Raw genomic sequence first — 72,089 nt, forward strand, 5'->3', positions numbered from 1 at the left:
TGAATCTATTCGCTTGTCGTTCATTTTCAGTCACTCTCGAACGTAATTCGGACATGCCAATACGACTATTTTCATTATCCGTCTCTCGCTTGTCATCGGTATGGTTTTCACGTAAAGTAGCTCGCTGCGCATTTGACTGACTTCGACGAGCTATGTCAGCTCGTTCTCTCCTTGGCATTGTAATGAACCCTGTAAAACGACACGAAATTGTTTACACAGTCACTGAAATTTATCGATCTTACCTTGAGATCTTACCTTGAGATATTACAAACTAATTTCTCTAGTCGCGCTAAAACACATTTGAATGAATTAGTGATTATGTCTAAGCATGCAAAGTCAATTAACCTTAATAATCAAAAAACCTTAATAAACTTATTAACCAAATAAATAAAACCTTAACAACCAAATTAAACCTTACTAACCAAAAAATCTTAAAAAAAACAATAAAACCTTACTAACCAAAAAGCCTTGATATAATGATTGATCAAAATGAATGTTCGCAAAATGTAATTAAATTGGCTTTAACCAAATTATTCTCAAAATCCGCTACTTTTTTTTACAAAAAACATTTTTTTAAATGTAATAAATTCCACACAACTGCATGAAATGAATTACAGTTATGCATGGAGCAGCGAACTTACCTTGAAAACATCACAATATTGAAATCCTTAAACAAATTCCTCGAATCTCGTTAAAACACATTTGAATGCATTTGTGGTTATGTCTACGCCTGCAAAGTTAATTTGCCTTAATAGAATGGCTGATCAAAATGTATGTTTTCAAATTTTAATTAAATTCGTTTTAACCAAATATATATTTGTTAAAATCCACTACCATTTTTACGAAGAAAAAAGAAAGATTTTAAATGTAATGGATTTCACACAACCGCACGGAATGAATAACAGATATTTTTACACTATTTCCACAAATATTTACCAATGAAATATTCACAATTTATATCAATCTTATCAAGTGTACGGGTCTCGCCAAGGAGAAGGGCAAGAAGTTGACAAATCTATGGCGGCCAAGGAGAAATGACACAAACACGCCAAAATTCAACCAGCGGCTAGTTTGTTTTCTATTAAAGTGTTTATTATATATATTTTAAACAGTTACTTATTGCTGGATAAAATGTACCCTATGTCCTTTTCTGTACCCTTGACAACGTGTATGCAAAATTTCATGATGATTGGTTATGTAGTTAAGGCGCGAAAGCGTAACAAAAAAAATTGGGTTTTTCCTAATTTCCCCCCCCCCCCCCTCCACGGCCATAAACCACCCCTGTATTAAGGCGAACAAAGCAAAACAAAAATTATTAAAATCGGTCCACCCGTTTTCGAGTTTTAGCCAGACTAACGCACGGCGATTCATTTTTATTTATAAGAAAGAAGATGTGGGATGCTCACTAACAGTTGCATGAGAAGGATGACTTTGATAGACATTAAGGAGAAAGATTTTCGTCTTGCATACCTTATATGTCGCGAGGCGACATTGTTGGCAATATGGGGACTATTTGCAAAAAGTTCTTTTCCATGAGATAAATTAACTCTAAAAGCTGAATGGAGTCAAAGGCTGTAAGAGACATGTAGTCTCGTAGCCTCGTAGACTTGTAGCCTCGTAGTCTTTTAACCATGTTGTCATGTAGCCTCGTAGACTTGGAGCCTTGTACCCCCATAGTCATTTGAAACCTTTTAGTCTTTTAGTCCAGTATACTCGTAGCCAGTTAATGCCTTGTATTATTGTAGTCCGGTATTCTCGTAGTCTCATAGCTCCGTATTCTTTAGTCTCGTATCTTTGTATTCGCGTAGTCTCATTGATTCGTAATCCCGTAACGTCGTAGACAGACCGGTATCTTCGTAGAATTGTAATATCGTAGACTTGTAGCCTCGACCCCTGTTGAAGCCGTGTAGTCTCGTTGTCCTGTATATCGTATCTTCGTAGAGTCTGAGTCTCGTAACCAATTAGCAGCTAGAAATAAGACTTCTGGAGCCAAAGACAGCTAGAGCAAAATATTGCTGGAGCAAATACTGTGTGATCCTAATACTTTTGGATACAATGCCTGTAGGGTCAAAATACTTCTTTTGGAGCAAAATACATTTGGGAAATAAGACTTTTGAATACAAAGACTTTTGAAGCCAAAGACTGTAGAAACGAATTACTTATATAGCCAATACTGTTGGAGCCAATGCCATTTGTACCCGAAAGTCTGTTGGAGCCATAAACTGTTAGAGGCTTTATATCCTATCGTAAATTGGAGTTCGCATACTACTGAGTTGAATGTTTGTTAAGATGTACATCATTTTCTTTAAATATACATAGTCAAGCCTGTATTCTCCTATCCTACTGATGGGATCGTGTCACACCAAGTTAAATGTGCTTCCTTTTAAGTCAAATTCAGTCTTGTGTGTGTACGTTCATTTTGTGTACTGTGTGTCAAATATTGTCCATGTCATGACCTGTGTGTGTTTATGGTTTTTTCGTTGTGTGTCCTGTGTGTACTGTGAGTCCATTGCATGTGTGCACTGTGTGTTCATTGTGTGTATGCTGTGTGATCATTGAGTATCCTGTGTGCATACTGTGTGTCCAATTTGTGTCATGTGTGTTTACTGTGTGTCAAGTGGGTGTCCCTGTAGGTACTGTGTGCTCATAGTGTTTTTATTGTGTGTGTAGTGTGTGTGTCTGATTTATGTCCTAGGTGTATGTACTGTATGTCAATTGAGTGTCCAGTGTAAGTACTGTTTGCTTATTGTGTGTTTATTGTTAGCGTAGTGAGTGTTATTGCATGTCCAGTGTGTGTTCTATGTATCCATTGCATGTACTGTGTGTACAGTTTGTGTACTCCGTGTACTGGGTTTACTGTGTGTGTAGTGAGTGTGTACTGTGTGTCCAATGTGTCTATTGTGTGTTCAGAGTGTGCACTGTGTGCCTTGTGTGTGTTCTGTGTGTGAACTCTGTGTACAGTGTGTGTACCGTGTGTACAGTGTGTACGTTTGTGTGCTTTGTGTGTCTATTTGCATTTATTGTATGAATTGTGTGTACTTTGTTGGTACTGTGCGTGTGTACTGTGTTTCTAGTGTGTGTACTGCGTGTTTCGATAAATGTGTGAAGTCAAATCTGTAGTTTCTCTATATATTTACTGTAAAAAAACATCTTAGTCTTGATAAAACATTTTTCAGGAAGTTTTGGACCTTTAGTAAACGTAAAACAGGTTTCTTTGGTCTAATTACTTGTAAAAGAATTTATTGATTCTTTAGATATGACAGGTCGAAGACTTTATCTTAACTACTTTAAATATATTATATTAGCTTTTTGTGATAAGGTATTGTTGTTTCAAAAATAGATGACTTCAATATCTGACATTATTCATAAACATGTGTCGTGTTCCGAAGACAATTGGCCTATATGTATTGCATCAACTTGTTGGAATGTACTTAATGCATCGAAAAAATAGACTTCCGTGTTCGGAAGGGCGACAACATATTTAATCCATCGTACTGGTATCGTTTCTAGAGTGGTTTTTCCGAGAGTGAATGATTATTAACTCTATGATAGGTAATGGGAAAGAGAAGTAAAAGATTATTTTAAGCTGTAGTTACACTTTATACTAGCTGAGAATGAAACCAAGGACTGGAGATTATCGAATCTGTCAGTATATTATTGGGTAATTTTTTTTATGAATTTTAGAATTTTTCTTGATTTTATAGCTAAATAAATACTCATTTCCAAGATGGCATCCAAATTTAGAGATGGGGGGTGCCACAGTTATTAAAAATAATTACTTAACTATATAGGGTAAAAATAAAACTAACATAGGGGCAGTGCACTCTAACAAATGAAAACAAGATGGTGATCTCCAGCAGACGAAAAAAACATAGTGGATATAGAATCGTACTAGCTGGCTTTATATATATATATAAATAGGCCTATATATAAAGACATTATTGGTGGGTGGGCAGTATACTGGAGGCTTTTTTATCGAATGACCTCGCTGGGTTTGAGCAGGTTACTCAGGTACGTAAGTGTGTTTTTAAAGTAATATTTTCTTTAAATTTGGTTCACTTTGTTATAAATTTCAAATTTATTCTTAATGTTTCTGTTAATAATTGATTTTAAAGATGGCGGTCGTGACGAAAATGGCAATGTTCTTGAATCGGTATGGCGTTCATAAGTAAATGTGTAACGATAACGTCATAAACATTCAATATGGTGGGTGTAACGATATGGTGACCGTAACGAAATGTGAATCTTTTATGTCTTAACTGATGATCTTAAATTTTTTTATATAGTTTTTTATTTTTATTTATTTTATTATTATTTCTTAGTTGCTAGCATAAAAATTATGTTTTTTAATATGGTGGCCGTAACGAAAATTGTAATGGTTACGTCATAATATGTTGGCTGGTGTGACGTGAGCAAAATTTATTATTAATATTTTTTTTAATTGTTGTTATGATTTTAAAAAATATATATATTATAATTTATATTTTTTGAGGCAATATATTATTAAATTTATTTATTTGTGTTTTTTTTTTATATTAAATTTCAAATTGCAACGACCAATGATCAAACTATGGACAGAATTTCGATCGAATTATATTATTTGTTACTAGTTGAATATTTTTGTCGGTACTTTCATATAATTTCTGAACTTTTGGATTAATAATCACTGCTTATCGAAATGATAGCCAAGATGGCCTATATCATTGCACTATATCATCTAAAAACTAAAAAATCTAGTTCAAGATGGTTGTAGCGCTCTATAGTAGAGTATATGTGCAAAATGTGACACTAATTTACCTAGAATAAAGCATTGAAAACAAAGATGGCGACTGGTGCGCTTTAGTCATTTGACGTGTACAAACTGAGTTGTCTAAGCCCAGAAATCTTACTTACTGGGTTAATGTGATGGGGGAACAAGAAAACAGGTTAAGTTTGGGGGTAGAGAGGAGAATTGTGTCAATTGGGGTTATGTAAAATTTTTCCTCGGTGAAATGTTTGGGGGTAGTCTGCGTGTAGACACCATAGCATCTACCCGCCAGATTTGAATTGAGATCTCTTTTATGTAGGTGCTTTTTTTTCTTCTAGTTTAATTTATATTTTAATGAAACATACATTAGTTATTTATCCATGGCAACATATTTTTAATTCGAAAATATTGAAACATTCTAAAATATAAGTTGTCAGAATTGAAAATATTAGAATGTTTTAAAATTCAAAATGGTGGTGTGAATCACAGTCATCCAATATGGCGGCTAAGGGATCACAATTTTAAAAGGCGAACCTGGGAACCTAACACATTCCCTGGAACATGTTTTTAGATGGCCTACAACCAATTATATAAAAAAATAATTTAAAAAAATTGATGCATTAATTAGTTATCATCCACAGAAATCATATTATTATAATATTTTTCTGGCAAAATCATTTTGGCTGCACTTAAGACTGGCACATTGCAAATAAATTAATTAGAATTTTTTGTGAGATATTGCTATTTTTTAACAATTACTTTTTCTTTCAAACAATATTATTTATGACCGAAAATTTTGCTTAATATTATAAAATATTGAAATAATTTTGTTTGCAAAACAATGGGTTAATGAAACTATGAGGCAACAACCAAATTTATCCAAAAGTAAAAAAAAAAAGATAAAGCTCACAAACGATGACTATAATTGTCATTAACAGAATTACACGCGACAGTAGATATGGAAGTAGACAACTTTCTATCTCGTGTGCGTGTTCCTTGCAGCGCCGACCAATCTGACAACCCCACAGCACCCCGCCTCCCGCGGCCAGCTCCTTCAGACAACCTGCAATGCGATCTGACAGCGTCTCCGCGCAGCTGTTTCCTTTGAGCCTTTAGAGTAACGCTTTGTTATATGTCTCGATGGGTCTGGCACAAAGCAGTGAAAGCATCTCAGGGTATCTTCCTGACGTGCATGGAATGTACAGCAAGTCAAGTAGTGAGACTCACACAAGATATTACTTAAATGTAATGTTTTACTTTCTCGCTTTCTCGGAAGTGGGCCATCAAAATTGATTTCAAACACTTTTTTATTATTGTTGTATCGAGTATAAATATATTTATCTTAAACGAATGTCAAAAAATAATACGACTTAATTCTATATGTTGGTGATTGACCTGGTGCACTGATATTGAGGTTCCCTGTGGTTGTTGTTTGTACTTGAATAACTAACTTAAATGTAATGAATTATATCCATGTGATCTCCTTACTTAATCTCAATTTCAAATGGTTTGAGTAATTCCTACTGACTGGAAGATTTTGTCACAAAATGCTGCACTTTTATTCTTTTGCTAGAGGACTGCTTTGAGGATTAGCCTTCTGCCACTCATAATTTAAATTAGGGTTTTTCTTGATTTTTAACATAATTGTAAGTTATCCATTTGGAGAATCCTGCTGAAGTGCTTAGTTTTGTGGTAAAACATACTCAAAGTATTGTATTATTTGCAATAGGAAGCATCCTGTTGTTAATTATTTTTAAAATTCCTTTTTTGTTGTGGTTGGAGAGTTGTCCTGCGTATTGGTTCTAGTTGAGAGTAAAATGTTTAATCTAAATATAAACAATAATGTTTAATAGTAGTAATTTATACGATGTTTTTCATTATTTTATGAATTTATTTTGCATTAGATAAGAGTTATGGAACCACAGGAAATATCGTCCTTATTTTGACTGCCGTCAAATCTAGAAGTGAGATTTTATAATTGAGCGATTGACTAATAGAAATGTAATCAAGTTTAAATAATGTTGGAGCAGTAAACACGTAAAGCTTAGGTTATGTGAATTATGCACACACTTTGTTATTTCATCAGACATGCTCGTATTGTGTCTAATTATTTCCCCTTTTTATTGGTGGCACTGGTTGTCTTATTGTTACTTACCTGGTGTTACTAATGAAAACTTATTTCTAAATAATGTTACATTTATAAATTTCCCTTTGAGTCCAGTGCCTGAGCTCTCATTTCTAATCAAGGACTGGCACCGCACTCGGTCGAACGACCGGTGGTGCGAAGTTACCACCCGTGGGATTACGCCTGAATGCCTCTAAGGCAGTATCCCCTCTGAGAGAGAAACGATAATTAAGAATTCCTGAGCCGGAAGGCTTTTGATGACTATTCTAGGCGGTCCGTATGTGTTACGGCCGTCGACTATGCCCTTGTGATCCACCAGAGGATTCATTCGGCACAGCGCCCGTTTGTTTCCGGTGGTAAACTATGGGTGTGATTTCCAGTGTAGGAACTCGAATCGTCTGCAGACGACTTACTTCACACCCATAGTTTACCACCGGAAACAAACGGGCGCTGTGCCGAATGAATCCTCTGGTGGATCACAGGGGCATAGTCGACGGCCGTAACACATACGGACCGCCTAGAATAGTCGTCAAAAGCCTTCCGGCTCAGGAATTCTTAATTATCGTTTCTCTCTCAGAGGGGATACTGCCTTAGAGGCATTCAGGCGTAATCCCACGGGTGGTAACTTCGCACCACCGGTCGTTCGACCGAGTGCGGTGCCAGTCCTTGATTAGAAATGAGAGCTCAGGCACTGGACTCAAAGGGAAATTTATAAATGTAACATTATTTAGAAATAAGTTTTCATTAGTAACACCAGGTAAGTAACAATAAGACAACCAGTGCCACCAATAAAAAGGGGAAATAATTAGACACAATACGAGCATGTCTGATGAAATAACAAAGTGTGTGCATAATTCACATAACCTAAGCTTTACGTGTTTACTACTCCAACATTATTTAAACTTGATTACATTTCCATTAGTCAATCGCTCAATTATAAAATCTCACTTCTAGGTGTCTAACACTATTTAAAGGTGGTGCTAAGTTGTGGTATATGCCTCCCAGTTATTTTAAAACTTTTTCCCATTAGGTTTTAGTACTAACATAATATTGAATTCCTTACCACTATTTCTTTAATTATCTAACATACTTTGGGATAGCTTCCATATTTTACTCTTGACATTTATCTTTTTTTGTGTTTTGTGGATTTATTAATATTTTTAAGTGATAATGTTTGTCTTATCTTATTTGATTTTCATCTAGTAGATCTATATTGTAAATCAATGATTAATTTATTATAAGAGATATTTATTTACTAAGTGTGCTAAACAATTGGACTTCTCCTTGGTGAGCCAGTTTGATATGAGATGAAAAAGTATAAGATTAAAATTCAGTTTCAGCTAGTCAGTGTTAAAACTTTTATTTAAAGTGTTTGTTTTGTAAATTACTTTGTATTTTTCCAGTATGGTCACTGTAAAGTCGTTTTGTTTGTTATCGTTTAGTGTTTGAATCTTTCTGATCGGGCATTTAACTACACTGACGTAATTTTGACTAGTATAAATTATTTAGTATTCATTGTATTTAAAAGTGTACGGTTCTGTTTATAATTTTTTGGAATCTTAAACTAGTTTTATAAATTATGATTGGTGTTGGGGTAAGAGCTCCCCTGACGACATTCAGTGAGGAAGGCTGGTTATGAGAGGGACTGATCTGGATGCTGGATCTAGTGTAAGTTGCAGATCGCACTCCAAGGATCCTCGTTTCAGTTTCTCTCTGGTCTTACATGTCTCCGTGTATCGCCAATCCTTGTTGCATATTTTCCAAGTGAGACTATACTTTAGTTTATCTGTTATTTTACCTATAGTTTATGTTTTATGTGTGATGAAAGCGTGTGTGGCCTCCGAGACAAATATACTTATCCTCTCAACAAAATGTCTGGTTATCTAAAAACAAAATTGTTAATGTAATTACTTTTTGTAAACCTAACTAAACCTCTCTTGACTTTGTAATTTTCATCTGTACTTTTGCTTAATAATTCCATCATTAATTTTCAGTTATCTGAAACCAATAGATTGGCCCGTTTGTACAGGTAAGCTCAAGCCTTGCAGACCCCTTTATAAACTCATTTATTCTACTGAATTTGTGATTTTTGTGACACTCGTAGTTCTTAATGCTATTTTATTTGACACGTGGGGCACACGCTCTCGCCACTCATAATGATGTCACGGCGAATAAATTTTATAAAGTTCTTTATACTTAGATGTTGAGTTATTTTGTCCTCTTGTGCGGTAATTTCACGCTTTTCCTAACACCCGGGTTCTGTATTTGGTTTTGTGCTGCTCTTGTAAAAACGTGCTCTTATAAAAACGTGTCTGCTCGTGGACCATCCGGCCCTCAGCAGCTCTTGCGCCGCCTCTGTTCGGAAGGTTTGAAGTGCATTGGACGGCGTATTTCGTTGAGCCGAGGCTGGGGTTCTATGCATGCGCGTGAGTGGCAGTGCATCTATGGTGTCACAACCTGGTGTCAGGAATGCGAGGCTTAGCAGAGCGTAGGTGTAGGGATAATGTGGTCCCATCGACAGATTCGTGTTATCATCATTATATTTTGTATTTTCTTGAATTTTCGAGTTTTGTGGTTGTAATATATTTTCTATATAATAAATTAGCCATCCAGGAAAGGACCGGCACTTTTTGTCTTCGAACTTCTATGGCGGGCGGGTTTGTGCTGCTACAGTGCTGCTAAGATAAGCTGTCGGCTAGAGCCAGATGAAGCAAAGAATTGTCTGCTACAAAGAATTTGAAACTTAAGATGGACAACTGTCCGATATCTGGGGTAAGTGTGTGCCAGTTTTCTTAGGTAGGTGTTTTTTTATTTCTTATTTTAATAAGTTATTCAATAAATCTAAAATATCTTTGTTCTGATAGAATTATTTCGGTTTTTTGACTAGTTATATCGTGGGGATCAGTGTTTTTAGTTGGTACGCCGTGTTATGCAGCAGTTTTTAGGGATTAGTGTTACTTTCTTTTTGTCCTGGAAAAATTTGTAAGAATTAATTTGATTTAATGTTTTTTGTACCTAATGTATAAACGAAATCATGTAAGGATGATATTTCACCTAATTGTTAATTTATTTATTATAGATTTATACCATATGTATTTAAGCATAAATACATTTTTTAACAGTTATAAAAGGATGTTATTGTTCATCGTAACAAAAAGGGTACTAATTATAGTGGAAAATTGTTTTTTTCTTATATTCGTATAAAGTGTTTTTTTTTTTATTTTCTGCTAAAAATCATACGCCTCCCACCCTCACTGTATAGGAAGAAGACTACATTCTTTCTTTCCTCAGAAATTGCTCCACCGATATAAATTGGAAATATTCAAATGTAAAGTTGCTTTTTTTCCCAGAGACAAAGCATCGTGCCCTTGCTAGCTGCCTTGAAAGTCACCACCGGTATGTATAAGATATTTATCAATGTCCCGTCACTAGTTGTGAAGAGCTATAAAAACGTACCGTTACAATAAAATATATAGTTTTTCTTGGTACATTATAATAGTGTGATAGGTTTATAATGAAACACACGGTTATTATTATTAGCTTATAACCTGCAACTTCACCAAAAATACCTCTTGAAATTTCTGATATATTAACAAAAGTATGTGAATAATAACAAAAATGTTACCAACGAAATATACTCAATTAAATTTCATGCGTTAATAATTATATATTTCTTATAAATACTTTTAAGGCTTACGTTTATTAATTGAGTGTATGAATGTGTTTAATTTTCTGTATAATTTAGGAACCCGATTTTGTAAATAACTATTTATTCTGTTCAAGAATATGTTCTTCTTTGATGAAATAAGATTTAACTCATTTTTATTCGAGAGATATCAAAGTTAGAACATTATAAACACGCATATTTTTAACTTTTGAAGTGACGTCTAATAAATCGATGAACGCCGGCTGCACGCACGAAAAAGTGTCCCGTTGCGCACATTGTCCCGTTTTGCTGTGTCCCGTTACGCTCATTTTATATTGCTCTTTGCTAACCTGAACCTCCTAGCATTGCAACCGAGTCCGTGGCGTAATTATGTTTTCATGCATTTCAATGTAACATTTTCATTACTCTTTGCTAACCCGTTCCTCCTTGCAAAGCTGCAGAGTCCGTGGCGCAAATATATTATTTTTGACTGCATCTTGGTGTTGGGTAAGCTATTTTCCTTCACATCATCCTTGAAACACTCCCATTTGTTTCTAACTTTTCCTATCATCGTCCTATCCTTAACAAAATATCACAGATTGGAAGAAGTTAAATAGCAAACATGTATAAAAGTTATAGTTAAAAAATTCTCTTCGTTAAAGTAATAAACATATTTGAATTAATGAGTGCAAATAAAAGTAAATTTATCAATTAAATTGTAGAATTCATTTCACTCCTTCTTTGTATCCATACAAAATAGTGATCATTCAATAAAAATGATTCAATTTCATTCATAAAAGTATGCAATCATTTCATCAATGTTTTGTTATGACGTTGTCACGTTAAACTATCGTCCGTTAACCGACTTTAAAGATAACCAATTTTTTTCTCAATTATGCAATAATTTTACTCAAACTATTATTTATTTTATTTATGCTATAATTATCAAAACATTTAACCTTAATACAAACACCGAAAATTTAAAATATTTTAAACAATCTAATTTTATTTGAAAAGAGTTTTTAATAAATGTTATCTTATCAATTATTTAAATAGTAGCTAGCTTTTGTCCCATTTACTCTTCCGCATAGCGAAAGGAGACAAATCCCGCACACGACCAGGCTTCACGTCTGATTTGCACAACTTAATAAATGTAAATCTTCCTTTAAATTCTTAAACTCATGTAATTTTTCTGACGTATTTAAACCCGTTAATAAGGGTGCAGACAAAATTTTTAAAAAGACACAATTCAAAAATAGTTAAGAAATTTTCCTATTAAATATTAAAGAGGAAGGATTTTAAGTAGTATTTTTAACCAATAAAATAACTTTTTTCATTAAGCTCAATTATTCCAAAACTCATAAACAGTCCGTGAATCATGTATGAGTCTACCTATAATTATAATTTAAAAAAAAATTCATTATTTATACTTTAATATATTTATTACTTAGAAATTTATATATAGTTATTTCTCGTGACTTCCTCCATATGAATTTTCATGCTCCAATATAATGTAAAAAAAAATACGATTATCCAAAAAAATATGTTTTCGCTGTTAGGATTAGAATTATATGTAATACAACTGTAATCTCGCGTACATTATATGGCAATACATCTCACTACAAACCGCATTAAAACTATTTTTTTTTAAATACAGAAATGAATATAACAAATGTTCGTTTATGTACTTTGCCCGGGCAATAACACTATAAAGTTCTTTGTATACACTTAAGAGCAAGTCTAACGGGACCTAATGTCACTAGCATCGTACATTAACGCGGAAGTTCTAAGGTAAACGTATTTCCCATACCATAAATTATGTGACTTTACGATAGGCATTTAAAAATTTTAATGGTGAGCCTGTGCAAATGGTCGTCGCCGTATATACAAGTAAATCGGGACTAAATTTCACCACCAGTTTCTCCGTCTCGTTCATGTAAACCAACAACAGAATCCTGCTAGACGTAAATAATAAATGTTCGAGGCCACTTACTTCTAAATATTCATTCCACCTCTTACCTGAGCACCAAAACGTACTCTTCTTACGTGCTCCGGCGTAAGAACGTATCACACGCATACCCGCGCAATAGTTTCGCTATGTAGACGTAGATATGTTCTGTCACTGGTAACGCTACGGCTCCTTTTCACACATAATTCTAAGCGTCACGGCACAACGACGACGTAAAATCCATTCCAGTAAATCCACTAAAACTGCGCCGATGTCATTGCTTTCCGAGCCACGCTGCGACTTGACATTTGATTACCACATGCAGCACACAGTACAGAGTTCTCAGTTTCATTGAGAGGACAATGATATATTTCATGATGCCTCGCACTGAACATGTGCAGAAACGTCTTGCCACATACGGTACTTTTTGGTCCTGATGAATCCGCATCCAGTCCATCACAATTATTTATGTGTCCTTTTAATCTTCCGTAGCGTATAAACTTTTCACAACATATCTTGAACTGATATTTAATGCGTTAAAATTATTATTACAATTGCGTATTACATAATCACGAATTTTCCAGTTCTTAAACCTGTCACAGTACGTACAGTCAGGTGAGTGAACACTGTCAGTGGTTGCTCAATTAATCGATGTCACTGTCACTGTTGACAGCCATTGTCCTGCTGCTGAAGACAACGCAGGTATTAAAACCACCTGCTCCGATGGAACAGTAGTTGCAGCTGTTGACGCCGTTGCCAACAGGATCTGCGTCGTTACCGTCGTCGTCGCCATCGGGATCTCTGGAGGTTTCAGCAACGTTGCCATCAAGGCCTGCACTGGTGAAGATACAATTTCCATCGAGGTTGTCGTTAAATATGGTAAAGACTTTATCGAGTTCTTAAGAATAGATGATTACGAGACCTAAGCACCAAACTAGTCAAACAAGTCGATCCGTGCTGCGCCAGGGCTAGAGGTGTACTGAATGTTGCATAGTCTAGTCAACACTTATATACTCTAAGCGACTGATGTCGCTTAAACAAACAAATATTTTTTTTAAATTTGTTAATATTTTTTTAAATAAAGCAGGGGTGCCACCAACGCAGTAACAACATACCAGAAATGTACGTGAAGTGTGTTCTTGTGTGTGCTATCCTGTGCATAGGCTCATACCGTATTCCGTTTATTTTTTGGGATGCGCGTGTTGTGCGATTTGCGCTTGCGCCGCGCCCGATTGTGGAGCTGATCGTCGGAGCCACAGAAGAATCTGCTTCGTGACACCTGGGGGTGTGCACACGTCGCAGAGTGGGACGCTCAACACCTTCGTTGGCCAGAACAGCTAATGCAGAGAGACTGCTCGACCGCAAGAGCGACGAGCACACCTGGACTCTGGCTGCAACACCTCACCAGCCAAAGTAAGATCTGCCCAGTATTTAAACATCAATGGATTCGGAACATTCTCCTGTATTTAAGTTTTGCATTGAATATGGGACTTTCATGTTTGCTAGTGCCAAAAGCATAAACTGACTTTGTTTCATATGGCACTTTTTCTTGGAAAACAATCTTAGATATATTTCACCAGGTTTTTACATCCCTGCAACTACATAATTTTAATTTTGGAACTTGTGTTAAACCGTGACGTCCGTTACTTTTGCACGCACCTCCAATACGAAACAATTTTATGGCAAGCAGTGCCTGGTGTATGCGTCTAAGATTATCAAGTCTCGCAGCCAAAGTACTAGCGTCTAGCTACGATTCTACAATCATTTGATTGCCTGGAGTATTTCCCGTTTAATGACAACGCATATGTAGTGTCCCCCAAGCGATGCCAAAACCTATTAAGTGTTTGTTTTCTGCGATGTCATGTGCGAGAAGCATCGCAAAATACAAGAGTACTTTTCCATGGGCAAGCACGCCAAAATAGACTGCATTTACCTGTATTAGACCTACACTCATATTCCAAAACCTTTTCTAAGAGACAACGCAAATATCAAAGTACTCTTTCGCATGGACAAACTTAATTTACGTCATGCTTATGACGATCACGTAAATACTGGCATGAATTTTCTAGGAATTCAATTATATGTGCTTCTTGTGTTGGAAAAATGAGCACGGATTCCTAGTTAAAGTCAAGGACTGGCCTCTTTACAAGGGCAGTTAGATACAAGGTTTCCATCAGTTTATTGTAAAACATAAGTTATAGTTTTTCGAAAATTTGTCATACTACCGAACTCCATATTTTTTTTTTTTTTAAATCTCACGATGACCATATTTGGAACTACATTTCACTACTGGAACAATAATAAGAAAGAGTGAAAAACGAATAACTAAAGTACTTGATAACCATCGATCAGCGCGTGGAAACCTCGCATTCTCGAATTCGCGACATGATCGAAGTAACCAACGCACAAAGACTCGACGATTTGAGGACTTTCCAAAGTAGTCTGAATGCATCACTTACACACTTGACAACCAAATCAGATCATTCCTTACACAAGAACGATCTTTCTGCGAAGGAATAGAAAAGTATAAACGGAAGACTTGCAAAATATTTTCAGCCATCACAATTTCGGACTTGGCCTGTGACCTTCATCGAGTTATCCAGACTGTTCGTGAAATTATTTACTTGCGATAAGAGCAAGACTTGCACGTGATATGGAAAATGAAGAATATATTTAAAACAATCACTAATCGTCTCGACAAACTTAAAAATAAGGAAGAACCCACTATCACTGTGAAGACAGTAGTTAATGACGAAATATCACTGTAAAGAAGAGGTAATAAAACCAGATCGAGAAGAATAGGTCTTAACGAGTACAGAGTCATCGCACAAAAAAAATTACGGAAAAGAGGATACAAAGTCAATGCAATGGTCCGGCCATACCTGAATTCTTTCACGAGTTGGAACAATGAAACGACCTATGGAGTATACAGAAAATAAAATAAATGGTTCCTTGGTGCTAAAGAATATATAGAATCTATACCAGAAAATATCGTGCTCTTACAAGAGTTCAAAATTTACAGAACTCCTAGTCTGTACGAATAGCTGTTTCACAGGAAGCCTGAAGAATATTCTCACGAATATTTACAAGAGTACAAAAACCTGCTAGAGATATATAATCCATATTTTTGTGATAAAAATACGGAAAGTGGCATATATAAAGATGTATATCATGAAAAAATCGACATTCTCGCTAAACCACTTTAGTGAACTATCAGTACATGGTGAAGATTTCAAAAAGCTAGAAAATGGTTGGAACTTTGACTATGTGTATTGGGATGACCCCAATGAAATAGTTGACCGTCTTAGGCTTCTACATAATTCGCTTAGTGCAGGAAACTATTTGTAATTCAACGAAATAGTCTCCTTACTAGAAGAACTTAAGGAAGCCGGTTACAATCAATGAGTCGAACCGGAATCACTCACGAACTTCATGTTTCTGCGAGACGAAAATACCTTCGTCGTAAAGTCATACTTCACGGGATTGATGATATATTCTAGGCGCACCTTGTTCAGATGATACAATATTCCCGATTGAATTAAGTTTTCAAGTACACGTTGACGGTCATCGACGTGTAAAAGAAGTATGAAAATGGCGGACCGGGGACAGAGTTCAGGGTGTGGTGCCTGTGGTGTCGATAGCCATCTGGGATTGTGAAGTCGCGGCGGCTATCTTGGACTCAAATATTCCTCGAAATTCCTCAAAAATTACTCAAAATGATTAAAAAATACCCGTTTAGAGGGAAAAATTCAAGTTTTCTTTAACAAAAATTAAAAATTAGGATTTAACCACAAAAGTCTTTTGCCTTAGAAACAACACATCTTGCTAAAAGCGGCTTAAAAGTCCTACAACAAGCCGCTCGAAGCCACTGACGTCATCTAGGAGTATCATGTATCCGTTGCAATTTCCGTTACGTCGACATCTTAAAAATCCGTAATTTTAATGCTAGTAATTCCGAAAAAATTCGAAAAAAGTGCATACTTAAAATTATTCAATTCTTAATTATTTTTGGGCCTCGGTTCGATTCCCGGCGAGAGTAAACCAGTAATTTATTCATATATTTAAAAAATTCAAAATAAAAAGTAATAAAAATGTTTTACACCACACAAATAATTTTTAATTGTCACCACTGTATCAATTATCGTTAACGATGCCATCTTAAAAATATTTATTTATTATCCGATTTTAATGAAAAAAGTTAAAAATTCATCAAAAAAACCTATTAGAATACTTATTGATTAGATCGATTCCCGTCCTTGGTTCGAAACTGGTAAGACCAAAAAAAAAAAAATTAGGCCGATTCTTCTTCCATGGAAGCCACCTGCCGACACCCACAAATACCAATGTAATATATATCATCAGCTTCTATGATGTCATGTCCGCCATACTGTTTTCGTCTTCTGGAGGCTACCATCTTGAATTTGGATCCTAGAGTATGCTGACGCCATGTTAGTATAATTTTCTGTTCACCATACCTTTGACCTCGACTGTTGAAATTGAAATTTGACCTTGACCTTGAAATTTGACCTTGATTTTTAATTTTGACCTTGACCTTGAAATTTGAACTTGACCTTGAAATTTGACCTTGACCTTGACGACCATCATGGATCCTACAATTTATGTTCAGTACATGCAACCAGGACTATCAACTGCTAGAGGACATTGCCGCAATCTTGTTTTCGTCTGCTGGAGGACACCATATTGTGTGTGTACTCATCTTATAGAGTGCATTACCATCATGCTAGTTTTATTCTTACCCGATAGAGTGCACTTATCGTTTATTATTACTGAGGTGCCCGCCATTCAGAAATTTTGGACACCATCTTGTAATCATGTAATTTTTTAGCAAGAGATTCAGTAAAATTTCCAAAATTCACTGAAAATATCACTCACTAATTTACATATTGAATCGATAGATTCCTGTCCTCGGTTCGATTCTTCACCAGTGACAGGTGAAACTAAATGTTAAATATATTTCATATTCTGTTTTCCATTACCTTTCATGGAATTTATTAATCATTCACTCTACGAAAAACAACACAAGGCAATATACCAGATCAACTAAATAAATACAGTGCCACTATGCCTTACATGAAAGTATAGTTAATGATCCTTAAAATAACCTTAAAAAATGTTCATGTACATAACCATCCATACACATACACCAAGAGTCTTCGGACCGTGAGACCGGGTCATGAACAATGTCAGACATATAGACTATGAACACACAGTAACCACAGTACACACAGGAAACGTAATTAACTCACAGTACACACAGTAAACGTAATGAAAACACACAGTAGCGGAAACACAGGCTTAGTTGGAAATCAGAATACAATAAATAAACTTTAAATTTTTTTTAATATAAATTATTTATTTTATTTCTCAACATAATACAAATGCAGGTAAACAAGTCATTATTGTATATAGCCAGCCTCCTTCAGTTCTTTGAGTATGAAGGATATTTCTTTGATGCACGAATAGTTTCCTGCACAAAGTGAGCCATGTAGTAGTCTTAGCCAGTCAACCAATATGTTTGGATCTTTCCATGATGTGTATCAATCTCTTCTGCCACCATCTTCCTTGCACGTTTATAATAAATATTATTATCTCTGGTATCTTCCGTTTTAACACCAACCACAAGGTCACTTTAATCATCGAGCCAGTGATAATCACAAGCTTGATCAGATTAATTTAATATAACACGACGTTTCCATCCTTTTGGTCTCAGGACACCATCACAGTCTTCGATCTTGCCTGTTTTAGGTGCTTCAGCACAGTCTTCGATCACGTCGACAGCTTCAGAGTCTCTGCAGCAATCACCATAGAAGGCATCGTCTTTTCCCATATTAGCGTAAGAATTCGATATCTTTAATGTCGAAGTGTCTTCATCGTCTTCTTGCTTCCTTTTTAGGAGTCCATCATGTTTACAAAGAATGGAGGATATACTGAATATGGGCTTGAATATATTCTCACTCTTTACGGTATTGATACTTCCATTAGTTTCAGGCTTCCCGAAGCCATCAGCATCCTTTAATTTATGTTCTTCGTCACGATCGGGTGAGCTAATACCATCACGCTCAGGACAAGGAAAATTATTTACATCAACCAGCACACTTTTCCTTTGTGTAGTATCTTTATCGATGTCCTCTATGCCGTAAGTGGGCTTGGCTTTACATGTTCTACCATGTCTTTTTAAGCTGCCAATTCGTGTTAACAACCTGCTACACCGATTATAGCTTAATATTTTGCGTAGTGGGTTTTTAACACAATCATTCTTCTCATGACGTATAGCATTCCTTCTCATAACAAAATCCTTGCTACAGTATCTACAGCGGCTTCCTTCCGTTTCAGCTGCAGATAATAAACAATGATCCATGGTAGCTTCTGTGACTAATCTTAGATGCAAACTGACAGTTTTCCAGTTTGGAACCATTACTTAAATAGAGTTTTTTAATATTTCGTCAGCGAGATTTAAGTTATCTTATGCAGAGCAACTTTTTGTTAATAGTTCTGCTTGTCAACAACAGATGACGCCCGATTTTGCTTGCAGGTAAATATTATTTTTTATATGTGGTATGCGGGATGCTCACTGACGATAGCAATAAAAAGGAAGGCTTCGCTAGACCACAAGGAGAAGGAAGTTCGTCCTTCATGATAGTGTTTCTCATCCGTCTTATCACATATTTTTGGACTGAGTAATGTTTTTTTTTTTTAAATCTACCTTATAAAAATATTGTTAGTGCTGATTTATTATTAACAGAAATTCACTAATTAAATGTAACTGAATAAAATGGTATGACTCATTAAGTAAGAAATCCTTCATGCAGGAATTGATTTCTCATCTGTAACCAGAAACACTTGGAGAAAACCATCAAATTTCTAGCCAGGAATAATTGGAATATCTTGGAGAAATCCATCAAAATATTGACAAGAATAAACAGGAGCAGACGGAGAAAACAACCATAAAATTAACAAGATTAATCGGAAGCACACGGAGAAAAACGCCACATGTTTTCTGTGATGTCATAAAATTACAGAAAAAAAAATATAAAAAAATAAATAAAAAATTTAAAATAAAACAAAAGTAATACAAAAACAAATTCTGCTAGCTTGTGAACTTCCCATTGTTGTGCAAGGTTAGAGTTCTAGTACAAGCCAGAATTTTTGTTGGTATATTGAGTTGTTTTTCGTAGAGTGAATGATTAATAAATTCCACGAAAGGTAATGGAAAATAGAACATGAAATATATTTAACATTTAGATTCACCTGTCACTTTTGAAGAATCGAACCAAGGACAGGAATATATCGATTAAATATGTAATTTAATGAGTGATTTTTTCTGTGACTTTTGGAATTTGTACCGAATCTCTAGCTAAATAATTACATGATTTCAAGATGGTGTCCAAATTTCTGAATGGCGAGCACCTCAGTTAAAATAAATGTTTAGTGCACTCTAACGGGTTAGAATAAAATTAACATGATAGAAATGCACTCTATAAGACCAGTACACACACAAGATAGTGTCCTCCAGCAGACGAAAACAAGATGTTGAGAATGTCTTCTAGCGTGTGATAGTCCTGGTTGCATGTACTGAATACAAATTGTCGGATCCATGATGGTCGTCAAGGTGAAGGTAATATTTCAAGGTCAAGGTCAAAATTAAAGGTCAAGGTCAAATTTTAAGGTCAAGGTCAAAGTTCAATGTCAACATTCGAGGTAAAAAGTATGATGAACAGAAAATTATACTAACATGGCGTCAGCATACTCTAGGAACCAAAATCAAGATGGTAGCCTCCAGCAGACGAAAACAATATGGCGGATATGACATCATACAAGCTGATGATATATATATTACATTGGTATTTGTGGGTCAGTCGGCAGGTGGCTTCCATGGAAGAAGGATCGGCCTCGATTTTTTTTTTGCTCTTACCGGTTTCGAACCAAGGACGGGAATCGATCTAATCAATAAGTATTCAAATAAGTTTTTTTGATGAATTTTAAACTTTTTTCATTAAAATCGGATAAAAAATAAAGATTTTCAAGATGGCGTCTTTGATGATAATTGATACAGTGGTGACAATGAAAATGATGGGTGTGGTGTAAGGTGTTTTAATTCCTTTTTATTTAGAATTTATTGTTTAAATATATGAAGAAATTACCGGTTTACTCTCGCCGGGAATTGAACCGAGGACCGAAAATAATTAAATAACTAATCATTTGAAGTATGAAAATTTTGAAATATTTTTTTTGGAATTTTTTTGGTATTACTAAGCATTAAAATTACGGATTTTCAATATGTCAGCCGTTTTATTTCTTTAATGTCTCTTTTGTAGTATTTTTTTATATAAACTACATTTTATGGCAACTATCAAGTATCGAACAAAGGATAGAAATCAGTATTTTTATTGCAAATTTTTGAATCAAATTTTTTTTTTCCCAAATTTATGTCTAAATAATTAAACATTTCCAAGATGGCATCCAAATCTTTTAATGATGACGGGGCATCACCTTAATAATAAATTAGTAATACGCTCAAGCAGGTAATAAATAAACTAACATGGCAGTAGCTCACTCAAGCAGACGAAACCAAGATGGCGGATTTATCATACTAGCAGGCGAAATATTTACCTTGGCATTAGTGGTGGGAGGTCAGTCTGCCGGTAGCTTCCGTGGAGGAAGGGTCGGTTGCCATTATTTTAATTTTGCCCTCAACTGGTTTGAACCGAGGACTCCGATCTCCATGGCGTCAGTGTGTTTTTTTTTTATAAAAATTTCTAAGATAATTTTTATGTAAATTTTTTATAAAATTTTATTTATAATATTGTTTGTGGATTTAAAATTTGTTTCCCTATTTTCTACCAAAAAAAAAATACTAATTTCTAATATGGCGGCCGTAATGTAATTTGCAATGATGTTGTCATAATTCAAAATGACGGAAAACAAAATGGTGGATACAAGATGGCGTATCCAAGATGGCCACCAAGGTCAAAGGTCAACGTCAAATATAAGGCCATTCAATATGGCCGCTGTGATGTCAGAGCAATTGGTCATTGACACGCACCAGACACCTCAGCCTGAAGCCTGCGCTCGTACATATATTTAAATACTATTAATCAGTTACATAAATGTTTTGTCAGAGGGAATTCAGACGAAAAGATTCATTGCTAAGAGAATTACTTTGTGTTTAAAACAATTGGAAAACACTAACATGCAAGAAGATTTTCCTTTCCCTTGAGGTCTAGCGAAGCCCACCTTTTGCGATCGTCAGATAGCAATCCACTTCTCACTTATAAAAAAATATTTTTTTTTGAACTCAATATCTGGCGAAATTTATTGGTAAAATATGGAAATACTTGCCACAAGTTTTATTGCATGACATTAATTATCTCTCGCTGCTGAATTGAGATATTGTAGCCAGTCAGATCTTTGTAGACTTGTAGCATTGTTCCCTAGTAGACTTGCAGCCTTATAGCCTCGTAGTCTTGCAGATTGTTTACCATGTGGCCTCGTAGATATATAGCCTTGTAGCTTCGTAGCCATGTTGTATTATAACCTCCTATCTATGAAGCCTTGTAGTCTTGTAGCCAAATGTCATTGGAGCAGTTGGTGTTAACGACATTTACAGCCAATGACAAATGAAAAAATTGGAAACTACAGTAAATTGACGATTAAAACATACTGATAGGATCAAGTCTTATTGAGTTGAATGTATGTGGAAATGTTTACTTTTTTCTTTAAAAGCGCCTAGTCATGTCTGTAGTATCATATTAACATAATGAGATAGTATCTTATCAATCATATTGTATTCTACTGATGGTATCGTATCCCACAGTATCCTAATGATGGGATCGTATCCTACCGATGGGATCGTAATCTACTGATGAGGTCGTATCCCTCGGTTGAGATCTTATCCCTCTAATGAAATCAAATCCTCCTGATGGGGTCATAACCCTCTGATGATTTCGTATCGTCACTGTGCCTCCATTTTGGTAATGTGCTTCCAAATGTGCTTACATTTTTTTTTTGATTGTGAGTCGTCAAGTCTGGCTTGGGAGCGGTGATTCTTGTGTCTCGAGTAAACATCTGGATTGTCTTCTGATGTTTAGCAAGCTTGCAAATCTCTCCCCGCCTGCGGTGTTAAAGTCTTGCTGCACACGCCGGCAGCCGAGGCCCTCACCCAGATTCCAGTTTCTTGCTCTAGGTTCATGAATATTTTTATAATCTTCGTGGATAAAGGGCTAGAGTTTATATTTTAAGGACTAAAGAACATTACTTCTCTTAACTTCATATGTATTTGTATACAATTACCTGCATGATAAAAGAAAGATTTTCACAGTTATTGCAACGCTTTTAGTTGGTATCCAAGACACGACCCTCCCTCAGTAAGTAACTATTTCTTTACATGTGCTTACTACTTTATACTCTGAACTGCTGTTTATATGATATTAATATTTTTTAGTTATTGTATTTCGGACCTTAGACTGTTTAATATACTTAATTAGTCAATTTAATTAATTCTGTAATGTCTGGTATCAAACCGTTTACTAAAATTAATCGAATAAATCAAAATTTTCATTAAGGATTTTCCGAATTTATAGGTTAATAATTTTAAAATTTCCCATATAGTTGTCAATATGTGGCATCACTTTACTTGATACTACTATTAGAAGAGGAATTTAAGCCTCTTATATGGCTAATTTAACTAAATAAGTGTTTTTTTTTTTGCAAAAATTATATTTTTAGTAACGAGCAACGACCAATAGAGGACTGGAATCAAACGGAAATATAAGATCATTTATTTGATAATTTTTCATGACATTTAGAGTTTTTTTTGGAAATTATGGCTTATTAACTTATCACATTTTCAAGATAGCGGCCAGGAGAATGTCAGACTCCACGAAAATAATTACTACTTTACTATAGTGGGTAAAATATAAACTAATAACTGTAATCTAGTGAATTAAAATTAAACTAAAATGGCGGCAGCAATCTCTAGTAGACGACGTGTATAATTAGTGCTCAATGTATTGATTACTGAAAACAAGATGATTGCAGTGCTCTCTAGCAGACGAATACAATTAGTTGTGTACAAGATGACTGCCATGATTTCAAACAGTCTGATGTAATATTTGCCTTGATGTTAGTGGTTTGGGGGTTCAGTATGCTGGTCGCTTCTGTGAAGATAGTATCAATTCTTTTTTTTTTGTTCTCACTGGGTTTGAATCGTGTACTTCATAAAGTAAATTAATTTTAATGTTAATGATTTTTTTAAAATAATTTTTTAAAATTTATATAATTTTCTTATAAACATTCTGTACTCTCATTATTGTGGCAGTTGAAGTCACAATTTAAAATTTCCATATTACTCTTTCTAATTAAATTAATTTATATAATTTTTGAATTATAAAATTTTTCCTTGTTTCTAAGTTTAATAGCAGCGGATTTACAAGAAGGTGACTATAACGATGATTCCAATGAAGACATCACAATTCAAAATTGTGACAATGGCATCTTACTTGTTTAAGTATAGTTTAATTTTGAAGGTCCTCTCAAGAGGCTTATTGGTATTTGAAGAATTTAAGCCTATTTGGAGTCATTTCATGCCTCTGATAATTTTTGGGAAATAAAACGGAAAATTTTTCCCCAACTTTTTTCTCAGAATAGGAGAATTTCCATAACTTATTTTTTTTTTTTTTTTTGGATTTTTTGGACCAACCTTTTTTTTTTTTTGTAGATACTGGAACTTTTGGCGAATTGAGGAAAACTGTTAAACTTTTTTCTAGGTTTGGAAAATTTTGATGGTTAAGTCAAATGTTAAGTTCATCCAAGATGACCGCTATGATTTCACAATTCAAGATGGTGGTTATTACCATCTCCTCACCAAAAATCCAGCAGCAGAACACACTAATATGTACTACTAACGTGTTCAAAATGGATAGATTCAATAATAGAATACAGTTTTTTATCTAATTTTTATCTATTTAATAAATTTCAACACCAAAATGTCTGTACACAAATTATCCACTCTTTCAATTAGTCCATATTTTACACTCCCCCCTGGAGCTTGACTGGACAGTGGTTCTCTCTAATACTAGTCGATTACCTCGCATCTCTGTCCTAACAAATGGTCTCTCCCTATTCACTTGTATGTCACATACAGCACAGTCCCGATTCACCAGTCTTCGCACACGAGGCCTGTCTATCGTCGTCCTCGTTCTCTCACCAGAGGGTCACTCGCCCTCCTCACTTCACTCTCCCTTGGTGGCTGGCGTCGCCGTATTTATACCCTCCAGCCCTCTTCTGGAATTGTCTCGCACCCCTTGGAAATGTCGAGTTGTCACCCAAAGCTACCCGAACAACAGCGTCCTCGCTACGCAATTCCAGGTGGCGGGCTCTGGGAGCCAGCAGGGTCACATAGCTCCAGAGGAACGGAGAGTTCGATGACAAAGCGCTCTGATAGGGGCAAACCGATGGAGGAGGTAGCGAAGCGCTGTTGCTGTTACAATAATGGATGTGTTACGCTAATGGAGCGCACCATACCTTAAGGCTAACAGGCCACTTGACTGGCTAGCAGGTCCACTGGCCTGCATCGCGGCCTTGCCTCTAGTTTAGTCGTGACAATATATTTATAGTTTTAATTACAGTTAAAATTTTGTTATAAAAATTTTAAAGCAATATTTTCGCGTGCCATTTTATGCACGTCTTTCTTCACAACCATGAAACTGTTTCATAACCTTTTTTATCTGAACTGATAAGACAGACAGTTTTAGAGGTTATAAAAATACTTTAGTTACACATGATCGTTGATTAAGATATAACACATGTTTTAAAGAATTGAATTGCGCTAGCAATAATGCAAGGTCAAGCATATCTCTCACTTCAAAGAAAACAATAACTTCTTTTATTGCTTCAATAGTATCTTATTTTATGTAGTTTGATAACAACAAAAATAAGTACGCAGAATAATTCTATAACAGAATTAGTTGGGAAGATTTCAAGGTTTACTTGAGAAACGTTTTGGTAAGTTCGCTTTACAAGCAAACAGTTATAAAATATAAAGTATTAAACTTTATTTACGTATATTGAATAATAAATACCAGATGTTCAATAAGATTAGGACCGAAAATACCAGTTATTATTTCAATTTTACTCTGGTTAATAAATCGGTTATTTTATTTTATAATAAATTTAATTATTTTTTATAAAAAGTAAAGTTATATATAAACTTCCATTTCTTGAGTTTTACTGGTATTATTTAATGGTGGCTACCCGCAAATAAATAAGAATGCTTATTTGAAGCGCAGTTAGTCATGTAGATTGATTTTTTTAAATATATTTTACGTTGCAGTTTAATTCCTGCAGAAAATTTCAAATGTAACATAGAGTTTATTTTACAAAATACGGTCTAAGGGGGAAAAATATTCAAAATTACAAAAGAAATAAAGTAAACCTGTACACACCGATCCGAAATATTAAATAATGTAGGGGCCTACTTGTTTGTCAAACTTTTTTTATTAATATTTTGTATTACGATAAAATTCCCATCATATTTATTAATTAAAATCACTGTGAAAATTAACTGTTTAATAAATTGGGATTTTCAAATGATAATACGGATAAGTCGTTACTTGTTCGTGTATGTGTAAAATATTAAAGTACTTTTAATTAATATTTGACTTATTATGAATTTCAATTAAAACTGAAAATATATTTAATTCTGTTTTTAATGTAGTTTACCTATACAACATACAATAATTTATGTACAGCAAATAATAAATTTATAAATTTCAAAATAAATTGTAAGGTCTACATGGCTAAACAAAATCATTGAATTATTTATATAGAAAACTTATATGAACAAGAAACAAATTATTTTAATAAATGAGGGTTTTTGTAGCAATAAGCTAAATATTATTTATTTATTTTGTCTATTTTAAATACCCATTATATTATATGACACATTATATTACAATATATTTTATAGTTTAATTTAGTATATAATATTATTTTCTGTAGCAGACTATTTTACAACACACTTCTTCTAACAAAATATTACGGCATAAAAATAAAACATATATATAAATTTTAATGTAATATCATTTTTAAAGTATGTTTACGATGAACGATTTACACCCTCACTATTTAACCAAGACTAAAATTTAATAATATTCACATACAAACACGTTCTTTATTTTACGTATGTCACATGTCAGTTAAAAAAAAAAACTATTTTTGAGTAATTTGTTTTATATGAACGAAGCACTGGCGTAACGTAGGGGGCGCATCATTGTTCCCAGAATTAAAGGTTTTAAAGAAAGAACATAAAACACTAACCACAAAAGGGCAGAGCACAAAGCATTCCCAGATATTGCTAAAAGCGATTGTGACACTAGGACCAATTCGCCGCGTGAACCTAGGCTATGCATGTCAGGCACATGACTGTCAAGCCCTCATAGATGTGGCTCACTGGGGCCATTTAGAGACACGGTAAGATTACTGAATAGTGACCATCCGGTAAATGACTTTCAGCATCTCCTGTTTATAATACAAAATGTAGGTCTATGTATTAAGTAAAAGTTATTTTTTTTTTAAATTTTATGTTTTTAGTATAAGATACCCTACTTTGATGCCGGTGCGAGTTGTTGGTGTCGATGGTAACCACCTTGGATTGTGAAGCAACGGCAGCCATCTTGGCTGACCTTGACTTTGACCTTCAAAATTTGCCAAAAATTTCAAAACGTTTGCCCAAATTCGCCAAAAGTCCCAGTTTATTGGAAAACATTTCGAGAAAACCTCAAAAATTCTGCAAAAATAAAATTTACTAATTTCGAGAAAAAACAAAATCCCTTTTTCAGGAAAAATGTTCCATTTGGTCACAAAAAAATTCTGATGGCTTCAGATTTTCCCAAAGCAGCTTTAATTTACCATCGACAAGCTGCCATTAGACACCGAGGTCATGATCTCGACCATTAGGATTTCATAGCCGTCATTTTGAATTGTGGTATCACCTTAGCAATTGTAGTAATGGCTGCCATTGCGAAAATCCGTAATTTTATCAGAATATTATGGGAACCATTTTTAAATTGATTAAAATATTTAAATAATTTGTTTCAATTCAAACTACGCCAATTTGAAACTATGACATTACGTCCATCATCTTGAAAATCCGAAACTATTAAGCAAAAAATAGAAAAATATAAAAATTTAAAAAAATTTGTAAAATTAATTAAAATTTTACTTAAAAAACCTTTCATTGAGCTCGGAGTATTTGGTTAGAAACCGGTGGGATCTAAAAATGGCGACGGATCCTTCCTCCATGGAAGGCACAGGCAGACTAACATCTCACCACCATTATCAAGGAATATATTACGGCCATTCCGACCTCACATACACCATTTTGTATTCTGAATTCTCGTACACCATTTCAGATATAACACCACAGCAATTTTTTTTTTTAGATTCTGACGTAATGTCCGCCATATTGTTGTCCTCTGTTGAAGGCCGCCATTCTGAATTATGTCACGACCGCCATTTTAGTTTCTTTCTGTTCTGATGGAGAATGAACTTTTGGATACCGTCATCTATGTTTCTGCTGTTTTTTTCTAGAGAGCACCAGCTATGGCCTATTGCACGTAATGTTGTTGTTCATTACCTACCAGAGCTGTTATTTTCCTTATAAAAATTTTTAATTTAATATTTTATACAAAATACTTTGGAAGCACTGGGATTCAAACCATGACAGCTCCGACCTCTGGGTTGGAAATCATACGCCCCTAACTGCAGACCCATCGAGGCCTTTACAAGACTGAGGATTCAATAAGGTATATAAAAAACACATATTCGGACATGATTTTTTTTTTAATTTGAACGAATAATAGCATCGCCTGTACGAGACCAAAATACCATATTTTATTTTGCAATATTTTCTACCAGGAGTGATAGTGTCACATAGTACACACATCGCCTAATAGAGTGCGCTGCCATCATCTTGTTTTCATTACTCGCTACTAGGAGTGCTAGTACACAAAATATGTGCCAGAGTACACTGCTGTTACTGTAGACACTGGTTATTTTTTTACTCGTAGTAGTATTTACTATCGTGGCGTCCATAATCTTGATGGCCACCTGGAACACCATTTAGAAAATGTGTATTTATTTAGCAAAAAAGTTCGAAATATTTTCCTAACATAATTAAATTGATGCTAATTGGAAAAAAAAATATATTTAGTTTTAATTGATTAAATGTTCTTCGCTCGATTTTTGTTTGATTCAAAAATGTTAATACTGAGTAAATATTTGTTCAATAATACACAGTGAAAAATACTGAGAGTAACATAAATTATATATCTAACAACATCCATAATCTGCCGATGCCATCTTATATCGGGACATGTGTCATTTTGCCTAATTTTAGGCAAAACGCCGTTAGGCATAACGCCGTTAGGCCAAACACCGTTAGGCCAAACGCCGTCAGGAAAAACTCCGTTAGGCATATCGCAGTTAGGCAAATCGCTGTTAGGCAAAACGCCGATAGGAAAATCTCCGTTAGGCAAAACGCTGTTGGCTAAATAAGAGTTAGGCATAATGCCGTTAGGCGAAACGCCGTTAGGTGAGGTAAGGTTAGTTTAGGTTAGGCAAAACGCCGTTTGGCAAATCGCCATTTAGCAAAAAGGCCATTAGGCAAAACGCCGTTAGGCAATTCGCCGTTAGGTAATTCGCCATTAGGCAAATCGCCGTTAGGCAATTCACCGTTAGGCAATTCGCCGTTAGGCAATTCGCCGTTAGGCAATTCGCCGTAAGGCAAAATGCCGTTAGGCAAAACGAGATTTTTCATCATAGTAACATTTTAGGCAAAACGCCGTTAGGCAAATCACCGTTAGGAAAAACGCCGGTATTCAAATCGCCGTCAGGCATAACTCCGTTAGGGAAAACGCCGTTAGGCAAATCGCCTTTAGGCAAATCGCCTATAGGCAAATAGCCGTCAGGCAATTCGACGTTAGGCAAAACGCCTTTAGGCGAAATGACTTATGGCAAATCGCCGTAACAAATTCATGTTTAGGCAAACCGCCTTTAGGCAAATCGCCTGTTACTCATCTTATCGTCATTTTAATATCTATAACTATTTAGCTAGAAATTCGTGGAAGATTCGAAAAATTATGAAAATAATCACTCAACGTTTTTACTATTTATTTCATCGATTAACTCCTCGGATCAATCATTCTATGATCCAATAATTTATAATAATGTTAAAAAAAAACACTATTAAAAATAAAACATACTCAAAATCCTTAAGTGAAGCTTCAATTCCTCAACTACCATCTTTCAGTAAGCCGAAGAAGAATAATCGTCGGGAATCTTGGAAATTTGTAATAATAAACATATAAATTCGGAAACAATTCTTCAAATCATAAAATAAATCACCTATAAATGGAATAATTTATTCAATTTATTTCATTACTTGGTTCGTTCCTTTTTGCTAATGAAGTAATTATTGCTCTTATTTATGTATTTAAATAATTATTTCATTAGAAAGAAGAACTCATACTACCTGAATAAATGTGTTTCTTGATATCACTACGCCTACAATGAAAGATATTATCGCTGCAGTTTAAAAAAAAAATAGAGTTCAACCTAGAAACATATTGCAAAGTGTCTACAAAACACAAACGCCGGTCGTGTTCATTGTCAATAATAAAGAACAAGCATCTCTGAACAAGGAGTCGAGGCCAAATATAATGTCAGGTATAAAGACGAATGGTATCCAAAGAGTGTGTTCTTATTGGAAAATATCTTTTATTGCTTTCAAACAAATATGATAAATTTCAAGCAGACATGACAAAGCCACCGAATGGTCTGACCTATAGTAAAATAAAATCTATAACAAGAAAATGGGACATATTACTAAACATCATTTTATACTAAATAAAGGACTAAATCCCAAAAGAATATTTTATACATACTACAAGAGCAAGATATGCTGAAATATAGAATCTTCAGTTTTGACTACATTCATGGCTACGCATATTTAACGAAAGGGACACACATTTTGTACAAACACACAACTCATTAGGAATATGATTTCATCACAGGAATACGATCTTATCACAGAAATACGATCTCGTATACGTTATATGAGCTAAAATTCTGTCGCAGGATACGATCGAATACATTCGCGTAAGATACGATCATCGGGATACGACTGGTTGGATACTAAGAGAACTCGACTTAGTTGGAAATTATATTTCGATAAGTAAAACTATTATTTATGAATTAAAAAAATAATCTCTATTTTTAAATTTTTATTCACCTACATTTCAAATATATACTCTACATTTCTTAGTCCACGAAGTATGGAGGCTATTTCTTTGATGTGCCAGTAGTGTCCTCTACAAACCGATGCAACCAACAGCCTCAGACTATCAATCTATATGTTATGATCTTCCTATGACTGGTTATCAATCACTTATTTTGCCGCTACCATTTTCCATGCATGTTTATTATTTTTAAGAGCACTAAAATCTTCCGTTTTAACTCTAGCCTCAAACTCACCATTCTCATCACCCAGTTACTGTCATAATGTTGATCGGAATAATTTAGTTAAACGAATTGTTTCCATTGGTATTACCTCATTGCATCATCACAATCTTCGATCTTGGGAGCTTCACAATAAATTATTCTATATTGTTCTCATTTTCTGAAAACTGTCGTTGCCTTAATTGTTTTTATTAATATTATTTAATTCTGCAATCAAGTAACTGAAAATCCATCAGAGAATTTGGTAGGAAGATCAAATCCTCCTTGACTCATCTAAGGAATCTTTTCATCACTTTCTTCCTGTAGTACGATATCTTGTTTCTGTTTCTTCGCTACTTGAGTCTAAATAGATTTCTATGCAGACGATGCACATGTCTAAATGTGATGAACTTTATTTCAGTAGACGAAAAAAGTAACTTTCACCTATTTTGATGGTTATTTTATTAATTATCGCTGCGTCCCAACTGAAAGCCGCAATTTTTGCAACATGATATTTTCCACAAATGACTCTTGGCTCTATTTCCTTTCTCATGACGTCTAGAATAATTGTTTGTTTTATTGAAGGAAATGCCACAGTGCCGACACATATATGTTGACGATAACAATATTGCTTTTGGAACCATGCTGACTGATCTTTATATGTTATCAAAATCGTCTGCTATAGTTCAAAAAGAAAATGATGAAAACATTGTAGAACACTCTGTCTTTCGAAAAAATTTCGCCAATATTATAGTTTTTATGTGCATGCATTTATATATATTCCAAAGAGAGCTAATTCATATCATTCAAGAATTTTATTGCAAGTAGTTCCTATTCCTGCCAACAGATGTCACCATGTGTTGTGTTGAGGTTAATATTTATTTTTAATGTGGGATGCGGGTTGTTCTCTCAAGGTCGTTAGGCTTCAAGGAATAGGAAATTCGTAATATATTATAGTGTTTCTCAGCTGTCTCAATGTATAGTAATCGACTCAGTTATATATTGCTGGGATTTGATTCCGGATGCTACCCTAAGTATTTTTCGGAGTGACTGAGTATCACCTATACTGGGTTGTCATCGAAATTCGATTTCGTAAGCGAGTTCATCTATGAGAAGGTACTCTGCGGTAAACGTTATTTCCTTTGTACGAATAAAGACTCCTACAAGATACCTTTCTGACGAAATAAATTCTTTGTCGCTGTGCCTACCATAGAAGTATAATTTTTCGATACTTTGAATACCCTCCAAACAGGCCATGTACAATGTTCGGCGTACAGGCCAAGTGTCTTCGGATCACGAAGACAGGCCATGTACAATTGCAGCCGTTTAGTTTTGTGCTAGAACTCTAACCTTGTTGAACAAATGAGATGTTTACAAACTGACAGAAGTTCTTGGGAATTTTTTTATCATAATTTTTGTGGTAAAATGATATTTATTTCTCAAAATGTACTTAGGTTTTCTCCGTGTGCTCCCGGTTATTCCTAGCGATAATTTGGCTGTTATTCTCCGAGTTGTTCTGGTTACTTCTGAGAAAACAATCTCTGATTTTTCTTGCTTATAATAATACATGCAATTTTGTTTATAGTTTCCTTTATTAGGGAATTTCTTTACCAAATAATTACTTAAATAATTATTTTTATCTTGATGAATTGAGACAAAAAATGATTTATTTCACAGACAATTACTCTGTCTTAAAATAACTGACGAAAACACTATCATGCCAGAAGATTTCCCTTCCCCTTGAGGTATAGTGAAGCCTTTCTTCTCTTGTGATCGTGTGTCGCATCCCTAAACTCATTAAACAGAGTGAATACCTGTACAAAACAGCGAAAAAAATCATTACTTTATCGATTACTATGCCTTGAAACAGCTGTGATACACTATCATGCAAGATGATTTCCCTTGTCCTTCATGTATAGCGAAGTCATTCTTCTATTGTGACCGTGAGAGAGTATCTCACATCCCACATAAAAAATAAATTATATTTACCTTCTCGAAACATGTGGTGACATCTGTTGTTGAAAAACAGAACTACTCCGCTAAAAGTTTACCAAATTTAAAATAACTCTCACTTATGAAATATTTGAATGCATACATAGAAGTGCGATAATTTTGGCGAAATTTTTTCTAAAGTAATAGTGTTTTAACGTAATTTGATTATTTTCTATTTGAAATATAAAATACGAATTTGATGTCATGTCAAGACATTTCAGCATGGTTCCAAAAGCAGCTGTGACATCGTCAGCATATATGTGTCGGTACTGTGGCATTTAGTTTAGGTACTAAAACCAACAGTTATAGACGTCATGAGAAAGCAATTGTGCTAGAGTCCTTTGCGGAAAATGCTACGTTGCGACAATTCGTGCTTTAAGTTTGTACGAAGTTATAAATTAAAAACACATACCAAAACCGGGAAGGTACACTTTTTTCGTCTAGTGAGAAAAAGTCTGTTTTTGTACTGAATTTATGTGGAGTTGGCCAAAATAATCAAACCTGGACATGTTCAGCGCCTGAATTTAAATAAAATTATATTCTGGAATAGTAGAAACGGCACCAAGATATATTACTACAAGAAAAATGCTATGACAAGTTTCCTAGGATGAGTCGAGAAGGATTTGATCTTCCTACAGAATTCTCTAATGGATTTTGTTATTATAGCTGAAGAATACAATAATATTACTGGAAACCGTGGCAGTAACAACGGCTTTGCAGAAATTGAGAACAATATGGAGGACTTGTGAAGCTACCATTACTAAAGATTGAGATGATGCATTAAGCCCAAAACGATGGAATAACATGTTAAATTAAAATATAATTATCAAGCTTATGATCGTCACTGGGACGATGATTATGTTGACTTTGAGGTGGTGTTAAAGCAGAAGACTTCAATAATATTAAAAATAACAATAAATATGCAAGGACGATAATAGCAGCAGAAGATATTGATTACACGGTATGAGAATATCTTTATATATATATATTTCTTGTGTGCGTGTGTATGTCACTGAACTCCTCCTAGACGGCTGGACCGATTTTGATGAAATTTTGTGTGTGAGTTCACGGGGATTCGAGGATGGTTTAGATTCACAATTGGATATTTTATCTCGATTCTGAGTTAAGAAAAACTAAAAAAAAAAATACGCTTAAAAGCAAAAATTGCAGCGCATTATTAGAAGCCATTAAGTTTTGTTATTGTAAGGAACTAAGTAGAGTAAGAAAAAAATAAATATCCTGACAGCTTATAGCGTCGCCATATTTGTTTCATTTTTCAATAACCTTTTTGTATATTACAATTTAAATTGCAGAAATAAAATCATGTTTCATAGCCACACAAATAGTGAGGATGGTTAAGATTCACAATTGGATATGTTATCTCGATTCTGAGTTAGTAAAAACTAAAAAAAACACGCTTTAAAAGCAAAAATTGCAACGCATTATTAGAAGCCATTAAGTTTTGCTATTGTAAGGAACTAAGTAGAGAGTAAGAAAAAAATAAAGATCCTGACAGTTTATAGTGTCGCCATATTTGTTTCAATTTTCAATACCCTTTTCGTATATTACAATTTAAATTGCAGAAAAAAATCATGTTTCATAGCCACACAAATAGTGAGTGTGTGTCATTTCTCTATGTCCACGAGGTCTCGCCGCGTCAATTTTCTCCTTGGAGCGAACCCGTCCGCTTAATTAAATAAACAGCTTTTATCGTTGAATGATTTCATGATTTATTTAATGAAAATATGCTCTCATAAAAAAATTAGTTAGACATTCAATAGGTGTCTTTCTCTCACTCTCTCTCTCTCTGAAATGTATGTAGCTTGCTCGCGGGTCAGTAATGCAGACAATCTTTACATTCTAGCTCAAGACGGAAAAAACAGTAAATGTGGTTTACAAAGACATTTTATGAAGTGTCTTCCCGTCATTACATTTGAAAGTAGAAACATATTTACTCAAAATTTAGGTAGTAACATATTTTTATTGCAAAGACTGAAATAGAGGTGAAAAAAATTATCATTTGTGAACATAAGAAAACTACTACAACTGTATCAACTGTTATGTTATAATGATTAAATTTCTAAATGGTGCAAGATAATACAAAATTCCATGCGGAAAAAGTCGTGGGCAACAGATACGTATAGTTATAGGTGTGGGGCTATGCATGCTGATTTTTCATATACTGCATGGATGCGAACATGTAAGAATAATCTATCTATCTTACTATAATAAAACAGTACTTTTTCTGTCTGTCTGTACGCGATTTTGATGAAATTTTGTGTGTGAGTTCACGGGGATTCGAGGATGGTTTAGATTCACAATTGGATATTTTATCTCGATTCTGAGTTAAGAAAAACTAAAAATACACGCTTTAAAAGCAAAAAAAAACTAAGCATTGTTGATAATTAGCCTCCATGGCAACAGGCTTTTGCATTGTTGTTGCCTTCTGCGTAACCATGGGAAAGGTTTTTGGTAACGGCAGTGGCGTGCCCAAGAGGAGGGGTATGTATAATGAGAAGATACAAAATGTCCAGCGTAGAAATACTTACCGCCATATCCATATCTCACAAAAAGTACATTTGGGCAGGACAATGTCTGTCGGGTCCGCTAGAAAGATATATAGAGAGATAGAGATATAAATAGAAAGATAGAGAGAGTTATAGAGATATACATAGAGAGATAGAGAATTAGAGAGATAAAGAGAGATGCTTAGTATAAGTTTAAAAAATTACAAAAAAAAAATTGATTGAGGCATTGCAACGCATGCCGGGCATTATCTAGTCCTAATATATAAGTCTACAGGTTAAGACATATATTTGCCATGCTTAGTGGAGGAAACAAGTCTCACCTCAACGAAGTAGCCACCATACCCCGTGAACTACGAAATGCAAGCTACATAAAGTAATGACCTATCTTACCTGAATGTATATTAAAATGAAAAATTAATCAGTTGTTTGGAATTTAAAAACGTATTCTTTTAATTTTATGTTATCTGATTTCCACAAAGACTGAGTTGTCAATGTATCGTATCATATAATGCCAGTCGTAATCTGTCGAACATATCCTACCAGTAATATCCTTTCGTATACCGCAACAGATGGTATCCCTCTGATAGGATCCATCCCTATGTTGTATCCCTGTGATGATATTGTATCCCACTGATGAGATCGTATTGCCCTGATGATATCGTATTTCTCTGATGAGACTGTATCATAGTATACCTATGATGAGATCTATACCTCTGTTGTAAACCTATCTCTCTGATGATATCCTATCATACTGATAAGGTCTTATCCCTTTGATGAGATCATGCTCCTCTAATGATATTGTATCCCTTGAATGATTTCATATCCTACCAGTTAAATTATCGTCAAAATATGCGTCTTTTTGTTTAAAAGTACATAGTCAATTCATCGTCCGGACACAATATTTAATGAATTACAGCCTCTTGTTCTTGTATTATATAAGAACCATATAATGGGCCTGATAGTCCAAAAAATCTGGTCTGCTTGAAATAGATCATTACTTGATTGAAAGGAATGAAAGTATCGAAAGAATAGGTCATCGGTTTCGTATAATCATGGCCTATACGCCTGAAACTGTACCTACATGTCTTGGCTTCGTGGTCCGAGGACACTTGGCCTATACTCCTAATACTGTACATTCCTAGTGGAAGTTTTTTGAACTTACGAAAAATTATACTTTCATGGTAGGCACATCGACGAAGTAATAGTTTCGTTGGACAGGTATATTTTTTGGATTCGTTTTTCGTAGAAAGAGAGAGATTAATAAACTCCATGAAAGATAATGGAAACAGAATTTAAAATTTAATTTAAGCCTCTGTTATTGTTAACTGACCAATAATCGAACCAAGGAGTAAAATCTAGCGAGTAAATATTTTTTTGTTAACCATTTTTTTTAGTGATTTTTAGAATTTTTTCCCAATTTCTAAGATGGCGGCCTAGAATACTTTCAGGATAATGGACATAATGACAGTTGACTGTATGGTGATACTGCACTGTTGCGGGTAAAATTAAAACTTATACATTGCGCCCTCTAGCAGACGAAAACAATATGTCGGATTAAATATGGCGGCCTCCAGCAGACTAAAACAATATCACGGTCATGATTTAATACTTTCTGACATATCTGCCTTGGCATTTGTGGGAGGTTTTTCTGCCGTTGGCTTCTTTGGGGGAATATTACGTCGGCATTGTTTCAACGGTTTATAACCGAGGATTCAATGACTCGAGTTAGTTTTTATATTAAAATTTAATTAATTATTATTCTTTAAAAAATTTTACCGATGCTCTAGCATAATAATTACAGATTTTCAGGATGTTGGCCCTATTCAGAAGTGCAACGTTCTAGAATCTAAGATGACACGTAGTATTTGTAATAAAATGTTATTAATACTATTTTGTTATTAATTTTAAATTATATCCGAATTTCTAAGATAAAAGTTAATAACTTCCAATATGGTGGCCGTAAATAAAATTAGAACGCTCAGGAGTGAGTCATTCGATTCCAATAGAAAATTTTTTTTGGTGTATTGACGCTGTCATGTTGAGTGACCACATTTGTAAAAAATATGTGTCAGATCCTTACAAACGTCATAGAACTTTACACACATACACGCACAGCTACTTAGGTTGTTTTAGTTCTAATAATTATTATGATGCAGGTGTGTTTCTGTATATAAATTCCCATATATGTATGTGTGTGTGTTGGTGTGTGTGTGTAGTAACTTGGTGATTGAATGTTTTTATAGTAAGAATATTTATATTTACTGCTATAATATTGGTATATTATTTTGCTAGATAACATTGTACCAAAAGAAATAATAAAATTATTGTACATTTTGTGAAATAGTTACAAGTATTCCAATAATTCTCTAGTGCAAAAATATAAAATTGACATACACTTATATAATATACAACATTCTCAATAAATCAAAACACAAGACAACATTTGTTTAGCCAGCACTTTACCAGATTCAATTTATGAAATATTATTAGGATGTCTGCCCTAGCTTAGCAAACTAAATGATTTTATATCTAAAAAATATACAACAGTTTGTTCTGTAGAATTTTTAAGGGTCACAAAATTATGTTTAACGTCTAAATTTCTCAATACTACCTTTTTTTTTTAATTTCCACGGATTTGCTTTTATCAGTAGAGATAAGATATACTATCTTTACATCTGGGTATTTAGAAACAAACATCCACTTATAAGGTTTGTATTTTATAGCTTACCACAGTTGAGAAATCGTAATATAATGTCACTGGTTAGATAAAATCAAAATAATTCGCAAAATCATTATTTGATAAAACACTTTCGATTTGATATTTGGGTTGAGAAATAAAAGTTTCAACAAACACCCAGACAATTATAATTACTCATCAGCTGTGAATTATCTACATCTTACATTTTGCTCCCAGAAAATGCAAAAAAAAAAAAAAAAGGCGAGCCTTTAATCTGAACATCATTCACAAAATAGGTCTCAAAAAGTAGCATATTTCCGAAATATGTCTTATAACTATTGTATACAAAAACAAGGATCAACAAAATAATGTGAACCTTTGAAATTGGCACTGCCAATATCTTGTTTCAACCTGGTGTGCTCAGATGTAACATTAAATAATATAATAACAATATTTTAGAAACTACAAACTGGAAATAAAATATTAGTTATAACGTTGTTGAAAAATTTTTTTGACTGCCGATGAATGCAAATAGTAATATTGAATTGATGAGGAAAAGTGCTCTGTCATAAATCTACAAGTCAGTTTGTACAAAGCAATTATCATTGAGGTAACAGTCTTGCATGCTGAAATACTGCCTCTTATGTCTATAGCGTTCAGTATAAACCTAAATAACACTTAAAATAAAGTTTTTAGCATAGCCTGAAAGATTTGTGATTGTACAATGGAAAAAAATAGCGGAAAACAAAATAGCTAAAAACAAAATAGCGGAAAACAAAATGGCGGGAAACAAAAAAGCCATATAAAAGACAGCGGATCAATTATGACCGCCAGGATTAAGGTCTTCTAAGTTGGCCGCCATGACGTCATATTCCAAGATGGTGGAAATCGGCTCCAGATCCTCTCTCCAGCTCTAGTTTTAGTGCCGGCTAAGCTGTAGGTACTACTAATATTGTTACTTTTTATTATTCCTAGACTATTAGGTGGCACAAACATTTTACATAAAATATTATATACAAAATGATCATGAATTGGAAACAATTGTTCCTTTATTTTGAGGTTTAATTTTGTTGAGAAGGATTTTCTTGTAAAATAGATTTTTTATTGATTTATAAAATTTACTTGCGTTTGTTTTACCTGTTTTTAGGTTCTCTGGTATTAACGAACGACCAAAGATTTGGATGGCACCGAGAAATTTTGCTCATGCTATCGCTTTTATAGTTTTTTTATAGCTAGACTGATTTTCATTTGCCTCTTTTTTTGTATCTTAAAGTCCTTCAAACTTTCATTTATATCCAAGATTTTTACAAAAATTTTAATCGAGATAATTTTTTTAAAATTTAGATTTGAGTATCTAATGATTATTTTCATGTTTAAAATGGTTTACTTTGTGCCGAGATTGAACTGAGTGGTACTGTTTAGCATGCTTCACTGATAATCAGTCAAACACCCATTATTAGAATGGATACAAATAAAAGTGAATCTCAGACAAAGTTCGAGGTCGAACATAGACTATTGAGCACTAACACTTGGACGGATCATAACCATTTAAAATTAGTGAAATTATTTCACTTTCACAAACAACAATTTTTAAAACTTGTGCTGCTTATTAAATATTTACATTGAAATGTGGCAATGGCTCCTCAAGTCGCTGCAATCGAATGTACCACTCCATGCGAATATTTGCAACAGTCGAGAAGAGATGAAAAATTCAAAATGTCGAAATGATACTGATCGATGGAGAAATTATCCTCAACTTACTGATTGGTTTGTTAACTTGAAAGTGTCTGCGTGAAAGGAAAATTTTTTCCAATAACAATAACTGGTGATCAAGAATTTTACACATCTGATAAAAATACAAAAAAAAAAAAAGACTGAAAAATATAATCTATTTCTTTTAAACCATTAGAATTTTATTTTGGAACACCTTGTTATATAGCTCAATTAGGTGAGCAATTTTTCTATAATTTTTTAATGCCTGAAGTTAAGGTATTTACTAACTAAAAAAAGACAAACAAAGGACATGGCTTGATTTATTGCGGTCTGGGGGAAATGAGGGGTTTGTTGTTATGACTGTCAGTTACAGTGACATCTGTGAATTGAAGGTGAGCTGAAGGCTGATGTTTAGGTAGGCAAGGGAGTAATGGTATTTGATAAAATAGGAGTTGAAACTGCTCTTTCAGTGTTAATGCATGATGTCCGGTTTGTTGTGGACTGACTACACATTCGAAGTAGGGGAAAGAGGAATGAATAAACTGAGGGATGGGTGAGGAGGAGGGGTGAAGAAATAAAATGGGGGAAAATGCAAGAGTTTGTTACAGTTATGACACTATGGCTCAAAGCTGGGATGACAATCGTTGAATAAGTCAAACTATAACAAAAGGATGAACCTACAGTGCTTTCACAACATTAAGTTTGTGTTCGGTTGGTTAAAACTGGCAAGACAAATGTTTGTTAGAAACCTCTGGAGCGGGTGTTTTTACAACCGAAAACGAGACAGTAGTAGTAACACCTGGCATACTGCCCTGTGGGTTTCGGTTTGGGTTTCGAATACTGGGAAGGCTGTTATCCATTCCGTAAAATTTTGTCGTTAATTTAAAAGCATAGCTGGGTCTTGTAGAAATTTATAATATATTTTATGAACATCTCATTCAGTTCTGTTTTTAATGAGTACGAAAATTTATCACCGTTAAGTTTCCATGATTAAAGCAAATGATAAATCGTTCAATATTCGTGGGATTAGTTTATCCTTCCACCTGTAAAAAAAACATATAAATCAAGGGATTTTAAATCAAGCAGTTTAAATTCACCTAGAACATTATATTTTAATTCTGGACTGAAGAATGAGAATTATATTGCATTGCCATATGAAGACGCTTCCATTGTGTTTGGACATTTCCTGAAGCATCTAAACTATGAATATGAAGTTAATAAATCAGCTCATCCTTGAGTAAATACTCTGGTGTAAGCGTGTTGTCATTACTAATACATACAGTTATATTCATCGTTTTTTAAACAAACTCATGTTCAAGTAAATATATAAAAAACTCTTAAAATTAAAAATAATTCCTCTAGAACTAGTGCTGAAAATAAAAAACTTAATCCCTTTTACGTAATACTTTATAATGGTATTCATAACAATGCATTCTCTTTTGTAAATATTGTTCACAATGACTCCTTATTCCAACAATCCTAAAATATTTTAGTTAAAGCTGCTCCCACAGTTACAAATTTAAAATTTGCACCTATCCTAAAGGTATGTAAAAATACAATATCTAACATGTGTCAAATATCATTCCAAAAATTTGTTTTATCTTATGTGTTACTAAATACTTAAGTTAGGGGCAAATGGAGATTAATTAAAACTAAAAAAAATTAAACCTGAATTTTAAATTTTTCCCAAATATCTTAAAATTTATTAACTTTCCTGAAATTATGGCTAAGATTTTGAATGCCATTGGAAAATTCAAAATTTACTTCTCCACATAGCCATTTAAATATTTATATATATTCATGTAGGAAACATACACATGAGGTGATGTGAAATGTAAAGCCGACCAGTAAAACTACTTACAAGGATGAAGAAAGTATTTTGTCAAGACTAAAATCCCTCTACGTATTATTTAAACAACTGCGTATTATACTTGTGCTGTAGACAGGACACTTCAAAATGTGTAAATGTATTTAGATGCGGTGAATCGCTGGAAAAGAGTAGCTCAGCAGAGTTTAAACTGCGTTGGTGATATTTTTGTGGGCACTTGGCATGATGCCAAGAAAACAATAATAAGTGCAAATGAAGTACACTGACACATCAAGAAACAAATCTACCAATGCCTAGCGAGGGAGTAAAAGTGAATAAATGTAACTATCAGGCCAAAAGGCAAGACTCTTAATAATAAAAGTGAAGTACACAATTACATAAATTACCAACAAAAATTAAGAACTTAAATACTATAATTTCAATTAAAGTAACCAAACTGAAACTAAAAAATAAACAAATAATAATTCGTGCCTATTGATAAAGCTGCTATGACTTATATGCATGTTCTTAAAATGGTAATGAAACTTTACAGTTAAAGAAAAAATTATCATATTTTTAGTATAATATTGACTACGAGCGCTGAAATTATTTTTATCGATCTTTAATAGTTTTGAAAGCTGTATGAAATTAAGGAATAAATATAAATAAAATTAATCTGTAAGTAACCCTTTTTAAAAATTTTAAATTTTATGTGTTTTAATAACTAAGATATTTGCTATAATATCATTCAATTCAAAACTTTGGCCAGTAAAATAAAAATAAAAATTTGCTGTTTTTAATTGTCTATAAAAACCTGATTAATGTAAATAAGTCCATCTACCTATAATTTAGTTTCAAATAAAAACGTTTTAATATATTTGTAGAATTGTAACACCTTGTCGTCTTGATTTTTTTAATGTTTATTTTTCCAGTATACATCCAAGATTTCTATCAAAAATAAATAAAATATTTAACGTAATTGTTACATGGTACAGTATGATAGCATACATAGTTATTTCGTACATGTTTGAAGCAGATTTCTTAATTTTTCAGTTTTGTTTTAACTGCAATTGGTGGTAGTTTTTGTTTACCATATTTTATGTGTTATAGACAATAAAATTTAAATGATTTTGCCAATTATGTATATTTTTTACCTAATTCATCTTGCTTTGAAAATAGTTTTTCTAGATTCAAGGACATGCTGATTTTATTCCTTCGATATGGACTATGGTTTTACATCAATTTTTGTGGGGGCAAAGCGAAGAGTTCCTTGCACTTTATTATCTCTGAGTCCATATATAAATACACTGGAAGATAGATGCTGACAAAACTCTATCGGGTCTTCTGTGTAGTCAAATAGCACGAATTGTTCAATGTTAGACTACATTCCTGTAGAATTTTGACGGTTTGCCCTGTCTTCAGAGCTGTTGTGTACATCTCGCCCATAAATCGATCGCATAGCTTAGTTAAAGACTTCCACCAATACTGTTTATTCCTTCTGTTACGTAAATATCATGGTCTGAACAACATACAGGAAGTCATTGCAGGGGTAATACGAGAGCTGTGGCCTTTCACTCGTGGCCATTTACACGCTATTGACTTGACTGTTCATGTTGATTAAAAGTATCTTATAAAATCTGTACATTTACTTTGTAATTCTTGTTGATTTCTCAAATTCGCTTCAATTATTCTTGTGCAAATCAACTCGCATATTTTCCCAGCTACCCTTCACTTTTTTTGGCATGTTTTCATTACATCAATTACGTTTTTTATTCCATTTTTAATATCTTCTTTCTTGTACCTATTTACAAAGCTTACGAAACTTTATCTCAAAATCATATACTAAATCACCTTAAATTTTAATATTTTATTTTAATTTTAACCCAAATCTAAATTTTCTTAACTAAAAAGTAATATTTAAAAAATAAATATATGTGAAAATATATTTTGGCTACGAATTTTCATATCTTATCAATTAACTAGACTTTGGGTTGGGGGAGGGGAATATTATCTTTAAGGCACTGCAGTAAAAGGAAAACACTTCATAAAGTGTTAATAAAAAGCAATTGTTCTGCCAAAGCATTTATATGCTTGGTATGTGAATTCCTGGTCTGTAAAATACGTTTCTGGCTGTTAGAATCCTTACATACAGGCTAAAAAATTAATTGAAATTACCATAATACTAAAGTCCAAAATTAGCATATTTTACTTTCCAACAACTTTTAAAAAAACCAAAAATAATAATATTTTTGTTACCACATTTTTTTTACGAACAAATAATCTCATTTACAACTTAGAATTTTTGGAATATCTTGACCCTCTTGGAAATATCCTTAAATTATTGATCAAGACCAGGACACCGAAAGATACAGCTTCATTCTCCTGTGGACATTTTGTGCTTCGCGAACTACCGGCCCTTTACGGCTTACTCTGAAGGGTCAAAGCTGAGCTAAAATTTTCATTATGAACAAGGATATCGTTATGACAGGCCCTTATTAGCCTGATTAAAGAACTTAGACTTATATAGCCTACACCCTGAAGTGCCGACTCGTTAAGACGAGCACGAGAAACCCGACTAATCCTTACCTTTTGGCATTGTTCCCTTAAGAATACTACATATATCCTTCCAGAGAGGTCTAATGCCACCTAACCAAAATTTTACAGTCTGAATTGTCACAGTATTGCTATTTTTATCACGAGGCGCCACGCATAAAACAGCGGTGGCGGCGCCAGCACAGGCTCGTTACTCAACCAACACCAGACAACTGATGTCAGGAATCCGAACAACATATGTGTATACACACCACCATCCCTTGAATTCTGGGTTGCGCCACCAGCTACAGGAGAACCAATCTAGGAAACCTCACAGAACCAGCAAAGCTAATAAAAATTAAGTTCGGTATCACAAGAATTTTTTTTTTAAATTCATCTGTAAAACTATTTGAAAAAATTAAGTTTTAATATATATATAATTAATAAGTAAAAACAAAAAAAGGATTTTTTTATTGATATTTTGAACATCAGCGAAATCCCATATTTTTAAAAATATACATAAATTTATAAATATATAAAGATGTATATTTTAGGGTAAATATTAACATAATAATATTTTAATAGTTAAACCTTCATCCACAATTATATTTACATCAAGAAAAAACGTAAAATGTTTGCATGAAAAGTTTAAAATTTTAATTTTTTTATTTATAAAATTATTTGTTCCACATTATTTGGAGACACCAATTGGAGGCATTTAAAAATAATCACAGTGTACATTTTTCCCAGCCGAATGTTAAAGCATCTGACACCAAAAAAGCAACCAAATAATGTATGATTTCTGATGATGTCACATCACAACCAATTTTTATTTCACACGAGCTTAAAACCCAACAACTTTTTCTGCGCAAAATTTACGTATTCCATATTTTTTGTAAAGGAGTGTCTGGTTAGTTAAAAAGTACTGTAATAAACAATAAAAAACAATAAATATTATGTGTGCACAACATTTAATAATTAACAAAATGTTTTAGTGTAGAAATTTTTAATGTGTTAACGCTAAGCCTGTTTGGATTTTAATTTTTATAATGTAAGCAAGTAATATAACTCCCGGTTACGTGTATTCACAAAAATTATTTGGCCGTGATTAAATCACACTTATGTTTTTTACCCCTTTCCAATAAGAGCAATATAAATAACTAAGTGTTAAAAAAATTTTTAGTAATCCCGTCTTTATCATTGAATTAGCAAAAAAGAAATTAAATTTAAGTTTTTTGTCCAACAGCCAAATAATGCATGACAGCCCTTTAAAGCTAAAAACGTAAGGTGCTTTATATCATATGTCTTAAATTTTCGATCAGTTATAGAAATATGATTGGTAATATATTTTAAATAACAAATATTAGTATATATTCAATAAAAAAATTTAGGATATAATTAAGAAAATGAATATAGAAACTTAAAAACAATAATGAATTTAAATTTAGTAATGGGTTGCTTCATGGTTTAATTTGCAAGTAGGGCCTTAGGAAATTAATGGGAAGGGTGAGCTGCGGCCTGAGAATTTTGCACGTATATGTAACCGACACGTCATATCTGGATGCGGTGCCCGTATTCTGTACAGTGCCCATATTTTGGCCTACATGCATAGAATAAGAAGAAAACCATAAAATATACAGAAAGTTTTCCATAATACGTAGTTTTGATTTTGATTTGTAACAAGCCACACCAACAGCACAAACATTTTTAATGTTAAAGTATTCATAGTCTTAAAAGTACACTTCTTCACTTGGGTTTTGGCTTACGATTTACACCATTCATGGGCAAAGTATGTCCCACGGGCCAAGTGCGGCCGTTCGGGCTACAATTACACATACGACAAAATGTATTTTCTGCGTAACTAGAATGGAATAACGTTTTCCTTCTCACTGCGTTTTAAGTACAGTATTATTGCATCTAATATTAACTAAGTTTGCACGCAAACTCGCGTAGGCGTAGTGCCATAAGAGATGTCTGTAGATGGGTAGCATGGCGATGTGGAATACAATGTGTGTGGCAGTGTTCATATAGGTGTCTTCAAGTCACCTCTGCGGCTGTGTGTCTGGCTTGTGTTTCTATAGTTTTGCTTAATTAATAGTGTTTTTTGACATTTTTTATTGTTAAAAAGGCAAGTAAAAAACGTTGAGTTGCCATATAACACTGGATTAAAGTAATTATTTCTCATTGTTTCTAAAATTGAGTTCTACAAAGCCTTCAAAAAATCAATTTTCCCAAACCTGAAAGCAAACGGTCAGAAGATAATTGCTATGTTTCCATCATCGTACATCTGTGAAAAGGTTTTTTCTACTATGAAGCTTCGCAAAAACAGCGTTAGAAACCGATTGACTGAGCACTACTACTGAGCTTCACTACTGGGAATCAGCCTCAGATTTTTCAGCACTAACAATGTATCTTCAGTAAGCAACTTATCTAAAATTTTCGAGTTGTTTCAGCAGTTAACAGGGTTACGTCTCTCCCGCTTAGAGCCTCTGCAGTCAACTTAAATCGCTGCAAACTTTAAATCAGATCTTTTATTTTCAAACTTTCTAAGTAGCTAAATTTTATTACAACTTCCAATATCAATCAAAGATGTATCCATACAAAATTTCAGGTTACAAAATCGTTATATCATAGCCAAAAGACTGCTCTAACGTGTGCGGCAGTATAAAATGCTTGTATCTTCTTTTACATGCTTTAGCATGTACATATCCTATTTAGTAGGCGATCTATCCTTCCTTGTTCTTCATAAGTATCACTAATGTCTTTGTCGTCTATATCTGACTATGAAATACATTTCAGTTTATATTTAATTATTGTGCGTAATTTTCAAACATTGTAATTGTAAAAATAGTACATTATCACGACGGCAAAGATGCCAATTTCGGTGAAAGATAATCCAAGGATCGAAAAAGAGATGCACTATACTACATATTTAAATAGAAGCAAAGTCTGGGAGCACTGTCCCGTTTGTTGGAGAACTATATCTCGAAGTAATTGAGCATTCGAACTAAACTAAGATCAAGTTGTGCACAGACGAAGTGTGGTGGAGACCGTCTCGAGAACAACTGCCTGCCTCGTACGAGGACAACACAGAGTTAATCTTGCCCGGAAGGGCACACGTAGGAGGGAGGCTTTGTTCCCAGTCCTTTCTACTAGATGGCATAGGGGGGGGGGGGTGGGGGGGCCCTCCACCAACGGAAGCCTCGAAGCCAAAAAAAACCTTTTTTCAGGGGGGGGGGGGTTTCAGGGCGACAAAATGGCGGATGACACTGAGGCCAGGAGAGAGGATAAGGGAATCATGCCGACGTCGTGGCGAGGAATGATTAGGGGGGCAAGGGGGATGCTGGCGATGCTGGGAACCGTGCTTACGCAGGTCGGATGCACAGCTTCGCCATGCATGTCTGGCGTGACGGGAGCGGGTGCATGCATGCCTGCGCCTGGTGCTTGAGATCATACATACGTGATGATGCAGCATGGGTGGCATGATGCATCTGGCCGCAGTGGCCTGGCCAATTGGTTAAAAATTAAAGATTAAATTATAAGCGCTACATGGGGTGCTTAAATTTAAAAAAAAACATTACAGATGAGCCACTTGATGCGCATTAAAAACATGAATAGATAAAAAGTGTAAATATATGCCAAGGAAATCCATAATATTCGGCCCAGTCGAGGTCATGATAGGGCTGTTAAGAAATGTTGCCCTTGTTTGAAAAAAAAAAAAAGAGAATTTTTTTATCAATTTTATGGAAATTTGACACTAAAATGTTCACCGTGAATTCATAATCCAAGATACGAACATTAGTTCTACCACCACGAGCTTGACCCTGTACAAGGAGCCCCTTTTATATAGCCTACTACTAATTTGATAATTGTAATACTTTTTATATTCTTATATTTAGTTTTTTAAGAATATATTCTTATACATAAAACAATTTTTATTTAATGAAAATTGCATTTTAATTTTACATGAATTTTTGACTGTTAAAATTATTTTACAAGGGCCAAATTTATTTTTATCTCATTACAAAAATTTTCAATCAAACAAATTTGTAAACTTCAACTATTTTATGGTTTTTTGAAGCAAAAAAAAAAAACAAACATGGTTATGTAAGATAATTGTTATGTAATATTTTTGAATTATTAACTTTTTGAATAAATTCATCTCCGATTTACAAAACAAAATATTGAAGAAAATTTCAACTAGCATAATATTTTTACCACAGTAACATGAGTTTATAGATATACTTATAAAAACATTTTAAACCTTTTACAGCTATTCAAGAAATTATCCACTTGAATTTCATAGGCCCACGATCATTATTAATAAGTTACTTTTAAAATATCTTTATATATTTTTTAAATACATCTCTGTTTAAATATAATTTTTGTATGTAATATTTCAAACATTGTTATGTTAAAAAATACATTTTATCTTTTCTATTAAATCCTAATCTTATTTTTTTAAATTTAAAAATAAGTAGTACCCTAATTCACTCGTGTTCTATATTAATGAAACTAAATAGTTTGTTCTTTAAAAAAAAATATGTTTAAATTAATTTAAGCTATATAAGTGGTAACAGAAAATTAATTTTTTTGTTTTTGTTTTTAGGAAGCATGCCGAAAGAGTGGGAACCAAACCTGCAAAGATCTGATTTGGAAGCACTTCTTGGCGAAGAAGTCATTGAGTATAAATCATCAAACCTTACTTCGTTGGGAGACAACTATGGGAGTACAATGCTCGCAGTCAGCGTGACCACGCAGTCAGGGAAAGAGTTGAGTCTGGTGGCCAAGATGTTCCCTAGGTCAAAAATGGCCCAGGAGCACTTTCAATGTCCTCTGTCCATGAGGAAAGAGATAGATATGTACATGCTCGTGAGCCCAGTGTTAGACAAGATTCAAGAAGAGCACTCTGTGCCACTATCTGAGAGGCTGCAGATATTGTGCAGCTGTCCAGGTGCGCGGTTAACGCTTAAAGGGTACAACAATGAACCACTTGCTGATTATAATTCTGTCCTGCTTCTGGAGAACTTGAAATCGCAGGGATACCGCACAGGAGACCGAGTCGCTGGCCTCGATCTGAAACACACGGAGATGGTGATTAAGTACCTGGCCCGATTCCATGCCACTACGTTAGCTGTTAAGTTGCAAAAACCAGATGTGTTTAGCAGAACAGTGCTGAAGGCGTGTGAAGCATTTAAAATAAGGTGGTTGACAAAAGAAAAAGATGAGGTTCGTGTACTGACGTTTGTTGAATCGTTGCGAATAATTCCTATTTGCCAACAGAATATTGACATTCTCAAAGAACATGCAAGAAAATATGTAGAATATTCACATAATGACACGATTGAAACACCTAAACAACCTTTCGCGACAATAGTGCACAATGATTTGTGGACAAATAACATTATGTTTAAATATAGTTCTGAAGAAGAGAGTGAGCCATTAGATGTTAAAATGCTAGATTTCCAAGTGGTTCGTTACGGATCACCAATATCGGATGTAATATTTTTCTTGTCTACAAGTACCGAAAAAGGTATTGTCTCTCAGTATTTGGACAATATTTTGAAACTTTACCACGACAGTTTTACTCACTGGTTAACAAAGTTGGGCTGTGACCCAAATATATTAACTTTAACTGAGTTTCAGGAAGAAGTGAATACTGTTGCCCCTTCTGAAGTAATGCACATACTTCTTTGGTTGTTTCCAATTACTCTCCACAAAGACCAAGAATATAGTATGTATTCGCCTCCTAACCAAAAACGTCAGCTTAACAAAGACTTTTTTGAAAAAGTTAGTGAATTAGTAACAGAATTTTCAAAGAGAAACTGGCTTTTGAATTTATAGAAAAATATAATTTAAATATATAAAAATATTAACTATATATAAATAGTTTAGGTAACTTCATGTTAGTGTCCACACATTAAGGACAAAACAAATTTTACAATTTTCAGATGCCAGTTTCCTTGAACAATGTATAAATATAAATTGAATTGTGCTTATTAATTTCAAAAATCAAAGTTAATATTGGAAAACCAGTATAAAAATTATTATTTATAAAATCACGTTTAGGTTAAAATTTAATTTCACACAAATATGACAAATACAACATTTTGAATACTAAAATTTGTATTAAGTAACTCATGTTTGTTATCATGGTAGTTATAAAGGTAAAAAAAATGTCATTGTTAGTGTATGCTATTTAGGCTGATTTTTAAATCGTGTATAATAAAACTAAGGTTTCATAAGAAATGTGAATAACATTTAACTATCAAGTTTATATGACTACTAATTATTTTTTTAACAACTGTGTTTGACTTCATAAGGACCTTATTTTATTTGTGTATTTAAATACTAAAATAAATTGATAAAAAGTATATCTGAGGTATTTATATAATTTTGAATATATGTATTAATGTTTTGGCGATAAATATGAGCTAACATGAATATTACAAATAAACAATATTTTTTACAAGCCCTAAAGTTTCTGCAAAGCTAGACTGGTCTTGTGTTATTGATGAGGAAATGCTAGGTAAGCTGACGTTTCTTGTGCGATGTGTTCTGTAAGTGAAGACACTAAACAAGGACGTGATCTTTAAGGGTCCCGTCTAATCTGTGTGTATGTGTGTTAGTAAGGCGAGATGATAAGAGCGACGCTTGCTGGCACTTATAGCTCGGTACCGCCTCTAAGCGCAAGGCTCTGAATTGACACGCAGTCTTCTCGTCGTTCATAGGACAACTATGAAATTTGGGCGATGACTTAACATTATATGTCATTGATATGAAGGTAGAGTTGTAATGAACGACCCTGAAGTGCTTTGAAGAATCTGTACCGGTTGTTTAATGCTTACAAATTATTCTGAAAACACGCCTTTTATCTATTTGAACTCTTATAAATGTGCAGTTTAAAAACGTAATTCGAAATCAAAAGTACTTTTAAACTCACAGCAAATTCTAAAATGCTTTTCGTAAACAGAATACACTCGGATGTCTTGAGTAGTTTTGAAATCGCTTTATACTCCCTAAAGCTCAACACACCGTGTGATCAGGTAGACGGGGCCCTTAATTCATGGATAATGCAAATATGAGTTTCAAATGGCAACCATAACATAATATACTGTAGAAATGCAAAATTTGTTATATGCAAATCCTGAAAGTTTTCTCTAGTATTTCCATTAGATTTAAAATAACTAAATATTACTCTGAAGAAACCTATTTTAACAATTTTGTCTTTATGAAATGTAGTTTTAAAACACAAAACGTTTAAGCATTCTGATCTCAGCATATTATTAATGGATTTTTGTATAATGTCTCAGTTATCTTCAATACTTAACATAATTAAAATTATTTAATCACTTAATGATTTCATAGCATAGCTTGCTGCCATATTGCTCAATGTATAAAATGTAATAGCAAGTTGAATTATTACTATCTTGCTAGATTGTGAAAACAAAACACCAAAACCTGTTTTAGGTATATTTCAAAGAAACAATACCTATTGAATAGAATAACATTGTGCAACTTTCAGAAAAATTTTTGTATAGTTTTTCGTTGCATAGTCCATAAACCAAAAACCATCGTCAACTCAAAAGTTTACATACACACACACCAACACACTGTAACACCCCTCGTGCCCTTGATTTTTTAGTGTTATAACACCTTTTAAAAGTCCTAGGAAACAGCAGAGCAACAAGCTACAACATTTCATAAAATTCGAACATCTCCAGAGGTGGCACGAGGCGGGGAGCAAAACAATTTAGAAACTCCCTTCACACAATCCATTTGGAAGTTAGTGGATCGGTAGATATATATATAGGTACTCAATTAAATAAAAACATCAAAATAATTCATGTTATCTATAGGCTTCCTGGTTTATTTATATTAATATTCTTTTATGTAGTGCATAACCTTTTTTTAAATAGATTTAACCAGAAAAGAACAAGGCAGATTAACCATCGATCAAAAAGTTAGCATCTTAACATCTTAGCAATCATTAATGAAGAAAACATGAACACAATTTATAGTGCTAGCGAGTCCGGACCGCGAATCTAGCGAAAATTTAACAAGGTTCTAGCCATAGCGAAATGTTTACAAAAAAGTTAGAATATATTGCCTTGGTTTTAAATCTTATGCAAAAAAATTACAATATCACCATGTCCGATAAGGGTTTATTCTTCTTGAGTCACAATTACTGAAGATATAACTTTACATCGTTAAAAACTTCTCCCCTGTCCACTGGCACACCAAGATTTATGAAATTTGGTCGTTCAGAGCTCACGACCAGGTAAAATTCGGCGGGAAGAGCAGAATAAATTTTGTTGGGGTTCACTCAATTGACCTTTAATCACGACCATTTGAGCAGGGGTGACTCTGGGATGACGGGGGTGTTTCTTCAATCGGTGGGTATCTCTTGCACCCTGCCTGCAACAAGGTCCAATATCGACAGAGATTAGACCAGGTATTATCTTTGAAAGATTTGTGCAATGGGAGTGCATAACTTGATGTAGGCTTTTGGACATACGCCATTGCTTAGCACATGTATGTCTGCAGAAGAAAATTACAAAAAAACACAAATTAAGCAAAAATTGCAAGAAGCACTTAGCAAAAGTAATAGCCCTCCTAAAATCTGGTTCCGTTATGTAGACGACACCTTCACTGTCTGGCAACATGGACTTGAAACTTTGGAGGAATTTGTGAACCACCTTAACTCTCTGAGGCCATCAATAAAGTTCACCTATGAAAAAGAAACCAATGGTAGCATTCCTTTCCTGGACGTACTAGTCAGCAAAAAAAAACAACAGTCTGGAAACCAAAGTATACAGGAAACCTAAGCACACAGGCCAATACCTTAACTTTTCATCCAACCATCCTAAAACAACCAAAACTGGCATAATTCACACACTAACCAACCGAGCTGAGATTATTTGTTCTGATAAGAAATCTTTTGCGGTTGAACACAATCATATATTAAAAAAAAGGAACTCATAGCCAATGGTTACCCTGCTAACACCATCAAACAGCATATGAAATCCAACAAAACACTCAAACCCACAGAAACCGATAAACCGGCAGGAAATATAGTCATTCCATATGTTCAAGGGCTTTCAGAAAAAATAAGACGCCTGGGAAACAAACATGGACTCAAAACAGCTTTCCGTTCTAAATATACTTTTAAAAGCATTGTTAGAAAGGTGAAACCAGCCACAGAAAAATTACAGACCCACAACTGTGTGTATCAGATCCCCTGTGAACGTGGCCACGTGTACATACGTGAAACTGGCAGAGCTCTAGCCACCCGAATCAAAGAACACAAAAACAACTGCAAGAAGGGTGAAACCCTAAAATCCAGACTTGCTAGAACATACATGGGAAAATAGCCACAAAATTCTCTGGGAAGACTCCACACCACTCATACAGGAACCCGATAAAATAAAAAGGAAAATCAAAGAATCAGCTTTCATTAGTAGCAATAGAAATATTTTCAGCCAGCAGAGCATTGAATTAAAAAATATGTGGATCCCTTTGATTAAGAGAGAAACATCCCTGCAGCACAAAACAATAGCCAATACTCAACCTACAATAACCAATCCGCTTTAACTCCATGGTGCACAGCGAATGAGGAGTCAGCTTGTCTGCCATTGGCTGAGCAAGATGTAGTCCATTTTCTGACAAATACCCTCATTTTTCCAGAAAAAAAAAAATTACCCTTCTCAGTCGCACCTGTGTTTCCGTACCATGTGCGTCTCTGCCTGAGGACGGGAGCAGATAGCAGTTCCCGAAACGTCGCTTGTTCCTGTTTTAGAAAACTGTGGTGTTTGTTTCGTCTTTTCGTTTGGTCGTGTTTTTGTCTCGTTTTGACTGTTGCGCTGAATTTTTTGGGTTCAATATTTTTTGTGCTGTCATCATTTGTGGGGGTTTTTTCGTTTCTCTTTTTGTTTTTTTGTTTTTTTTGGAAAACTATTGTGTTTGTTTCGTCTTTTCGTTTTGCTGTATTTTTTGTCTCCTTTCAACTGTTGTGTTGAATTTTTTTGGGTTCGGAATTTTTGTGCTGTCATCATTTGTGGTTTTTTTTCGTTCTGTTAGTCCATTTTTCTTTGTTTTTTCCTTGTTTGTTGACCATATTCCTGTTGTGGAATATTGTGTGGCGTTAAATCCTGACAACAGCAATTTTTGCTTAATTTGTGTTTTTTTGTAATTTTCTTCTGCAGAAATACATTTGCTAAGCAATGGCGTATGTCCAAAAGCCTACATGAAGTCATTCGACCAGGTCGCATACAGACCATCAATAGGGCAAACGCCCGCTAAAAAGGAGCGAATTGGGGGAAATAATGAAAGCAAAAGACTCACAGAAGCAGGGTGATGACAGATTATTCCACTCATGTTGCTCGATCGCCAGTCAGGACACGCGACGTGGAGACGTCGCGGAAGCACAAAGAAAATAATTAAAAAAACAAATACTAAAACGTAGCTATTATGGTTGGCTGACTAACTAGCAGAAGATAAAGAAAAGTTTAGGGAAAAATTCCCTCGGCCGAGACGATTACATCCTATAGCGTAGTAGAAGGCAGATCTACACGCGATTTATTAGTCGAGAAGCAACGCGACAGAGACGCCGATGTTGTCAGCCCAACAGCCCGCGAATTAATTTAATCATGGCGGCTAGATCGTCTAAACAAGGGATGCTGGGACCCGGAAGCCCGATGGGGGAGGGATATGGCTCAGCGCAGAACGGAGCCGAAGACGTCCGAGGCAAGGTAAAACAAAGGTCTGTTGCTTGGTAAAAACCTCTATAGCCGTCGAGATCCACGTGATCTATGTAGGCGCAGTGCAATATTGCGAATACCGACACCTCACGAGAATCTCTCCGCTCGGAGGAACTAGTCGGCTCAAGTTCCACAGCCTAAAACCCGTCCTCGGTGCCTCTTTTATATACCTACTACTGGCAATTATCATTACATACCAAAATAATATTGGTACCTACACTTCACAAACAATGGTGCTTTGCTCATACAAAAGGGCTGAAAAGGTTTGGTTTACGTAGTTCCCTGCTTGGTCGCCAGTTACAACATCCTGATAAAATAGTTGTAACCAAAGTTAATTTAATACAAAAAAGAACTAATGAAACATGAGTCTCTCTTTGATTATCTAAAAATTCAATCCCCCAAAAGAAAGTAATTAAATTAAATATACTCGCTATTGGCATGCCACTACATGATTAAAAAAAACAAGCGAGTGAAAATGAACTGTGAGATCATAAAAAATTTTTACAGGAAAATATCTGAAGTAATGAATAAATAATATAACTCGCTTGAGAATACTAAACCACGATAAAGACTGAGCGATTTAATAATACTAAACATTAATGGTGACAAAACGTTACTTCAGTCAGGAATACTGTCTCACCTGCTCTAGTATCTTGTTACCCATGGCTAAGTCCGAAATGCAACACCGCCTGAAAAGATGGGCGAATTTCCTTCTTGACTACTCGCCCGGCGGGATGTCGCTGGAGCTGGGCTCCCCTGGAGCACGGATATGGACGTCGCCCTCGCTGCCTGCATGGCACGTGACTGCTCGCCGCAGTGGGTCTTCCCTGGCGAGTGCTCGCCTCCCTGCAGTCCCTGCTCGTGCTGCGGCCTCGCCGCTGGCCTGGCCCTCGTGCTCCTCCACGGCACGTGGAGACGCCCCAGCGGCACGGCAGCTCGCGACACCGCCCCTTGGAAGCCACTGTGCCGAGCGAGTAGACCTCCCACTCGTTGTCGGAGTCGCGCTCTCCCGAAGATGGACGGTTGCAATGAAAACGTCCTCTCGGGCGTTCCAGCGCCTGCTGGTACATGTGGTAAATGTAATTGAGTATTAAGAAAATAATGAAAGACATATTTCCACACTTCCTTTTCAACGATCATTGTGATCATCATCTCTACTATCAACGATTATAATAGCCAGCCACCCTAATATTTAATGTCAGTTACCATTAGGCCAAACATTGTTTAGACACCACCAAAAAAAAAACCTCACAAATATTATCCAAGCAACTCCAAAACCACAACAAAAGAAATTGCAAAAGGAATGAGCACACAGGTTTTAAAGAAGAATGTTGGCAATAATTAATTATAACGTTCATTCTACTTGCTTACAAAAAAACACACATATACGATTTTTGATTCTGTACCTATTAAATCTTTACAAGAATTGCAATAAATTACAAATTTACTATCATAATTTAATGTTTATAAAAATAGACTGTCTCCCAAAAAGTTTTATACTGTGTAGTTTAGGGTATTGTTCCCGCTTGGCACAATTTTGGAGGATAATAAGGAATTTACCTCTGTCTTTGCTTCTTTGTTTAACGTTTTTGCTGGGTTGAGTTATATTTCAAAGATATACTACCTATTGCAGCCGTTACCATGGTGCAACTTTTGGAAAAATTTTATAGTTTGTCGTTTCATGGTAACCCTAAAACCATCACCAACTGAAAAGTTCATATATATATATTAACTAGCTGCAGTACCCGGCTTTGCCCGGACTGAACACAGGGTGGTATATTGTCCGCGGGTTACAGCACAATGGATAGCGATATGTCCAGTATGGTGGAAATTAAGAAATGACACATAATTACTGTTTGTGTATCTGTGACCTATGGTTTTCGGTTTACCCATGGCGATCGGTTAAAAGGTTTAGAAGTTGATGCGCTACAGCGCCATCTAGCGGCGAGTTACAAAAAAATGGTTAGCATATAAACCTTCTCCATGATAAAAACACTTCGATGTGCCAACTTTCATGGCGATCGGTCAAACGGTGTAAGAGTTTATCGACGTCATACATGCCAACATCCAATTTATATATATTATTATATTTCGAAATTTTGGGGCTTTCACTTTTGCGGAAAGTGGATTTTCAGGACGTCGAATGGTTTGGAACACTCCATCTCGAAAGAATAGATATTTGAAATTCCTGAAATTGTCGAAATTTTGGGGCTATGTTCCCAGAGGGCGGCGGGGGGTTCGAGGACCTTGAATGGCTCGAAAACACTTAAAATCGAACGAGATAGATTTTTAAAATTTTTCAAACTTTCTAAATTTTGGGGTTTTAAGCACCTGGGGGGGGGGTGATGTTGAGGACCCCGAATGGCTCGGAAACACTCCAAATCGAAAGAGATATAAAGAATTTAAGAATGTAGGCATTTACTGTATACTCCTATCTACCATAATAACAATATTGACAAACAGAAAGCTTATTACCTACCTATGAATAATTATCTAAAAAAAATAAATAAATAACTGTATGTTTAAGAATTTACGTACATACATAATATTAAACTTCAAACTATACACACCAAAAAAAACCTAACGATGTATGTGAAACTATTTTTTATTTGTCATAATGTTTAAAACATTTGTAGGATTTGTTTATATGTAAAACTGTATAGAAATTAATAGAGATATCACACCCTGTACACAACACAAATCTTTGAAGTAAAAAAAAACATAGTCCAAAATGAAACAAAAAGTATAAATAACAACTAATTTGACAAAACAATTTATACAACTGGAATGACAATGTTAACATCCGCCTGAAATTTAATAGAAGTAGGTAGGTATGAATATATATATATATAAGAAATTAAATGAAATTAAAACATACATAAATAAAATTCTCTCACACTCAACCAAACATAATGTTTAATATGAAATAAAGGAAGATGGCAATTACACGTAACTATTCTAATTAATAAAAAAAATCAACTTTCCTGAAATAGTAAAATTCAAATTTTTCAACAATATATTGCATAATTGATAAATATTTCTGGTCTTCGGTCTCAGCAGCCCTAAGACTCTTGACGCTCAGCAGATAAATTATAAACACTAAACCAAACTCCTTGCAAATAACTAGGTACTGTAAAAAAATAACAATATTGACAAATAGAAAATATTAGTAGGCCCTACCAAACTATGAATAAATTTCGAAGAAATTTATAAGTTTAAGAATTTATGTACCTACATAATATTAAACTTGAAAATATCAACACAATAAAAACCTAAGAATGTTAGTGAAACTAATTTTTTTATTTGTCATAATACCTAAAATACGTATTTTTCCAAAATGAAACAAAGTATAAATAATGACCAATTTGACGAAAAGAAAATTGTACAACACGAATGACATTGAAAACATACACGTGAAATTTAAAAGAATTATGAGTGCCCTAGGTAGGGAGAAAACAAATATATATATAAGAAATTAAATTAAAAAAATGGGTGCGCGTACTTAGGTACGCGCATGAGAAATTATACTTCTTTGGCATCATCTTTAAAAAATAGTTTTTAATTGCATGCAAAAATATTGCGTGGAGTCCCTCCGCGCGGAAGAAGTGAAACTTCGTAATGTGGAAATGAAAATAGGAAGTGGTAGAAATTGATTTTTAGTGAAATCATTTTGTATCAAATTATTCTAAAAAAATAAAGGAAGTAAATTTGTAACGATTCATAGATTGATCTTCAGAGAGAGAGAGAGAGAGAGAGACCTATTGAATGTCTATAAAACTAATTTTCTTATGAGAGCAGATTTTCATGAAATAAATCATGAAATCATTCAACGATAAAAACTGTTTATTTAATTAAGCGGACGGGTTCGCCCCAAGGAGAAAATTGACGCGGCGAGACCTCGTGGACATAGAGAAATGACACACACTCACTATTTATGTGTATGAAACATGTTTTTTTTCTGCAATTTAAAAAAACGGTATTGAAAATTGAAACAAATATGTCGACACTACAAACTGTCAAGATCTTTTTTTTCTTACTCTCTACTTAGTTCCTTACAATAGTAAAACGTAACGTAATGGCTTGAAAGCTATTGCTCGGCAGACATAGAGGAATGACACTAACAGTTTGTGTATCTATGACACACATTACATAAAATTAAGATATGTATTTTTTAACACGTTTAAAATTTATTTTTTTAGACAAAAGATAGCCTATGTCCATCCCCAGGATATAATCTATCTCCTTGCCAAATTTCATTACGATCCATTCAGCCGTTCAGCCGGGAAAAGGTAACAAACAGACAGACAGACAGACAGAGTTACTTTCGCATTTATAATATTAGTAAGGATATTATAAAGAGGAAAGATTTGTTTGTTTGTATTGAATAGGCTCCGAAACTACTGGACCGATTTTAAAATTCTTTTTCCATTAGAAGCCGACATTATCCCTGATGAACATAGGCTACTTTTCACCGCGTTATTTATTAACCACATTATTTAAGCAACATATTTTAATTTTCCTATCTTTGTAATTCAGTAACTAGCAACTGTCCGTCGTCGTCGTGTCTCTCTTGACGCTCGCGTTCCCACCACCGCCTGCCTCTGCTCCCGCGCCGCGCCCACACCCCGCTCGGCTAGCAGGCAGCAGCATTTGACCTAAGGGAGGGGAGTCAATGTCACAAAATAAAGTGCCACGCGGCTCACTCACGCGGTTGGCTCTCTACGCAGAGGTTGCGATTTCGTATATTTTTCCTTGAAAATATTTTGAATGTGTTATAATTTATTAATCACACTTCATATACAGACTAAGTCCTTCGTCAGTTTTTTTTTTGTGTAAGTGCACACGCTTGACACAATTTATTTAAATATAAAAGATAGAGAGAGATTGAGTGATACATATATATACCTATATAGTGAGATAGAGAGAGACAGAGATAAGTTGAGATAGAGCAAGGTATAGAGAATGAAATGGGTTAGATAAAGATATATAGCTATATAGAGCTATATAGAGATTTATATATATAACAGATAGGAGATAGTGTGAGCTATATATGTATATATGTAGATATAAAGAGATACATTGATATTTAAAGATGTAGATAGAGATAAATATATGTTTAGAGAGATGGATAGATGATTTGTATATGTTTAACTACTTCAAACATATTACAAAACCAAAATGATTGAGGCATTGCAATGCATGCCGAGCATTAGCTGGATAATGGAATCTTTTCAATATTAGTAATCTCTTATTTTTCAGCTTTTTTCTATAGTACTTTATAGAGTCTAGATTACATACAGACCACCAATTATATATATATATATATATTTATATTTCTTGTGTGCGTGTGTATGTCTCTGAACTCCTCCTAGACGGCTGGACCGATTTTGATGAAATTTTTTGTGTGAGTTCACGGGGATTCGAGGATGGTTTAGGTAGATTCACAATTTGGTCCACTGGAAAATGTTTATTTAATTAATTTTTATTTATAAATTGTTGTTGATCTTTGAATGGTTTAGGTTTACAGTATATATATGTGTGTGTTGTGTATTTATTTATGTGTTGTTGTTAATCTTTGGATGGATTTTATGAATTGTTGTTATTACATTAAAATTAAAATAGAATTGGTTATTGAGATTATTATATTATTATTTATTGAAATAACATTTTAAAGTGTAATTAAAAATATAGGTGCAAATTTGTGAGGTGCAGTATTGAAGTGAGTATTTTACATGATTTTTTGTGATTTTAATTATGTATACACGTGAATTCAATACCAATCAACTTAACCTCCAAAATTTAAATTGTCAGTTCTCATTTTATTCTACATATTAAAATGTAATAAAAATATACATTGTGCAAAATATGTAAGGTGCATTTTCAAAGTGAGTATTTAACACGATTTTTCATTACTTTTAATTATGTATAGACGTGCATTCAATAACAATCAACTTAACCTACAATTTTAAATTGTTAGTTCTCATTTTATTCTATGCAACTTATGACGTATTGATGTCTCTTTGAAAATAAAAATATAAGTTTGTAAAATAAATTATAACATTTATATAATTTAAATTACTTATAGTAATTATAGTTTAAATTATATATAAAATTGAAGTTTTGTATTTTTTAATTTATAGTTTTTTTTTTTAAATTATGATTTTTGGATTTACAACGTTTGAAGAGGACACTGTCTGTCAGGTCCACTTTAAAGTGTGTGTTCGGGTGGATTTAAAAATTGTTTAGATTCACAATTCAAGCCGATAAATAATATTTGTAATTAATTAATTAATTAAATTAATGTTGTTGTTGAACGTTCGATGTTTTACATAGGATCCGGTCGGAAGCGCTGTGGTCGCGTTATCGAATATTCAAAAATATTTTATTTTTATTTCAGTTTGACCCGGCAGATGGTGCTGCGATTATATTCAGGGAAATTTCCTGTAAATTTTCAAATGTTTGAACAAAACAACGTCTGTTGGGTCCGCTAGTATATATATATATATATATATATATATATATATATATATATATATATATACATACATACATACAGGTAAAAAATTATACACTGGCAGAACAAAGTCTGTCGGGATCTGAAAGTTATATAAATTATTTTGCACACTTGACATTCAAATTAAGAAGACAATTGCTAACTTCATCTGATTTATAAAAAGTTCCCCTTCACCCTGTGTTTATCCTGGGCAACGCCGGGTATGGCAGATAGTATAATATATATACAGAGTGTCCATAAAGTCTTTCCCTTATTACAAATATTAATAACATAAAAACTACAAATGCTAGCAAACTGCAGTATGGACGAACACTTTGCGTAACTCATAAAGTTTATTTGCCAGACTAGACTAGACAACTTCTACGTGTGCACCGTTGGTGGCCCGCAGAACATCAAGGCGATATTCGTATTCTTCCCACGTTTTCTTCAACATTTTGTCTGGAACAGAAGCGACTGCCTTTGTTATCCGTTGAACCAGTGTTCTAACATCAGGCACACGTGTTGCATACACTTTATCTTTAACAAATCCCAAAAGAAAAAGTCGAGGGGGGTAACATCGGGTGATCTCGGTGGCCAGGATGTTGGTCCATAGCGTCCAATCCAACGGTCTGGGAATGTTTCATTAAGGAATTCACGGACATTCAATCCCCAATGTGGTGGTGTACCATCCTGTTCGAACACAACCCAAGGCTGAAACTCTTGTAGCTGAGGTGCTGCATAGAGTTCCAACATGTCTAGGTAGATGTGCGCTGTTATTGAGCTCTCTGCAAAAAAAGAACGGCCCAAAGACTATGTTATGCAGAAGGGCGCACCAAACATTGACTTTTGGGCTATCCCTCTCATGTTCCACAATTGAATGAGGATGTTCGGACCCCCATATACGCACGTTATGCCTATTCACTGTATCAGATGTATAAAATGTTGCTTCATCAGAGAAAGACACACGCTGTAGATATGCATTATCATCGTCAATACGATGCAACATTTCTGCCGCAAATTCAGCGCGACGTTTGTGGTCATTTGGTTGCAAGGCTTGAACAATTTGACGTTTGTACGCATACAAATGAAGTCTTTTGTGTAAGATTTTGTGCACTGTTGAACGTGGAATACCAAGATGACGGGAAGCCTGACGTGTCGATTTGGAGGGGCTTTGTTGGAATGCTTCTTGAACAGCGTGGACAGTGTCATTTGTTACAGAAGGACGACCTGTTAGCGAACGGTGGCCCACACTACCAGTCTCTTTAAATGTCTCATACAAAGCTTTTATACTCTTGTAATCAGGTGGTAGACGTCCATAATTCCCTTCGGAAATTGCGCTGAACCGTAACAGGGGACCTGCTCTCGTGATACCACAGAACACATTGAGCCTTTTCTTACATGGAGTTCATTGTACCTTTCATTCTTATTACACCACCTACCTGAAACATACACACAAAAAAACGTAGCACGCTACACTACACATTCGTCCATACAGCATTTTGCTAGCATTTGTAGTTTTCGTGTTATTGATGTTTGTAACGAGGGAAAGACTTTATCGACACCCTGTATATATACATATATATACATATATATATAAAACTTTTTTGTGGACACCGTAACTGTCGCAGTTTTTTGCAGATCACTTTCTACTCACACATAAAGTCTAGTATTCGAAAATCTCGGTCGAGTTTGTTAATGGGCAATATTCGAACAAAATGTTAGAAATGCAGAAGGTATTTAAAAAAAAAAATCTCTGCAACTTCCATAATATGGAAATCACATCCTTTCGGGTAGTGCCAAAATCTTTTGTCTGAATAAGTTTTTATACGACCAACCATAACTGCAAGGATTTGAAAACGCAAGGGTTGGAGGACAAAGAAATCTTAACTCCCTTCGTAGTAACAACATTGAATTTGCACGAATTTTGTTATAATCTTATAATTTTTATCTCAAATTTTGTCTAAAACTATTTTTGATTGGACAAAATATTTCTGCAAAGGGGTTGGAAATATGAGAGGTAAAATTAAATGAAATAACCCCCTTAGTATGTAGGTACACTTCAAATCCACCAGAGATTATTTTTAAATCTTATAATATTAGTATACAACTTTTGTCTGAAACATATTTTGATAACAGAAACTATTGCTGCAAGGGTTTTATAAAAGTGGTTGAAATTTAAAAACATTATATAATTTCAGCTTCTTTTAAACTATTAAATCCATTCCTTTTTATTTTAAAATCTTAAAATATTATCTACAACTTTCGTCCGAAATGTTTTATATGAACAAACATTACTGTACTGGATGGAAAATAACAGGCGTTGAAGACAAAAAGAAATCATTTTTATTTACTTAACATTTATACTAACTTTTAAATCCGTTAGAATTGTTTGCAAGGAATGTAAATATTATCTAAAACTTTCTGTTGAAACAAATTTCTGTACAACCAACTATTACTGAAAGGGTGACAAAAAAAAGGGGTTTGAAAACAAACTCCATTAGTAAGGACACAATCGAATCCGTTCAAATTGTTTGTACATCTTATAATAAATTATCTAAATATTTCGTCAGATTTTTTTTTTAAGATGAGCCATTGTTGCACAGGGTTCAGAAAAACAAGGGTAGAATTTTAGAAATTAATCAATTCCGTACCATGTACATAATCAAATCCGTTCCTATTAATTGTAAGACCTCTAAGATACATCATATACGTTATAATTAATTATATGAATCATAAACTACATCTAAAACTTTAGCTGAAACAGTTTTTGATGAAACTATTTATAACAGTAAAACCATGTGTTGAAGTTTAAAAATAAAAATTTCTAAATTTTCTTCGTATATTTTTGTTTGAATTTATTTAAAAACATCTTAATATTATCTTAAATCATGCTGTTTAGAAAATATTTATACGACTACATTATTAGTGCAAGGGATGAATAATATTGTTTAGAAGGTCAGAATAATTAAATAATTATCTTAGTCGGCATATAATATGAAATTCGTTCTAAGCTATTCAATGCTGCGTGTAAACTATTAAATGCTGGATGCATCAAATTAAAAATATTCGTAATATTTTCGCTGCATGGAAAATTGGTAAATATTTAATTGATCATTTTGTTATATTGGAGAACATAAATATGATATGTACATTAAGTTTTTTTTTATTTTCCCGACGTTTATAGATGTTTCCAAAATATTTCCAGAATAAAAAGGTTCTTCGAAATCTACCTAACCCTGTAGGCTGTGCCAAAAGATTATTTTTTTTTTGTTATCGAATGTTATAATTGTTACCAAAGAAAGGGTTTGATAAACGTTAGCTTAAAAACGTTTTTACTTTGTTAAATATAACATATCAAAATGTTTCTCCATTTATACTTAAATTACCATATAGGAAAACCTCATACATTTTATTGATACAGACACATTTAATAGCTCTTCATTCGACTGGACAGTGTCACAATATTGCCTATCAACATAGCTAATCTGGCTTACCTTGAAAAATCATGCCAATAAACTTGTTGATAAACTTCTGTTTGATGAAACTGGTGTTTTAACTTTTGACAATTAACTAATGCTCTTGTGTTAAGATCAACTCAGATAAAGAAATAAATAATAATTTCTGCTATCACTTGGTTAAATCACTTATAATAAATTCTTGTGATCGCGCAAGCTTTAATTTATTACATTTATTCATCGCATTTGTTGCACTGATGAGTCGCCAATAAGAAGTCTTAGAGCTACTGCATTTCCTGAAATTTCGTTCAAATTCATCACCTCAAATTTATTCACTACATTTGTTGCAGCAATCAATCCATACACTCTTCTTCCAGCATCGACTACTATCATGAATAGCAGCACTTGAAATATAGAATATTTGAAAAGTTTTTCAGGATATTTGAAAGGTGTATACGTTGGAGTTTGGAGAGTTATAAGTGTCATCGACACTGAAGTATTGGTATTCGATGCAATTTCTGAAGAAATGGTAATTATATCTCCCAAAATCATTAATGTTAACGTTAAACATGTTACCGGAGTTTTCGTCAGTGATGATACTACGATGAATGAGTAAAATAATGTTAATAATAGACCACTACAATTTATTTAATAGCAACTTATATTGTTTACCCACTGTCTTTCATAAGCTGCGACAAACCATGTGTTACAGAATTCTAGTCATATTAATATTAATATTAATATTCCAGGTTAAGGTAATATTAATTGATTATTACATTTCCTACAGTGGTCGGGTGGCTACTGATTATTCGGGAGGGGGAGGTAGGCCATGCTACAATAAACAATTAGATCTACTGTTGCACACTAATTATTTGCGCCGGTCAAGTGCGCTAACAAATTTGCGTGTGTTTACAGCCCACTACGACCAACTCGTGCTAAGAGGTAGACTGGAACTGTCTCTTCTTTCCTCCTCGCCAGTCTTCTAGCCAGCAAAGAGGAGGGGTGATAATCCCCTTGGCATCCAGGCTAACGGGACTCCTGGAGGGTGAGCGCTGCCCTCTGGCCCAGGGGTGTACACACACATACGAGACAGCTCCTGCTCATAGCCGCATGGTGGACATAGCATGGTAGATGTGTTCGCGATGTACCGCCACAGTACCCCCGTGCTAGTCACTAGCGCACAAGTTACGAGAAACCACCTTGGAGGTGGTTACGGAAGTGGATCGACATGTTGTAGTTTGGGGAGGCACGATGTTGACATCCAGACGATTCGTCGGAGCGGCCATCCCCGCAGCAGGACATAGTATGTCGTCGTCCTCTGGAACAATGTCATGGATGGTGTATGCAGGTTTGAATTTATCTATGGAAACAGTAGCCTGCCTACCATGCATTTGGATAGTCGCAGTTTTTACTGAGCGACTAACAGGAAAAGGCCCCTCATAAGGAGGTTACAAGCACCCTTTCTGGCCATCGCGGCGAACAAAGACCTCGGTCGATGTGGCAAGATCCTTGTAATGAAAGTTCTCGGCTTATCGTGTCTTGTGCCACCAACTGGTTGGAGTTCACGAAAGTGCTGCTGAAGCTCTTGGATGAGGCCCGGGGCCTCCAGTTGTCTTGCATCAGGAAGGGCGATAAGAAACTCGCTCGGTAGGCGTAGTGGTTGGCCATATATCAAATCTGCTGCAGAAGCATGGAGATACTCGCGCCATGCTCCTCTGATGCCTAAGAGTATGCTGGGTAAGATGTCCACCCAGTGTTGTGTCATATGGTAACATATTGCGGCCATGAGCTGTCTGTGCATTCGCTCCACCATGCCATTGGAAGCAGAATGAAATGCAGTGGTCTGAAAGTGATTCATTTCCATCAGGTTACTGAGGTCCCTGAAAAGACAGGACTCGAACTGGCGCCCTTGGTCGGTAGTGATTTGTAGTTGAGTTCTAAAGCATACAACCCAGTTGGCATAAAATGTTCGAGCTATGGTGTTTGCCTCAATATTCTCCACTGGAACTACCTCTGGCCAGCGAGTGAAGCTGTCTATGATGGCCACACAATGGAGGGAGCCTTGTGAGACAAGCAAGGGTCCCACAATGTCGATGTGGACATGGTCAAAGTGGGAGGATGGTGGGATGAAGGAACCATCCCTGGAAGAAACATGGCGAGAAATGTTGGAGTGCTGGCAGCGTAAACATGCACGAGCCTAACTTCGACAGTACGATTTGACAGAGGGCCATACAAATCCTTGGGTGACCAATGCCTGGATGAGCCAACTGGTGTACCAAGTTGAATGCATCCTGGTGAAATGGGGCTGTGACGAAGGGTCGTGCTGTTGGCGTGGAGACAGTAGATTTCCGTTGGGGAATCTGGCAAGCATATCTTCTGCAGCTGCTGGCCAGAATCTAGTTGTAGAAATCTTTGTTGTTCTTCATCCTTAGCTTGTGAGGCCGCAAGGGATTGGTAATCGAGGGTTGCCGCGACAGCATCCACTCTAGACAGGGCATCTGCAACGATATTATGAAAACCCGTGATATGCCAAATATCTGTGGTGAACTGGCTAATAAATTCAAGATGTTGGGATCTCCGAGTTGAGCACTTGTCGGGGTTTTGCTGGAAGGCATAAACGAGAGGCTTGTGGCCAGTAAAAACAGGGAAATGTCTGCCTTCTACCATATGACGAAATTGATGGATTTCTTAAATAAATGGCTAGTCGCTCCCTATCATAGCCACCAAATTTTTGCTGAGCAGGGTTCAATTTCTTGAAGAAGAATGCTAACGGCTGCCAGGATCCTTGGAAAAGCTGTTGTAGGACTGCTCCCATTGGAAAATCTGAAGAATCTGCCATTATTGCTAAGGGTGCGGACGAACTTGGTTGGGCGAGCAGGGTGGCTTCAGCAAGGCTAGTTTGGTACTTCCGAAAGGCACTGTCGCTGTCAGGTGTCCATGTTAACAGGGCTTTGCCTTTCACATCAAACTTTAGATGTTCGTGAAGGGGAGGTTGCAACTCGGCAGCCATAGGAATGAAGCGCCGGTAGAAGTTTAGCATTCCTGTAAACTAGCGTAGCTGCTTCGCCGTAACTGTTTTTTTTAGTGAAGTATAGCATCAAGCTTCTCTGGGATGGGTGTGGTCCCATCTGCTGAGATGTTATGACCTAAGTATGTCACTTGTGATTTGCGAAATAGGCACTTGGATGGGTTAATAAGTAGCCCATACTGAGCAAGGTGTCGGAAGAGTTCCTCGAGGTGCTGTCTATGTTCTACCTCATTGATGGAAGCTATCAAGATATGATCAAAGTAAGACATGCAAAAGTCAAGTCCTCTGAGAACTTCGTCTATGAACCTCTGAAAAGTCTGAGCAGCATTGCGAAGGCCGAAAAACATTAATGGGAATTCATAAAGTCCAAAGGGTGTTGTAATGGCAGGTTTGGAATATCAGCTGGCATAGCTAGGATTTGGCTGTAGGCCCTCACATGGTCAATAGTTGGGAATATTGTTTTTTCCACAAAGTGTGTGATAGAAGTCTTGTATGTGGGGGATTGGATATCTGTCTGAAATTGTGAGTGCATTGAGTAACCGACAGTCCCCGCATGGCCTCCATTTTTCCCCTTTTTCAGGTACCATGTGCAGAGGTATAGACCAGGAGCTGTCAGAAGGGCGAGCAGTGCCAAGATTGAGCATGGATTAAAACTCCCTCTTATCAATCCTGAGTTTGTCCGGTGCCAAACGACGTGGTTTGCTAAACACAGGCTGCCCAGCAATAGTGTAAATATGGTGTACCGCAGAATTTTGGACAAAATTTTGGGTAAAAAGGACACAGAATATGCATTTAAGGGTTCTCAAACAGGCAAGGGGTGTAACAGCCCTGATTTCTTATGAGGGACCACATTTTTACTTTGACAATCTCTACATCTCCTAACATTCGCTAGGAACTCTTTTAGCATGTATGTCGAATAATAACGCTTTTTAATTTTGTCTGCAGTCCGAGTCACTCCTAAATGTCCACTAAAGAAAAGGTCAGCGTGACGCGCAAGATCGCAGCTTTAAGATCTCCCGGAACCAATAATATATATACTTTTTGCCTTTTATATAACAGTTATTTTGATACCATGAACGAGAAACAACTTCTTTATTTGAGGACCTAATTTATTTTTTTTGCCCTGAAGTTTTCTGGATTTCATTTATTAAAGTTAATAAATAAGGTTAATCTGTTGTACTTAAGCCAAGCCTGCATGGCAAAAACAGATAATTTGAGAGATTTTTCTTCATTGCTACTTGTTACTGTTTTTATGGCATTCCAGCTTTAGTTGTCAATATGACCATGCGTTTTTCCACTACTACAACATTCAGTGTAGTCGCACTCCATAAAATTGAGTGCCTACCTAGTCAGTCGTCAGTCCGCCTGTGCTGTATGTATTAAACTTCAAACGATCTTGGTAGCACAAACTGTGATGGTCAGTTTGAAAGGATTTAGATAAATGCAAGGTTGAACCTGGTTTAATGCATAAACCAAAGCAGTCTAGATAAGTGAAAGGATATCTGGACACAGCAGATATAAACTTTTTACTAGCATAAGCAATGGATCATAATTTATTATCTTTTTTTTTTTCCATGATTTGCTCACAACACTAGGTAACTTGCATCTGTACGAACTTCAATAGGCATATCCTTTTGAAAATGGATCAAAACTGTAGCAAAATTAAGCTTGTGTTTTAATGTTTTGAATGCTTGTTCCTGCGCCTCTCCCCCAATAAAATTTTTATTTCTCTTTAGTAATAAAGACAAAGGCTTGGCAATCTGGGAAAAATACTTAATAATTTTTCGATGAAAATACGCTAAGCCAGAGAAGCTTCTATCACAGTGTTGGTTCATTGGTTGTAATAATTCTTTAATTGCACTAAACTTTTAACGGTATGGCCTGATACCTTCACTGTCCACTAGATTGCCAAGGACTTCAGTGTTGCAATGACCGAAAGTACATTTAGATGGTTCCAATGGTAAATTTGCCTTTTGCAATCGTTTTTGCACTTGATTCAATCTGTCCTAAACAAATGTTTGAATGATCTGCCCACCTCTAGAATTTCATTTTAATAAACTAATCATAAAGCTCATTTTAGCCCATCTAATATGAAATCCATGTATCTTTGGAAAATTGAGGGGGCGGTTTTCATATCAAAAGGTAGGTTTTCAAAGCAAAAAGTACCTTCCATAGTGACCAAAGCGTTGTTTTCCTTGTATTTCTCGGCCACTCTTAGCTGATGGTACCCAGAGTTCATATCTAGGTTCATATCTAGCCCCAGTCAGATGGCTCAATAATCGTCAATCCTAGGTAAAGGTTACCAATTATCATTCTAAACCACATTAAGGCAGCAGTAGTTCATGCACACCCTGAACTCATAACTAAAACCACTTGCGAACATCAACTATTATCACAGGTTTAGACAGGGTCAGACGAAGTGTAATAGGAAACAGAATTTAATTTGATTTTATGCTTCAGTTACTGTTATCTCTGATTGTGAATAAAACCAATGATGGATATCGAATGAATCAATTATTATTTTAATAAATGATTTTTTATGGATTTTGGATTTTTTTTTCGAATTTTGAGGTCAATGAATACAAATTTCCAATATAGCGAGCATATCAGCTTACGGGAGGCTATTACATGAGGAACTTAAGCCATTTTAAGAATTTAAAACATGATTTATTAAATAAGTATTTATGTCTAAAATATATTCGTAGTTAAATTTGTAGTTAAATAATTAGATATATTTAAGATTGCTGCCAAATGTAAAGCTAATGCGTTACTTGGCAATAAATGATTCTTGCATGCTAGCAGGTCAAATTTACATTTATATGGTGGTAATGCACTCTAGCATACTATGTGTGTTCTAAGTGACAATACTGCTCCTACTAACAACCATTAAAAATAATATGGCGGCATCACACTTTAACAGACAATATGTGTCCTATTTTAATCTAGCGATCCTGGTAATGAGTACTGAAAACCATATGGCGGTTCTGTCTCGAACAAGTGATGCTTTATTCCTTCAAATTAAAATATATTAGGTACAAGTCTGAATATGTAGGTTTTTTTTTTAAATTCGACATTAAATTCCCAGTCTGGTAAACGTCTTTATAACCGAGCTATCAAAGCCATATGTTATCCAACATAGAGGTCAGACCTGTGTTGGTTCGAATCACAGCACTTCCATTGTATTTTGAATAAAAAAATTAAATTTAATATTTCGACAAGGGCCATACGGCTCTAGAGGTAATGGAACATCAACCTTATGTGATGAGAAAGAGCGATTCTGGCGCTCTCTAGAAGTAAATAGTGAAAACAAAGATTTCGGTATCTAAAATAGCGGTCTCTAGCAGAAAAGAAAACAACTTATGGTAGCCATGATATAATCTAAGTTGGTGGCCTCTAGCAGACGAAAACAAAATGGCGGAAATGATATCACAATCGAAAAAATTTAGCTGAAATCAGATCCAAGATGGTGGTCATGTTATTAGAATTCAAGATGGCGTCCGTCATGAAAAGTGCAACGACGACATCTTAGACAACGAAGTTGGTGTCGGTAGCAAAAAGTGCAACATTAGTGAGCGTGATACTCCTTTTCAAGATGGCGGATGTAAAATGGGGGAACCAAAATGGCATATCCAAGATAGCCACCAAGGTCAACGTCATTATCAAAGTTCATGATCTAGGTAATCCAAGATGGCCGCCGTGACATCAGAATCAAAGACGGCGGACATCAGCTCCAGCTCATGACTCCGACTCTGTGTCCCCAGAGGAAAATTTTTAGATTACTTATAGGAATCACAGCGATTTTTCTGTTTTCCAAAAACCTTCCCAAACTCTACCTCTTTAGTCGGATATTGCCCATCAACTACTCGACGGAGATTTTACACTACTATATTTTATGTATCAGTCTGGAAGTGATTTGTGAAAGTTGCGCCAGTTATTGTGTCCGTAAAATATAATATTATATACACTCGCTTATATGTATATACAGGTATACTATATTTTGAGTGGACAATAGTTTTGGGATCTATAACCTAATGCGAAAAACAATATAAAAAATTTCCGTAATTGCACAACGGTAACAGCTACAATAGGTAGTATTTCTTTGAAATTTACCTCAAATAATAC

General features: G+C 34.8%; 1 protein-coding gene across 1 annotated transcript; it reads left to right on the forward strand.

Annotated features, from left to right (window-relative positions):
• The first annotated feature begins 25,427 nt into the window (after positions 1 to 25,427).
• On the forward strand, positions 25,428 to 50,091 carry LOC134532339 (uncharacterized). Its single transcript, XM_063368764.1, has 2 exons — positions 25,428 to 25,489; positions 48,841 to 50,091. Exon 2 carries the CDS (start codon positions 48,846 to 48,848, stop codon positions 50,073 to 50,075), a length of 1,230 nt encoding a protein of 409 aa, XP_063224834.1. The 5' UTR covers positions 25,428 to 25,489; positions 48,841 to 48,845; the 3' UTR covers positions 50,076 to 50,091.
• The last annotated feature ends 21,998 nt before the right edge of the window (positions 50,092 to 72,089 follow it).

Source organism: Bacillus rossius, chromosome 5 (genome assembly GCF_032445375.1).
Source record: "Bacillus rossius redtenbacheri isolate Brsri chromosome 5, Brsri_v3, whole genome shotgun sequence".
Taxonomy (NCBI): Eukaryota; Metazoa; Arthropoda; class Insecta; order Phasmatodea; family Bacillidae; genus Bacillus; species Bacillus rossius.

Coding starts and splice junctions, on each gene's coding strand:
- LOC134532339 (XM_063368764.1), top strand. CDS start 48,846: ATGCCGAAAGAGTGGGAACCAAACCTGCAAAGATCTGATTTGGAAGCA.